Source organism: Salvelinus namaycush, chromosome 14 (genome assembly GCF_016432855.1).
Source record: "Salvelinus namaycush isolate Seneca chromosome 14, SaNama_1.0, whole genome shotgun sequence".
Taxonomy (NCBI): Eukaryota; Metazoa; Chordata; class Actinopteri; order Salmoniformes; family Salmonidae; genus Salvelinus; species Salvelinus namaycush.
In genome coordinates, this window is record NC_052320.1 from 38,616,009 (window position 1) to 38,688,097 (window position 72,089).

The window sequence follows — 72,089 nt, forward strand, 5'->3', positions numbered from 1 at the left end:
TTCTGTTGTGTAAAATGCAAATCAATCATTATGTGTTAGATATTGATTCAGCTTTGATACACTTTACTAAAGGAGCACCATTGTGAGAAGTGATGATCTTCTGTTTGTAATAATAATTATATGTGATGAGCCTGACTACACTGGCGGATTTACCATTAGGCACAAGACACAATTGCCTTAAATCATCAAGGGGCCTCATGAGCTGGGCATAAAAAAGACATTAAAATAAAACAAAATTAAAATAATGTCTGTGCATGAAGCCCCCTCATGCTCCGCTCGAGGCATAATAAATAAACAATAAAAACATCTCCATTAAAATCCATCTGTTTAATCCACTGCGTCCGCCGATATCGTCCTTTCGCATCTGCGGTGGAAGGTGGCCGAGCTACAATGGTGCTTGTCAGACCAGGAGACATTTCGAAAATCAGTCTTCTCTTGAAAACATCTGTAGCATCCAAATGGTTTGGGCTACACACTAATATACCTCTCTATGAAAATATGAGACTCTCCATTTTCCCTCACAAGTCCCAAATCATCTTGGCTCCTGGACCCTGTCAGCGTATTTCAAGGCTGTTTTGAGACAATGACTTATCAGTGACCAAATCCCTGCTCAGATAATCCCTACCATTGTATCGCTGAGTTGGCGTATTGCTGCTGCAAATGTACATGGCAGTCGTAATGTAAGTAACCTAATTTATGTCCCTCTAACTCCCCTGAAGGCCTCTGTCAACCCTACAGCTACTGTATGCAGTAAATCACGCGCCTATGAACCTGAGTTATATTGTTAGCACTGAGACAGTTTGGCTCAGTAGGATGTCCACTGTGTGCAGCTCACCCTGCACTATATGCTCAAACATAAATATCACTGTCATGTCTTGCTCTGATCAGCCTCCCAGTACAGCAATAAAAACAATCAAGAATCCCAGAAGAGTAAAAAGAAAAAAAGAAGCCCATTCTTGTGGGAAGGTGCTATAGACCACGAAGTGCTAACAATCAGTGTATGGATAATATGTGTGAATTCGGAATATGTGTGCATTCGGAAAGTATTCAGACCCCTTCACTTTTTCCACATTTTGTTACTTTACAGCCTTATTCTAAAATTGATTAAATCTTTTTTTCCCCCTCGTCAATCTACACACAATACCCGATAATGACAAAACAGATATACCTTATTTACATTGGTATTCACACCCTTTGCTATGAGACTTGAAATTGAGCTCAGGTGCCTCCTGTTGCCATTGATCATCCTTGAGATGCTTCTACAACTTGATTGGAGTCCACCTGTGGTAAATTCAATTAATTGGACACGATCCTACAGTTGACAGTGCATGTCAGAGCAAAAACCAAGCCATGAGGTCGAAGGAAAGCTCTGAGACAGGATTGTGTCGAGGCAAAAATGAAGGGTACCAAAACATTTCTGCAGCATTGAAGGTCCCCAAGAACACATTCTTAAATGGAAGAAGTTTAGAACCACGAACTCTTCCTAGAACTGGCCGCCCGGCCAAACGCGGGAGAAGGGCCTTGGTCAGGGAGTTCACCAAGAACCTGATGGTCACACCGTACACCTGGCAACCGTGTCAGTGTGCATGCGCCCGGCCCGCCACAGGAGTCGCTAGAGCACGATGGGACAAGGATATCCCTGCTGGCCAAACCCTCCCCTAACCCGGACGACGCTGGGCCAATTGTGCGCCAACCAATGGGTCTCCCGATCACGGCTGGCTGTGACAGAGCCTGGACGCGAACCAAGATCTCTAGTGGCAGAGCTAGCACTGCGATGCAGTGCCTTCGACCACTGCCCCACTCGGGAGGCCCCGATGGTCACTCTGACAGAGCTCCACAGTTCCTCTGTGGAGATGGAAGAACCTTCCAGAAGAACAATCATCTCTGCAGCACTCCACCAATCAGGCCTTTATGGTAGAGTGGCCAGACGGAAGCCAGATTCTCTGGTCTGATGAAAGGAAGATTGGACTCTTTGGCCTGAATGCCAAGCATCACGTCTGGAGGAAACCTGGCAGCATCCCTACGGTGAAGCATGGTGGTGGCAGCGTCATGCTGCGGGGATGTTTTCAGCAGCACGGACTGGGAGACTAATCAGGATTGAGGGAAAGATGAACAGAGCAAAGTACAGAGAGATCCTTGATGAAAACCTGCTCCAGAGCGCTCAGGACCTCAGACTGGGGTGAAGGTTCACCTTCCAACAGGACAAAGACCCTAAGCACACAGCCACGACAAACAGGAGTGGCTTCGGGACAAGTCTCTGAATGTCCTTGGGTGGCACAGCCAGAGCCCGGACTTGAACCCAATCTAACATCTCTGGAAAGACCTGAAAATAGCTGACCTAAATATTGACTAGCTGCCCACTCTAGAAAAAGCTTAAAGGTGTAACCAGTGCCTGCAACCTGGTTCAGGTTTTCAGTAAACAGTATAGAATGTTTCATCCAATTGTATTGATCACATCTTTACTAAGTTTGCATAAATCTACTCTAATGCGTATCCAAATCCATCTGATGTAGTGATCATAATATGCTAGCCATATCTAAGAAAACCAAAGTTCCAAAGTCTGGGCCTAATATAGAGTATAAGAGATCATACAATACGTTTTGTAGTGATTAGTATGATTACTGTCACGGCTGTTGAAGGAACTGGACCAAGGTGCAGCGTTGTGAGCGTACATACTTTTAATAGTAGATGTCGCCAACAAAACAATAAACAATACAAAAACAAACCGTGACACTTAAGGCTAAGTGCCATCAAACAAAGTTAACTTCCCACAAAACCTCTCGGGCTTCCTTGCCAGCCGTGTTCCCCCATAACGCTGCCGCTCCGCCTTAGCTGCCTCCAGTTCCTCCCTTGGACGGCGATACTCCCCAGCCTGCCTCCAGGGTCCCTTACCATCCAGGATATCTTCCCATGTCCAGGAGTTCTCTCTACCACGCTGCTTACTCCTTTAGTGGTGGGAAGTTCTGTCACGGCTGTTGAAGGAACTGGACCAAGGTGCAGCGTGGTGAGCGTACATACTTTTAATAGTAGATGTCGCCAACAAAACAATAAACAATACAAAAACAAACCGTGACGCTTAAGGCCAAGTGCCATCAAACAAAGTTAACTTCCCACAAAACCAGGTGGGAAAAAGGGCTACCTAAGTATGGTTCCCAATCAGAGACAACGATAGACAGCTGTCCCTGATTGAGAACCATACCCGGGCAAAACATAGAAAAAGAAAATCATAGAAAAACAAAACATAGAATGCCCACCCCAAATCACACCCTGACCAAACCAAAAAGAGACATAAAAAGGATCTCTAAGGTCAGGGCGTGACAATTACTAAGATGTAATTATTATTTGCTGGTATTTGGTGTGTAATGAGGAGCAACCAGACGCTGCACTTGACACATTTATGAAATGGCTTATTCCAGTTACTAATAAGCATGCACCCATTAAGAAAATGATGAGTGCAAAACTGTAAAATCCCTGTGGATTGATGAGGAATAGAAATTGTATGGTTGAGAGCAAGGAATGGCAAATAAGTCTGGCTGCACAGCCGAATGGCAAACCTACTGTAAATCGAGAAATCATGTGACTAAACTGAACAAAAAGAAGAAGAAACTGTACTATTAAACACATAAATTATATAAAGAATGATAGTAAAAAAACTTTAATGAAATGTTGTGCAAAATAGCAAAATAGGCTACATCATTAATTGAATCAATTGGCTCATTCATCACGAAAAACAGCTTCTATCTCAAGGCCATCAGACTGTTAAACAGCCACCACAAACAGTGAGTGGCTGCTGCCAACATACTGACTCATCTCTAGCCACTTTAATAATGAAAAATGGATGTAATAAATGTATCACCAGCCACTTTAAACAATGCCACTTTATATAATGTTTACATACCCTACATTACTCATCTCATATGTACATACTGTACTCTATACCATCTACTGCATCTTACCTATGCCGTTCGGCCATCGCTCATTCATATATTTTTATGTACATATTCTTATTTGTGTGTATAAGGTAGTTGTTGTGAAATTGTTAGGTTAGATTACTTGTTAGATATGACTGCATGGTCGGAACTAGAAGCACAAGCATTTCGCTACACTCACATTAACATCTGCTAACCATGTGTATGTGACAAATAACATTTTATTTGATTTATTGCTAACTACTTTAATGATTTTTTCATTGGCAATATTATCAAAATGAAGCATGACATGCCAACAACAAATTCTGAACCTACACAACCATGAATAACTGACCAAATTATGAAAGACAAGCATTGTAATTTTCAATTCCGTAAAGTGAGTGTGGAAGAGGTGAAACAATTACTGTTGTCTATCAACAATACAGCCTCATTATTGTTATTTTATTGTCTTAATTATTATTTCATTTTTTTACTTTAGTTTATTTAGTAAATATTTTCTGAACTCTTTTCTTAAAACTGCATTGTTGGTTAAGGGCTTGTAAAGTAAGCATTTCACGGTAAGGTCTCTTGTATTCGGCGCATGTGACAAATACAATTTCATTTGATTTGATTCCCAAGGGCAATTGTCTAGGCCCCATACTTTTTTCAATCTTTACGAATGACCTGCCACTGGCTCTGAGTAAAGCCTGTATGTCTATGTATACTGATGACTCAACACTACACGTCAGCTAACACAGCAAGTGAAATCACTGCAACACTTAACAAAGAGCTGTCAGTTTCAGAATGGGTGGCAAGAAATAAATGACTCCAAAATATTTCTAAAACAAATTGGGACAAGTTATTCACTAAACCATACACCTCAACTAAATCTTGTAATGAATAATGTGTAAATTGAGAAAGTTGACGAGGCTAAACTGCTTGGAGTAACCCTGGATTATAAACTTTCACGGTCAAAACATATTGATGCAACAGTAGCTAAGATGGGGAGAGGTCTGTCCATAATAAAGCGTAGAACTACCTCCTTAACAACTCTATCAACAAGTCAGGTACTTAAGGCCCCAGTTTTGTCGCACCTGGACTACTGTCCAGTCGTGTGGTCATGTGCCATAAAGAGGGACTTAGGAAAATTATAAGTGGCCGAGAAAAAGGTCAGCAAGACTGGCCCTTAAATGTTAATAATATGCATGTCAATCTCTCCTGGCTAGTAGAGGAGAGATTTACCACATCACTACTTGTGTTTGTGAGAAATATTGACATGTTGAATGCACAGAGCTGTCTGTTTAAACTATTAGCACACAGCTCAGACACCCATGCATACCCCACAAGATATGCCACCAGAGGTCTCTTCACAGTCCCCAAGTCCAGAACAGACTATGGGAGGCGCACAGTACTACATAGACCCGTGACTACATGGAACTCTATTCCACATTAAGTAACTCATGCAAGCAGTAGAATCAGATTTTTTTTTTTAAAGATAAAACACACCTTCTCGAACAGCAGGGAATGTGAGACACACACAGGCACAGACACATGCATATACACACACACACACACACACATCAAATCAAATGTATTTATAAAGCCCTTTTTACATTAGCAGAGGTCACAAAGTACTATACAGAAACCCAGCCTAAAACCCTGAACAGCAATATGCATGAAGATGTATAATGCAGATGTAGAAGCACAGTGGCTAGGAAAAACTCCCTAGAAAGGCAGGAACCTAGGAAGAAACTAGAGGTCGACCGATTAATCGGAATGGCCGATTAATTAGGGTCGATTTCAAGTTTTCATAACAATCGGAAATCGGTATTTTTGGACACCGATTTGGCCGATTTTTTAAATTGTATTTTTTATATATATTTTTTTACACCTTTATTTAACTACGCAAGTCAGTTAAGAACACATTCTTATTTTCAATGAAGGCCTAGGAACGTTCAGGGGCAGAATGACAGATTTTCAGCTTGGGGATTCGTTTTTGCAACCTTCCGGTTACTAGTCCAACACTCTAACCACCTGCCTTACATTGCACTCCACAAGGAGCCTGCGTGGCAGGCTGACTACCTGTTACGCGAGGGCAGCAAGAAGCCAAGGTAAGTTGCTAGCTAGCATTAAACTTATCTTATAAAAAACAATCAATTTTAACATAATCACTAGTTAACTACACATGGTTGATATTACTAGTTTATCTAGTGTGTCCTGCGTTGCATATAATCGATGCGGTGCCTGTTAATTTCTCATCGAATCACAGCCCACTTCGCCAAACGGGTGATGATTTAGCACTGTCGTTGCACCAAACCTAACCATAAACATCAATGCCTTTCTTTAAAATCAATACACAAGTATCTATTTTTAAACCTGCATATTTAGTTAATATTGCCTGCTAACATGAATTTCTTGTAATTAGGGAAATTGTGTCACTTCTCTTGCGTTCCGTGCAAGCAGTCAGGGTATATGCAGCAGTTTGGGCCGCCTGGCTCGTTGCGAACTGTGTGAAGTATATTTATTCCTAACAAAGACCGTAATTAATTTGCCAGAATTGTACATAATGATGACATAACATTGAAGGTTGTACAATGTAACAGCAATATTTAGACTTAGGGATGCCACCCATTAGATAAAATACGGAACGATGGGTAACGATGCTTCGAGGGTGGCTGTTGTCGATGTGGTCCTGGTTCGAGCCCAGGTAGGGGCGAGGAGAGGGACGGAAGCTATACTGTTACACTGGCAATACTAAAGTGCCTATAAGAACATCCAATAGTCAAAGGTATATGAAATACAAATGGTATAGAGAGAAATAGTCCTATAATTCCTATAATAACTACAACCTAAAACTTCTTACCTGGGAATATTGAAGACTCATGTTAAAAGGAACCACCAGCTTTCATATGTTCTCATGTTCTGAGTAAGGAACTTAAACGTTAGCTTTTTTACATGGCACATATTGCACTTTTACTTTCTTCTCCAACACTTTGTTTTTGCATTATTTAAACCAAATGTAACATGTTTCATTATTTATTTGAGGCTAAATTGATTTTATTGATGTTTCATATTAAGGTAAAAGAAAAGTGTTCTTCCAGTATTGCTGTAATTGTCATTACTACAAATACATTTTTTTTTTTTAAATTGGCCGAATAATCGGTATCGGCTTTTTTTGGTCCTCCAAATAATCGGTATCGGTATCGGCATTGAAAAATCATAATCGGTCGACCTCTAAAAGAAACCTAGAGAGGAACCAGGCTCTGAGGGGTGGCCACTCCTCTTCTGGCTGTGCCAGGTGGAGATTATAAGATTACATGGCCATTAAGGCCAGATTGTTCTTCAAGATGTTCAAACGTTCATAGATGACCTGCAGGGTCAAATAATAATCACAGTGATTGTAGAGGGTGCAACAGGTCAGTACCTCAGGAGTAAATGTCAGATGGCTTTTCACTTGATTCAGTGGTCAAGACAGCAGGTGCGGTAGAGAGAGAGAGAGAGGAAGGGAGAGAGAGTCGAAAACAGCAGGTCCGGGACAAGGTAGCACGTCCGGTGAACAGGTCAGGGTTCCATAGCCGCAAGCAGGGAGGGGAGGGGAGGGGAGGGGAGGGGAAGGAGAGAGAGAGAGAATTAAAGGGAGCATACTTACATTTACACAGGACACCAGATAAGACAGGAGAATTACACTAGACATAACAGACTGACCCTAGCTCCCCTGGCACATAGACTATTGCAGCATAGATACCGGAGGCTGAGACATAACATATGCACTATACACACGTGCACATGGATTTTGTGTTATACAATACATATGTGATAGTAGAGTAGTGGGCTAAGGGCATACACTTAATGTGTTGTGAAATGTATTGTAATGTTTATTTTTTTTTTTATATAACTACAGTACCTTCATTTTGCTAGTCCCCAGGAAGAGTAGCTGCTGACTTGGCATCAGCCAATGGGAATCCATAATAAATAGAAATACAAATAGGCTTACTAGTATCACAAGACTTGTCTGAAGGTAACCTGGTACCGGGATGGGGAAAAAACAATAGAAGTGAATAGGGCATTTCAACATAAAAGGTATATTCCAAGATATTTTATTTTTCTGAGCTCACTTATGTCGATCACATATCCCCATCATTTTCAAACGTTTCTATGGGCCCAGCCAAACAACTGTAGCGATGATTCGACTTCCACTTTACCTCCCTACTGCAGCGCACTGGTGGCAAACTTGGCAGAGTCCATTATTTGAGAGTCAATTTTTAAGAGTATAAAAGTCAAGTAAATAGGCAGGCTTTAAATGTAAGTGTATAAATGTAATTGTATATCTATTTCATTCAAGTTCGCTAACATTAGCTAGACTTACAAGTAGGCTAATGCGGTTGTGAAAATAACGTGAGTTGTGTTGTGTCAGAGTTAAGGGCAACTATAATGATAACTATAATGACAAACTATAGGCTACATCACGTCGTTGAGCATCCACACTAGAGGAAAGTTTATCGTTCTACAGTCCTACACCTGTCAATCAACTGATCAACGCGTCCCAGTGCATGCTGCCTAAGAACCAATTTATGCTTGATCTGAAATGTGGTCGGAGGCGCCATTTGGACGGTGTGATGCAATTGCGAAGCCTCCGGAGGCATGCTGAGCTCTGTACCGCAACACAGTGCGCCTCTCAATTTGTGCAACAATGTAGAGGGCTCAGTATAGCGCCGCATTGATATGATTGGTTGACTGTAGGTGAGTGCGGGAGGTCCTGTATAAACACAAACTTTGCTGTGTTTGTTGTTGCCTGTTTTGCTTGTTATTTTGGCATTAATACGTGTCACATATCAGTTTGCAAACAATGTAAATAAAGCCACAATCAAACATGGTCTCTTTTTTTCTGTCTTGAGTAAGGCAGCTCAAAAATGCAGGTGTTTCAGCCTAGCTCAGTGCTTTCTGTGTTGGTAGGGCAGCCAGCGGAGAATATAGAGTGTAGTAGGGTTTGGTAATGTTCTCTAGTTGCGCCGTGATTGGCTCAGTGTTCTGTCACTCATGGGGACACTATGTCAACTCAAAATCTACGGGAAGAGCTCGAAAATTCAAGCCCCTTGGGTGCTGCCATAGAATTACATTAGTAGTGCCCATCCAAGAAGGCTCAAGGCCATTGGCCACGGATAAAATAATGTCAAATCACGTTGTATCTACCGTAGCTTTGATTGGACTGATTGTGTCAACATCATACTTTCAAAATCTTAGCTAGCAAGCTAGCAGTCATCATCATGAATCATGTTGACAAACTACTGGCAAATCCTTTTCAATCCTTTTCCTATGAAGAGAAATTATCGATAAAACCTATTGGTGCTCATCGGCCATTGGACATAAACATTGGAAGTTGGAAATCCAAAATTCAACAATGAGTGGTTTGGAAATAGTCAGTGTCTCACTGCATGCGTTGCAAAGCAATCACTAGCCTGCTATTCTGTGGAGTGGGTGTGTGGTCCAAGTCTGGGTTTAAGGATCTCTTTTCCAAGTTTAAAAGGATAAATATTCAACACCATGGGCCAGAGGTTGAAAACATTGGGCTCGCTGTCAATCCAGCATGACTTCTGCCACGTTCAAAACAATTGGAAACTCGGAACTGGGAAATCTCAGACTTCAGTGAGTTAAAGACAACTGGGAACTCCAGCTCCGCCTGGGAAAATAAGTTTTGAACGGTCATTCAACTCGGAATTCTAAGTCGGGAACTCTGGCCTCTTTCTAGAGGTCCAACCTGAAGATCACTGACATCATGATTTGGCCTTGTTTTTTTCCAAGTTCCTAGTTGTCTTGAATGCAACATAAATCCAGAGAATGCCAGACTTTGATGACAAAATCTGCCCACAAGGACTGCTGCGCCACCTTCCTGTTCAAGTGAGCACAACAAGGTGAGTCCAAAAATGTCTTGTATGCTGCTGCATAAATGATGTAATATGCCCAGGAGATATGTATACTGTAGCTGAGAAAGTAATACGAAGTGTAAGTTGTGTAGTAAGCTGTTAGTAGCCCATGTGCCTCACCCTAATAATTTGGTCCCTTTCCCCCTCATAACTTAGCCTTCTGTTCTGATGTGTTGGTGCACATGTAGCATATAGCCTGTTTAAGAGAAATGTAATAATTGAATATTGTAAGGGTGTTCATTGTCTGCTTATATGCCACCTTTATTTATCCTACAGTTCTGACTAGGTGTACAGGGAGAATACTGTAAGAATGGCCCATGTTCTGAATTCTGCCACTGTACATTTCAAAAGTGCTGAACAAATAGTGATATTGACTATGTCCGTCCTAACTCGCTCATTAATGTCTTAATCGAAATGACGGATTGCCTTTTATCCACTCGTCGTCCCCTTATGTCATAGTTTGTACAGCTCAATTGACAGTAGAAACCACATTTGTTTAAGTAAGTCAGCCATATCAGCTATGTTTTTTTTAAAGACAGTAAATGAGGCTGAATGAACTGTTTCGCTGCCAGACAAGGCTCCACTGAAAGCCAGGTGTAGCAGTGGTAAGGATTCACAGCATGGTGCTGAAAAGAAAGCTCTACTGTTGGGACTAAATAACTGCATCTTATCTACTTGATTGAGCAACCATTTGGATCAGTTAGGCTATGGGTTTTTTTTCTTGGCAGTTTAGCCTACAAGGTCCAGGCACCTTAGTAGGTAAGTAATATGGTGTATTTTGTAATGATGTATCAGCTAATAGAAACATGCTAATCTTTTTCTAGTGGCACACATATGAAGGAGGACGTTGTATCCATATTTTCTGTGTCCGGCTTCCGTAAAGTAATAGTGTTCAAAATGAAGTGGACAGACACTTGAAAACAGTCTGGCTATTTATATATACAGTATATATATTTTTTTAATGTCTGTTTTTCCATGTATGAATTTGTTATTAAATGCATTTCTATGGTCTAATAGGAGTGAGGCTAACTTCAATGTTTCATCAAATAAAATTTGTATAAATGTTTTTGATAGCCTACTTACAGGGGTCCTAAAATTCTATATCAAATAGTCATGCCAAGGATAATTTAGCTATCTTGACCCTCCTGTTGTGTCCGTTTCATGTTAATTCATTCTGTGTTCCCGGTCCAAAATGACCACCCCATTATATCTGATTATAAATCCATAATAATACATATATTATCACCTAATGTTGTGTTAGATCTTTTCATCAACTTAAGTTCTTGTGAACATTACAAGTTTCGAACGTCTATTTGCTATTTATGGCCTGTAGGCCTCATTGACCTGAGCTCATACAACTCGTTTTTGAGTTTAAAAAAACATAATGTATGGATTATTTTGACAATAACAAATACTCAGATTAAATATGATTTATTACAGACGACTTTATGTCAAAGTTTAACAAGGACTCTCTCCTCACAAGTGTCATGATCAAAGATATGGCCAAGAGCCTCACATACAGTATATCGTTTGGTCATTGTGCTGCCACAGATTGAACTGTAAGCAAGGCCTCAAAAAAGCTTTATATACCAGAGCTGAGAAAAGTTCTATATATTATTGAAACAATGTTGCAATTGTTTGTGAGAATGCCAACAGGTGTGGTTCCCAAGGGGGAAAGATTCTATTGGGGAAAGGTTCCTGTGGGGGTTGCCATGGAAGCCAAGAAGGGGAGTGAGGTGTGTGTGTGTGTGTGTGTGTGTGTGTGTGTGTGTGTGTGTGTGTGTGTGTGTGTGTGTGTGTGTGTGCGTGCGTGCGTGCGTGCGTGCGTGCGTGCGCTCAAACACACACACATGTCTGGGAGAGGAAGTGTGTCCATCTGATGAATGGGCATGTGCCTGAACTCAATTTTATACACTTTTGTTTGTTTAGCTGCCCTGTGTGGACAAAGTCATGGAACCTTATGACAGTCCGATTAAATGAACTACATTTTTCAGAGAGAAAACTTGTAAATCGGTCCAATTCGACCAGAACACAGTAGGAGGGTTAAAACAATTCCATATATTAGCTTAATAGAAACCCAGCTCTGGCCCTTAGACTAAAGGCAGGCACGTGCACAGATTGGTCTCTACCTGTGCAGAGCACATGCCCCTTTGCCCTTCCAGTCTCCAAAGTTTCCCCAAAAATGTGCTTTTTGTCATTGAACCCACTGCCCACATGTTGTCATCAAGTTCGCCACCCGCACCCTGTCCGTTGTTTCTGCCATGTATTGAGCTCGCGCGAGCCTGGTTGCGCTTTTTACCCAGTGTGCTCTGTAGGGAGATTGCAGGCAATGCTTGAGAGATGCGCTCACCGGTCGAGTGTTTGTAGCAACATAATCACTCCCGACAGACACAAGCAAAAACGAATTATATAGATGTTGCGGCAGCCTAGCTACAACCAAACATTAGAGATTTGGCATGCTGTTGGTATGGGATGAAAACGAGACGATTTTTCCGGCTACTAAAGCCTACGCTCCCTGTCCATCTGGTCAGGGTAAACACATTGGTAACGTTATGTATTTATTGTCCATTTGTTTGTCAGAATGTGATTACATTTGGTTGATATTCTAACTTGGGCTGGCTATACCTTTAGAAAATCCCAAAGTATTAACTGGAATTAATCAACAAAATAGTGATGAAATAGACTGTGATTTCATTTTTAATTAGGCCTACAGTTGCATAGGGCTGCCTGATGCAAACATGCATAAAGCAAGCTCACCCCTGTGCGTTCTATTGCCTATCAGTTGTTGTTTCTGTTGTCCCCTGTTAGTCTAGTCTAAACATAATTCATATGAACAAGTACAAGGCTGCTGCATAGAAACGTGCTACGTGGCCTATTAGTGCGCATAGAAACGTGCTACGTGGCCTATTAGTGTGCATAGAAATAGGCTACGTGGCCTATTAGTGTGCATAGAAATAGGCTACGTGGCCTATTAGTGCGCATAGAAATAGGCTACGTGGCCTATTAGTGTGCATAGAAATAGGCTACGTGGCCTATTAGTGCGCATAGAAATAGGCTACGTGGCCTATTAGTGCGCATAGAAATAGGCTACGTGGCCTATTAGTGCGCATAGAAATAGGCTACGTGGCCTATTAGTGTGCATAGAAATAGGCTACGTGGCCTGCGCTCCAAGCTTTGGAGTCAGAACGTTGAATAAGATTAACATGACTGTTCCGTGTGTGCATGGTGTTTGACATTTTATTAATAATCATTAAAACAATTGTAACAATGGATGTGGAAATGGCATTTTACATTGTTGAACCAGTTTATTGGTTGTAATTGTCAATTGGGTAATGGTCCTGGGGGCCAAGTGCTTATTATGTAGGCCTACTTGTTTGAGCTCCTGTTAGACTGATTCGATTTGGTTTCTTAGATAGGACAGGTTAAGCCTGATACAGAGGCTATTTTTGGGGGGCAATTGCCCGTGTATATTTGGTCAATCTACGTGTATATTTTGTACGATATGGTGCTATAACCATTGGATCACCAAGACCTGTAAATAAATCGATACTCTGAGCACATCAACTTGCCTTGCCTTCTGCTGATTTCATACTCTTATGACTGCAAAAGTGTTGCGAATTAGTCCGAGCAAGGAGTAAAATCATTGACGTGTAATAATGTGATCGTGTTTGTTTAGGTGATTGACTGTAGTAATGAGAGAAACTTGACAGGTCTACTCAGTGTGCTTGGAGAGGAAACATTCAATGTGCCAGTGGAGTGGGCACACGAGACGTGGCTTCAGTTCATGCCAGGGGAGAGTTGGCAATGGTATTGGAATGAAGTGGTCATCACATCTTAATCAGGGAACAGCCGGGGACATAGCTGTACATACAAATAGCAGATAGATTCCATTACAGCAGGTGCCATCATAGGTTTAGGCAACAAGTTTCGCAATGAAGTTGAACTCCGACATCTTTGAATTCACGAAAACAGACTGCGCATCTTGCCGATTTAACGCTTCTAAGTAGCCCAAAAAAACATTCCTGAATAAAGCCCTGATCATCTACATACTTGACGATAACTGACAACTGCAAGTAAGCAAGCAGATAGGTCCCAGAGTGGTGGGGCAATTGCCCGGAAATTTTTCCTAATCTGGTAACCTAACCAGAAAAACTCGGGACCCTATGGGGTATGACAGTGATTGATCAGTTGTAAAAAGGTTTTATATGGGCTATGATGGGACCAGTTTATCTAATCAGTTCACATGGTTAAAAAAAAAAAAAAGTAAAAAAAAAACGTTTTGACAGGGATTTAGGATGAACGGAACTCCGACATAACCCGGGAAATATGAACAAAGGAAACTATACATTGATTTGAATAAACATGACTACAAATAAACATGTATATAAATGTATACATGTAGCAATAAACATTAAGGTAATGGAATGATGAAACGCTAGCAATTATTGTAGTAGTAGAAGGAATCTAGATTTACCACATATGCATTTAAACGTGTGAAAGCAACAGCAAATATTTCAACAAGAAAAAAAAAGCCCTCTCCACTGGCAAGAGTTTGGAGTGCAAGTGAACCATCTTCACCACACTAATATTTGATTTTAACAACAAATTCCAAATGCAAGCTTCATAAGTATATTATCAATATTAAGCAATTGTTATATATCAAAAGACCAGTAGACCTACGCTAATTGTTGCCCCAATGCCGGTGAACTTGCAAAGTAAACAGTTAATATTCTTAATCACATTTTTTTTTTTTGTGCTGCATATTTATTTAGTATGGCAATACTCTCTCCCTACAATTTGTCATTTGCGCTACACCCGAACCTATCTATAGGTTTACAGCAAATCAATAATCTGTTCGCTAACTCACCCGACCTGTGTTTATTGACAATTTGTTGGTCCAATCAGAGTGCCCGAGTGAGCGTTTCACTAGCCAATCTGGTTCAGTTTTTTTTTTGCAAGGGAGATGCTGCGGCTACTGTCTAGCTGCGTGTAGATTAATCCACGTTGACTGTGCTACAAAATGAGTGACAAATCATTACAAAACCTGGCCAGATAATTTCAAGTCATCAGTCTCAAGACAAAGTCGAGTCCCGAGTATTGAGGCTCCAAATTCAAGTCAAGTCTCAAGTTATTTTATTTTATATAAAGTCAGTCTCAAGTCATCGAATTTGTTACTCGAGTCAGACTCGAGTCCAAATTCTGTGAGTCGAGTCCACAACTCTGGCAGAAAAACATCAACTGTGTTAGCATACTCATACTATTTTTATTTTTTATTAACAAACAAATATTAACAAAAAAAAAGAGGAATAGTCACATGCAAACAAGCATACATACTATTTACATCGCCAGGAATCCCAAACAAACAAATCATATTTATAAATGAAACAACGAGTTTTAATTGCCTTTTTTGTTTTTCATTTTAGTTAAAGTAGTGCCATATTGTTTAAATTCATTTATAAAGTGAAAAAAGTTAGGTTTTGAATTCGACCATTTGCATTTGTGAATATGACATTTACCTAATATTATTAGCAGTTGAATCAAATATACTAAATCTTTATCAATGTCAGAATTTCTGAAATAAATCATTGCATCAAAACCATTCAATTGTACAACCTATCCTGTTTTCTTTGTAACAACGTTCTGTACGTCAATCCAAAGAATTCTACTATAAATACAGGTAAAAAACAAATGAAATATGGTCTCCTTCTCCATTCCACAGAAATCACAATTATCGTCAATATTCAGCTTAAATTTTTCCAAAACATGCAATTTCCAAATCCCAGAGTGAGGCCAATGATGAGAACAGGCCACCACCAAGGAGAAGACAAGGTGACCCTTCTCTCACAATTGAGGAGTGTCTGTTGAGCGGTTGGATCTGGGAAAATGTAATTTGCTTTGGGGATGCATTTATAGCAGGAGCGCAACTTTCACTGGGGATTTTTGCATTTTTGTCCTCCCCAGTTTTATCATACAAAAGCGGTGGGGTGTGCTTTAGGACCATGTGGATGCCTCCGAGTGGGTAGACTGTTTGGAGAGTTCAGCCAGCTGGATTTAGAACCTCGCAATATCACAGAGTGGGCTGGCAGGCTGTGTGAAGGCTAACATCTTTAGCAATCTACACACAATACCCCATAATGACAAAGCAAAAACCCGGTTCAGAATTTTTTGCTAATTTATACAGAAAAAACCTGGAAATATCACATTTACATAAGTATTCAGACCCTTTACTCAGTACTTTTATCACGACTCAGGATATGACCCAGATGCGGGCTCGGGGTCAGGGCAGGCAGAATGGTCAGAACAGGGGAAAAACTATAAAACAGAACTAGAGAAACAGGAAGGCGGGAGAGAAGACAAGACGAACTGGCAACAGACAAACAGAGAACATAGGTATAAATACACAGGGGATAATAGGAAGTTGGGTCACACCTGGAGAGGGATGGAGAGAAGCACAAAGAGGTGAAACAGATCAGGGTGTGACAGTACCCCCCCCCCCCCCCCCCCCTTCTTGAGACATCACCTGGCGTCCTACCTGGGCACATACCTGGAAACAGGAGACAAAGAACTGTGAGACATAGGTTTAATCCTAGACACATGAAAAGTGGGATGTATACGGAGGCTACGGGGCAACAGAAGACAAACACCAGAGGGGCTAAGGATTTTGGAGATGGGGAAAGGGCCAATAAAACGTGGGGACAGTTTGCGGGACTACCCGGAGGGGCAGATCCCGAGTAGACAGGATCTGCCCGAGACGATAACGGGGAGCCAGGGTCCGGTGGCGATCCACCTGTCGTCGATACCAGGAGGTGGTCTTGAGAAGAGCTGACCGGCGACAGCAGTGAACGAACATCTGGGCCAAGGGTATGCTGACCCCTTCCTCTTGAGCGGGGCTGATATCCCAGGGAGTCCTCAAAAGGCGAGAGACCAGTGGCTGAGCAAGGGAGGGTGTTGCAGGCGTACTCTAACCACACAAGCTGCTGGCTCCAGGTGGTAGGATGAGTGCAGCCGCGAGACAAGAGGTAGGGAGGATGGTCTCGGGGTCCGATGGTGCAGCAATGGGGCAATAGAGGCGTGACAGCGCATCCGGCTTCACAGTCTTGGACACTGGGCGGTACATTTAAATCAGGTGAATAGCAGGCTTGCCTGGAGTTGAGGCTTTTGGCGGTGTGGAGATATTCCAAGTTCTTGTGATCTGTCCATACTATGAATGGGTGTTCCGCCGCCTCTAACCAGTGCCTCGACTCCTTCAACGTCATCTTCACTGCCAGAAGTTTTTTTTGGTTACCCATGTCGTAATTCCTTTCTGCGGGGTTGAGATGATGGGAGAGGAAGGCGCAAGGATGCAGCTTTTGGTCTTGGGCAGAATGCTGAGACAGGACAGCCCCCACTCCGACGTCCGAGGCGTTGACCTACACCACGAACTGCCGGGATAGATCTGGATGGATTAGTATGGGAGTGGTAGTGAATTGGTTTTTGAGGTCCAAGAACGCCTGGTCTGCAGCTGGAGATCACGTAAACGGGACCTTGGGCGAGGTGAGTGCTGACAGGGGGGAAGTCCGGGTGCTGTAGCTCCGGATGAATCGGCGGTAGAAATTGGCAGAAGCGTAGCAGCTGCACTCTGAAGGTGGGTTGCGGCCAATCCACCACCGCTCTCACCTTTTCAGGAACCATCTGGATATTGCCTGCGGCTATGATGTACCCCAGCTGTTCTGGAGAACAGCTGGTTCTCCAGAAGACGCTGGAGGACTTGTCTGACATGGAGGACATGTTCTTGAGCCAAGTGGGAAAACACAAGGATGTCATCAAGGTAGACGAATACGAACCGGTTCAACATGTTCCGGAGAACATCGTTTACCAGGGCCTGGAACACAGCAGGTGCGTTGGTCAGTCTGAACGGCATCACCAGGTATTCTTATTGCCCGCTAGCCGCGTTAAAGGTCTTCCATTCATCCCCTTCCCGGATCCGTACCAGATGGTAGGCGTTCCAGAGGTTCAACTCGTAGAAGATGGTAGCCCCCTGGAGAGGCTCAAAAGACAAGGTGATGAGTGCAAGCGGGTAATGGTTTTTAACCGTGATGTCATTTAGGTAGTCGATACATAGACACGGGGTTTTGTCCTTCTTTTCCAAAAAGAAGAACCCTGCGGGGGAGGCAACGGATACCCCCTGCAGCCAGGGAGTCCTCAATATATGTCTCCATCAATACCTACCTGACAGGGAATAAAGCCGCCCGAGGCGGTGTAGTGCCCAAGAAAAGTTTGATGGCGCAGTCATAGGGCCAATGCGGAGGAAGCGCAGTGGCACGGGCATTCTGAAAACCTTGCTACTCCGCGGGAACAGCGGGTAGGTCCGGGGCTTTCCGGGGCTTTTCCCAAGCCCGCAGGAAGACGTCACGGGGCAGGCAGTGCCGACTTCAGCCAATGACCATGGCAAAATGGGCTCCAACCCAGGATAGAACTAGTAGCCCAGTCGATCAGGGGATTGTGCCTCTGGAGCCAGGAAAAGCCTAAAACCACGGGTGCTTGAGGGGATTCGATGAGCAGGAACTGCATAAACTCACTGTGATTACCCGACACTCTCCGGTTAATGGGACACGTGGTGTGGGTGACTCTGCCAATATAGCACCCTCCAACGCTCTGACATCCATGGGAATGGAGGGCGGTTGTGTGGGGATTCCCATCTCCGACACCAGGTTAGCGTCCATAAAGCTTTCGTCAGCCCAAGAGTCTATGAGCACCCGGAGAGATTTGGACCGGTCACCCCACAACAGGGTAGCATGGAGAGGGGTACGAGCAATGGAAGATGGGAAAAGTCTCCGTACGGCTCACCAGGGTACTTGTACTAGTACCTCCTTGATGAGCCTGGTTCTTTACTGGACAGGAAGATAAAACATTTCTCGTAGCTCCACAATACAGACAGCTCTGGGTGTTAAGTCTGCATAAGAGCTCAACAGGAGACAATCTAGCCCTGCCCAGTTGCATGCACTCCAGAGGAGATGACTCGACTGCCCTCGATGACCTCCGAGAGACTTCGGCCGATGTCGGATCCACTCGGAAATGTGGGCTTCGGGGTTTCCTGGGATTCCTCGGAGGCGTGGTGGAAATCAAGGATGAGCGTCGGAAAAGACTCCTTCTCCCTCTTATGTTTCCGTAGCTGCCCATCGATCCGGATGGTCAAGGCTATGAGGGAGTTGAGGTCCAGAGGCAGCTCCCGGGCTGCGAGCTCGTCTTTAAATCACCTCCGACAACCCGTGAAGTAACGCGTTGAACAGGGCTTCCGGGTTCTAGGCACTGTCAGCAGCCAATGTGCAAAAATCCACCGTGTAGTCTGCCACACTACGGGAATCCTGACGTAGTTGGAGCAGCTTACTTGCTGCCTTTCTCCCGGACAACGGAGAATCGAACACTTTCTGTACCTCCGCCACGAACTCCTCCAATCTAAGGCAAATGGTGGATTGTTGCTCCCACACCGCCATAGCCCATTCAAGAGCCCTCCCGGACATCAGCGTTATCACGTACGCTATCCTCGAGCGATCCGAGGAAAATTAAGAGGGCTGCAGCTCAAAGATGAGAAGAGAAGAGAAACGCCCGGCAGGATCCGGGATCTCCAGCGTAGCGCTCCGGAGGAGGTAAGCGGGGTTCTTGGGAAGCCGGGGTAGATTGGGGAGAAACACCGCTGGTAGCGGGGTAATTGGCACTCTGGGGGTTACTGTAGTGGCGGCCTGCCTCACAGACAATCCGCGGAATTGCTCCGGCAATGTGTTGAAGGCACGGTCCTGGCATTACACTAAGGTCTGGAATCCTTCCATAAGACCTTGAAGTAACTCCTTGTGTCTTCCAATGGTGGCTCCCGGGAGGAGACGGCGTTGCGGAGCTTGTCCGAGTCTGCTGGCTCAGTCATGGCCAGTTCGTGCTATTACGACTCAGGATATGACCCAGATGTAGACACGGGAGGCGGATAGTACAGTTCACAGATGATTTATTAGAAACACATTGCAGGCAAAGGGCAGGTCGAGGGCAGGAAGAGGTTCGTGATCAGGTCAGAGTCAGGCAGGTACAGGACGGCAGGCGGGCTCTGGGTCAGGGCAGGCAGAATGGTCAGAAACCGGGAAAAACTATAGAAGAGGACGAGAGAAACAGGAAGGTGGGAGAGAATGCTGGTGAGACCTGACAAGACAAGACAAACCTGCAACAGACAAACAGAGAACACACAGGGGATAACAGGAAGATGGGTGATCCCTGGAGGGGGTGGGGAAAAGCACAAAGACAGGTGAAACAGATCAGGGTGTGACAACTTTGTTGAAGCACCTTTGGCAGAGATTACAGCCTCTTCTTGGGTATGATGCTACAAGCTCGGTTCACCTGTATTTGGGGAGTGTCTCCCATTCTTCTCTGCTTCTCTCCTCTCAAGCTCTGTCAGGTTGGATGGGGAGTGTCGCTGCACAGCTATTTTCAGGTCTCTCCAGAGATGTTAGATCGGGTTCAAGTCCGGGCTCTGGCTGGGCCACTCAAGGACATTCAGAGACTTGTCCTGAAGCCACTCCTGTTTGTCGTGGCTGTGTGCTTAGGGTCGTTGTCCTGTTGGAAGGTGAACCTTCACCCCAGTCTGAGGTCCTGGGCGCTCTGAAGCAGGTTTTCATCAAGGATCTCCCTGTACTTTTCTCCATTCATCTTTCCCTCGATTCTGACTAGTCTCCCAGTCCATGCTGCTGAAAAACATCCCCACAGCATGATGCTGCCACCACCATGCTTCATCGTAGGGATGCTGCCAGGTTTCCTCCAGACGTGATGCTTGGCATTCAGGCCAAAGAGTTCAATCTTCATTTCATCAGACCAGAGAATCTTGTTTCTCATGGTCAAAGTGTCTTTTAGGTGCCTTTTGGCAAACTCCAAGTGGGCTGTCATGTGCCTTTTACTGAGGAGTGGCTTCCGTCTGGTTACTCTACCATAAAGTCCTGATTGGTGGAGTGCTGCAGACATGGACCAAGGCCCTTCTCCCATATCCACAGAGGGACTCTGGAGCTCTGTCATCGGTTTCTTGGTCACCTCCCTGACCAAGGCCCTTCTACCGCGATTGCTCAGTTTGGCCGGGCGGACACCTCTAGGAAGAGTCCTGGTGGTTACAAACTCGGGGACCTTCAATGCTACAGAAATATGAATGAATTAGTTACGCTAGCTAGTAGCTACCATAGCCAGGTCAGCCCTAGCCTTTTGCTTTGTCATTATGGGGTATTGTGTGTAGATTGATGAGGGGGAAAAAACAATTTAATAAATTCTAGAATAAGGCTGTATAATGTAACAAAATGTGGAAAAAGTCAAGGGGTCTGAATACTTTCCGAATGCACGGTATATAGCCTACTCTATTTCAATGAGACCACACATACTAGGCGCACTTGAACTCTCACGCCCAACTAGGAGAGGTAGGCTATTTCTGTGTGAATAATGTGGAAAAGACGTGATTTTAATACAGTGGGTAGGCTAACGCATACAAAGCAGAAAGAGGACTGTTTCCAAATAATCTGTGGGACAACAAAAATATTTTCATACCAAAGTCGTCTGACCGACTGCAGCATGAAAAATGCAGACCGCGCCGCAATGATCTCTGTTGGGACCCGCAGGTCCTGCAGGCATCCCGGGGGAATGTAACCCTCTAGTGCATAGTTAGTTCACAACACTGCTCATCATTTCTTAGCAGGATCAGATGGTGACAGGGGTCCCAGCAGGGTCAGACATCCAGGGAAGACCAGTCTACGGAGCTCAGGTGAATTTTGCAGTACATTAACAATATCAGTAAATTATATAATAATTATTATATTCCATCTTGGATTGATGGGTAGACCTACAGTAGCTTCAGGACAGCAGTTTAAGCTTAAAGCTACACTGTAAGACTTTTCTGTAATTTTTAACAGTAAAACACTGTAGAGTGCACAGTAAAATACCTTAAATGTGTTTTACAGTAATAATGCTGCAGATTGCACTGCATTATTGGTAAAATGCTGAAAAATACTGTTATTAACTGTAATTGTAAGCATCCTGTAAAAATGACTCTAACTTACTATATTTCTTTACAGTAGTACCCGAACACTGCTGTAGTTGGTGGCGCCAAACGTCTGTGGTGTGTGAGAAAGAGAGCTGTATCTCATAGTTGAAACCAAGACTGTTCTCAGGGCAGGTCTGTCGGTTTTGACCATCAGAAGTTGCTTTTCTTAGCAGGTTACAAGAATTGATGCAGCAGGTTAGGATAATTAGGTAAAGGTTAGGGAAAGCTAAAATTCGAACAATGTCCCCGACGCAACTCGAACCTATCTACAACCAGGCCTGCGCTGAGAACAGACTTGATTTCCACTAATGCTCCACGCCAAACGGTCTGTGAGGGAAGACTCATGAGAAAATAAGATTTCTGTTTTACTCGAGATATTTTATTTTGTATTTTCGTGGAAAAGTCGCCTAAATATTTTTGAGCAGCTGCTAGGTATGTACTAATTCCATATACTATATACTTCTATATACCTACTGCCGGTTTTCTTAACTAAGCTACTAACTATTGTTGGATTCGGGGTGAAAGTTTGAACATTGCTATACTAGAGACATTGTTATACTCCGAAGCATAGTATATAAAGGAGTGAAAGAGACTGGTTTTCACATCAGAAGTTAATAGTATCTGTAGGAGACAGATGGCTGTGGAATGTGTTAGGGGAGACGGGTGGAGATCTTTGGATTGGGCCTCAAGGGGGTTGAGGTCAGGTCAGTTTCCCTTAAGGGAGAAACGATGGTTTATTATCCTATCACCTGGTCTTCCTGTCGGACCATAAAAGATGTAAGGATTGGAGAGAAGGAGGAGTGTCTAAATTGGAGTATATATACTTGTGGTGGAAACATGTGATGTCTGAATCCAGCTGTCACGCCCTGACCATAGTTCTGCTTTGTATGTGTATATGTTTTGTTTGGTCAGGGTGTGATCTGAGTGGGCATTCTATGTTGTATGTCTAGTTTGTCTGTTTCTGTGTTTGGCCTGATATGGTTCTCAATCAGAGGCAGGTGTTAGTTGTTGTCTCTGATTGGGAACCATATTTAGGTAGGCTGTTTTGTCATTGTGGGTTGTGGGTGATTGTCTATGTGTAGTGTTTGTGTCAGCACGATTGTTCATTAGTTTCACGGTTGTCACTTTGTTGTTTTTGTAGTGTTCAGTTTTTCCATTAAAATGACGAACACTTACCACGCTGCGTATTGGTCCTCCGATCCTTCTCGCTTCTCCTCGTCAGATGAGGAGGACGAAGACAGCCGTGACACCAGCTCTATCGACCCTTTGGGAAAAATTAAACTTGGTTAAACTTTTCTAATCTCTGCGAGTTATTTACTTTGAAAATTTGAACCTAACACTAGCTAGCTAACGTTAGCTTGTTTGGATTGTGTTAGCTAACAGTATAGCCAAGTTGACATGTCGGTCTGTTGCGTTGATCTTTCTTGCTGGTAAAATAATCAGTGATATTGTAGCTATAGAGCAAATAATTTGAGTATTAACAACGTGCAGGAATCCATGTGTGTGTTTCTTTGGATAGGCTACTTAACCGGTGGGTGTATGACATGGGTGACGTGCTAATGCTATGGTATTAGTGGCAAAGTGGTCGTAGACTTCACCGGACAAAAATACAGTTTTTCTAGGGAGGGAGCGAGAGTTTAGCTATGTCGAATACACCTGTAGTTTGTCAGCAGGCATGGACTGACATTTTGCCTTGGGATGTATTCTTTTTGGGTGATTCTGTAGTTGGAATGAGATGATTGGAAGCTCTCAGATGAAAGGGGAATGGTGCTTGCTAACGTTAGCTATAGCTCAGAGATGGCGAACTCCATTGGACACCTTTCTCTAAATATCTCTGGTTAACGCTAGCTCTATTCAGTCTCGGGGTGTGTGTGATTTAGCAAAAGTCTGGTGGAATATTCCCCCTATGCTTTTGTTATCCTTATGCTTTTGTTACCCTTAGTCCATTACATTAATTAATTCAGCAACAACAGGCACAGACTGATGTTTTTCCCTGCAGGATATTAAAGTTATCTTTTATATTCGTTTTCTTCAGATTGTGTGGTTAGCTTGCTGCATTATTCACGGTGATGGTCGTGGCATTTTCCCGCGTGAGTTGAATTTTCCTCGTGCTTTTGCTAATCTTTCAGAAGTGATCCTTATCTAACAATTAATTAGGCAACGTTAAATGAATGATTTCTGAAACATCAGGCACAGACTGATATTTTATTTAGCCTTGTAGTCTGTAATAAATAAAAAAGATTGTGTGGTTGGCATGAGTTGCATGGTAACGTATAGCTTGATGGCTCTTTTGGTGTGTGCATGCAATTTGGTGGCTGGGGGTAGTGTCATTTTCATATTGCAGGCTGGCTGGTAGATGGAAGTAGCTTCATTGGGAATGTACAGGTGTAAATCTTGCAATTTCTGTTTCCTAAATATTAAAGCATTCATTACTCATGCAACAAACATAGAAATGTGGCGAACTATAGTTTTACTTGTGTGGTAAGAGTGCCCTTGCACCTAAGCATCACTACTTGTTACAATACCCCGACCTCATCCTGCAATTTGAGCGACTCATTTGTTTGTGGACACCGAGGTTTGAGAGCAACCACTCCTACTTCAAGGAGTGTTATTTTTTCAATGTCTCAACTGATTTAATATATTCTATGTTGGGTTGTGCAGGTTCCTGGTTTGAATAAACCCTGAAGGAACCAAATGCACAGCGAAAGCAGGAGTGAGCCGCAAGACCATATGTTACACGCTTTCTCGCAGACCTGAAGGAGTTTGAGTGAAAAAACTCCAACATGTAAGTACACACACACCCCTGATGAATACAAACTTTATTTGTCAGTTGTCATCTGCCTTTTTACCCAGCGAGTAATAGTAGTAGTGTTGATAGTAGTAGTGATAGCAATAGTAGTAGTATTGATAGTAGTAGTGATAGTAATAGCAATCTCTCCTAGTTGACGTATCAGAGCTAAGGAGGATCAGAGTTTCAAAGATTGGGGTGATAATCTGCATGCCACCGAGATTTATTCGAGACTTGTTTGCATCTCTCATTCTCTCAGAAATCCTGCCATGCGGGTTGGGTCAGCAAATTATCTGCTTGCGCCATCCCGGAGCCTGGGTTGGCTTGCGGTAGCGTGCTTCTAGCCCTGCTCGCTCCTCTCTATCCATCCTTCTCTCTCAGACCCTTTCTCTCTTGATCTCTCTCTCTGGTTTGTCTCTCAAAGACAGGCTGGCAACCAGTTCTTGTTGTAGTTTTTTGTAAAAATGTCTCCCTGTTCAACTGTTGTTTTCCTATTTTTCATTGATCTGTTTAGATGTACTTTTTTTCTTACATAATCCTGTATTTTCAAGAATGACCTATTCTGTTGTCTTGGTTTGTGTATGGTGAAGTACATTATTGGCCAGTATTTGTCAATGTTCTTATCACTGTATCTCTCTCTGTCTCTCTCCCTCTCTGTCTCTCTCTCTCCCTCCCTCTCTCTCTCTCTCTCTCTCTCTGTCTGTCTGTCTGTCTGTCTGTCTGTCTGTCTGTCTGTCTGTCTGTCTGTCTGTCTGTCTGTCTGTCTGTCTGTCTGTCTGTCTGTCTGTCTGTCTGTCTGTCTGTCTGTCTGTCTGTCTGTCTGTCTGTCTGTGTCTCTCTCTGTCTCTCTCTCTCTCTCTCTCTCTCTGTCTCTCTCTCTCTCTCTCTCTCTGTCTCTCAATTCAATTCAATTCAAGGGGCTTTATTGGCATGGGAAACATGTGTTAACATTGCCAAAGCAAGTGAGGTAGATAATATACAAAAGTGAAATAAACAATACAAATTAACAGTAAACATTACACATACAGAAGTTTCAAAACAATAAAGACATTACAAATGTCATATTATATGTGTTGTAACAATGTACAAATGGTTACTTCAACACAGTTGCATTTGGGATTTACCTGAAACGTGATAGTATGAACAGGCCATGACTGACCCAGCAGACTTGGACCAGCTCCGCAACGCCATCTCCTCCCAAGGAGCCATCATTAGTAGACACAAGGAGTTGCTTCGCGGTCTGATGGAAGGGTTCAAGGACGTGGCCGAACGTCACGACCTAGCGTTGGACGCATTGCGGGAGCAATTCCATGGGTTGCCTACCAAGCAGTCTACCACGATGGTAACCTCCCAGCCCCTCAGTAACCCGGCTGGTAGCAGCCCCGTCACCCCGGTTTCCCGGGAACCCCGCTTACCTCCCCCGGAGCGCTACGATGGAGATTCCAGAACGTGCCGGGCCTTTCTCTCCCAGTGCTCCCTCGTTTTCTAAATGCAGACTGCATTTGGGTCTTAACTGAAACGTGATATATAATGTATATGAGGTGTTTGCTTCCAAACCTTTCCCTTGGAAATAAAACAAATGTAAGGTGGGAACAGGGAAGGAAATTGTATTGGGAGAGAGTTGAGTTATTGACTAGACTGGTCAGGCGTGCAGGTGTCTCAGGCTGGCAGGTTGGTCTGGCTGAAATTTGATGTAGATGAAACCAAATTGGCACCCCTGATTTGTAGTATTAACCCTTTGATGGAGAATTTCTCATACCTAGAATGAAGGACTTATCAAACTCTTTCCATTTTGTCCCGTAGTAGCCCGTAGGCCCAGCTCCTTGTGGAGGACTCGAAGACCTTCACCCTCAAGTTTGAGTCGGACTTTGACTTTGATTCTGCAAATCCAATGTTCGACAAGGAAGTGCTGGAGAGGGAGATGTAGGACAAGTTGAACATCAAAGGTTAGTTGCATTATACTCACCACATATCCGTCGACAGGTGGGCTTTGTGCTGTAGTTGCAGGAACATGGCAATTCGACCATGACTGTGATCATTCATTAAGAACGATGATGATTTGGCCATCATTGATTGGTGAAATTATTGCAAAAAGGGGACTTTTCTATCTCTGACAGAAATGGTTCCTCTCATTTTTGTCTTTAGTATCATCTGCAAGCTTTTCAAAGCCATGGTTAGTCACTGTTTTCATCCATTCTAGCCTGTTCACCATCTCTAGAAGCCAATGATGAAGGAGAAACCAGGAGTAGACAGTAGTGAGAAGACGGTGGAGAATTCATTTGGGCCTAAGTGCTACTATGACAAGGCCAAACCCTCCTTTGATATCTCATCAGGCCATGAATCCAGGTGAATTTGTGTTTAATTCACGCTGGTTTACAATCATTTGTTTAAATGTGCTCTAAACGTCTGAATGTGCTCCGCCTATTATGCTGTCTGAGTCAATTTCATGACTGTCACATTTTTCAAAGATCTGACCACGTGCTTGTCTGATCACATTCTGTAACTCTCTAACCCAGACACACTATCTGGGCAGAGAGGAAGCTGAAGGTTCAGAACTTTGGGTTTCATGGCCGCCTCCTGATGGGCCGTGGCTGGAGAGGGCAGGGGTCAGCACAGCGCCGGCCCTCCCAGAGAGCCGGGAGTGGGAGGCTGTGAGGGTCAAGGGTCAGGTGAGTAAGGGTGTGTGCGTGTTTATTCAAAAGCGTGGGTATATATACAGTAACTTGTGATTGTGAGTCTAAAATCCAGGCGTTTCCTTTTACCCTGCAGGCCTCATTTGGATCTTGGGTTAACTTGTTATGTACACTACCTGTCAAGTTTTAGAACACCTACCAATTCAAGGGTTTTTCTTTATTTTACTATTTTCTACATTGAAAAAATAAAGGTGTTTGAGCCAATCAGTTGTGTTGTGACAAGGTAGGGGTGGTATACAGAATATAGCCCTATTTGGTAAAAGACCAAGTTCATATTATGGCAAGAACAGTTCAAATAAGCAAAGAGAAACGACAGTCCATCATTACTTTAAGACATGAAGAACTTTGAAAGCTTCTTCAAGTGCAGTCGCAAAAACCATCAAGCGCTATGATTAAACTGGCTCTCATGAGGACCGCCACAGGAATGGAAGACCCAGAGTTACCTCTGCTGCAGAGGATAAGTTCAGTAGAGTTACCAGCCTCAGAAATTGCAGCTGAAAATAAATGCTTCAGAGTTCAAGTAACAGACACATCTCAACATCAACTGTTCAGAGGAGACTGCATGAATAAGGCCAAGGTCGAATTGCTGCAAAGAAACCATTACTAAAGGACACCAATAATAAGAAGAGACCTGCTTGGGCCAAGAAACACAAGCAATGGACATTAGACCGGTGGAAATCTGTCCTTTGGTCTGGAGTCCAAAATTGAGATTTTTGGTTCCAAACGCTGTATTTTTGTGAGACGCGGTGTGGGTGAACGGATGATCTCCACATGTGTATTTCCCACCGTAAAGCATGAAGGAGGAGGTGCTATGGTGTGGGGGTGCTTTGCTGGTGACACCGTCTGTGATTTATTTAGAATTCAAGGAACACTTAACCAGCATGGCTACCACAGCATTCTGCAGCGATACGCCATCCCATCTGGTTTGCGCTTATTGGGACTATTGTTTGTTTTTCAACAGGACAATGACCAAACACACCTCCAGGCTGTGTAAGGACTATTTTACCAAGAAGAAGAGTGATGGAGTGCTGCATCAGATGACCTTGCCTCCACAATCCCCCTACCTCAACCAAATTGGGATGGTTTGGGATGAGTTGGGCCGCAGAGTGAAGGAAAAGCAGCCAACAAGTGCTCAGCATATGTGGGAACTCCTTCAAGACTGTTGGAAAAGCATTCCAGGTGAAGCTGGTTGAGAGAATGCCAAGAGTGGGTAAAGCTGTCATCAAGGCAAAGGGTTGCTATTTGAAGAATCTCAAATATAAAATACATTTTGATTTGTTTAACACTTTTTTGGGTTACTACAGCACATGATTCCATGTGTTATTTCATAGTTTGATGTCTTCACTATTATTCTACAATGTAGAAAATAGTAAAATAAAGAAAAATCCTTGAATGAGTAGGTGTTCTAAAACTTTTGACCGGTAGTGTATATATTATTTTTGTACTTAACCAAAATATTACATTTTGTATTCCATTATTGTTCTCGCCATCATGAGGTGTTTTGTAATGAAGAAACATTGAGAATTTATTTTCACTCTCAGGTGCCCCACAACTGAATAAGTATATGATAAGTGCTTTATATATATTTTTTGCCTGTGCTTTTCAACCTCTGCTGTATTCTGATAAATAGCGAGATGACATGCATACTTCCTAAACTATTCAAGGGATCAATCTGAAGATGAAACCGAGGGGAAAATACCTTCAGGTCATTTTTGTGTTCCAGGTAATGTAAATATGACTTATATGTATGACTTATAATTATATGACTTATAATTATAAATAACTTAATTACAGACCAAATGTCTGCCAGAACTAATGAATTTCCATGTATTGGTTGGTTTTCTATAATTTTGAGCACAAGTGATGTTACAAATCTAACAAAGATGGGAAATTGCTGATTCACTTGTTCTTGTCAATTGTCTCTATTCAATGACAGTAACTGAACGTTGTGGTTTTAAATACAGATATTTATTCGTTGCAAGAATAAGGTGAAGTCTTATGTTTTCATATGGTCGATTAGGGCATATGGTCGATTCTCCATCCATTTCATTGGGACTCCCAGGATGGGAGTAGGTTTGTTTTAGCCCAACACTAGTCTCGGCACCCAGAACAGTCTCTCCCAGCACTACCATAGCCTACCCGAGTCAGCCAAACCAGAGCCCGGGGATTAGTCAAAACAAGTGTGGTAGTACTGGGCCAGAACAAAAATATGCCCTCCTTAGGAGTCCCTCCAGCATTGGATAGAGAAACGATGAGATAATTCATGTAAACAATGAGATTCCAGATGCAATATTGAAGATGGAGGAAGGCATGTTTGGTCAATCACAAAGTGTTCATGTTTTCTTCTTTTGTTTCTCTGCGTCCTCTTTTTCCTTTTCAATCGCCGTGACGTATTCCTCGATTTCCTCTTGGACCAGAATCTATTTACAGTGGGAAAGAGGTCGTTAAGGGGAGCATTTTAAGTTGCCTCATTACACAGGTGAGATCCTCTGACGGATTTGCGCAGGTGTCACGATTTCAAACGGACCTTCATCGATTCGTCCCGCTTCATAATGGCCAACTCAATGTTCTTTCCCCCTGACTGGACAACCTGTGAACACATGGAGCAAACCTTGAGACAGGAATATCTGAGATTTCAATCCTTAATAGCAGGTTGCTCGTGCAATGTCGTTGCTGCCAATCAAAAGTTTGGATCTAGACTGGCATAAACCTCACCTCAAGTAGCGCTCTGACGGCCAGTTTAATGACGTCCGTATCGGACTCCATATGCTCCTCTTTATAGTTCTTCTCTAGAAACTCACGTACAGTTTTGGCAGATCTTCCAATGGCATTTGCCTATGTACACAACCACATCTAGGTTTTCACATTCTGCTCATATTTAATCGCATTGCAACTTGAGGTACATTGGGTAATTCATTGGGGGTGATGACAAACCTGTCAAAGCACCTTTAAATGATTCAGATGTATGGGTCAGAATTACACCCCTACCTTCCAGGCATGATATGTTCCTGAAGGGTCAGTTTGGTACAGATGGGGTGTTCCATCGAAGTCAAACCCCACAATGAGGGAGGAGATGCCAAAGGGCCTTCGCCCATTGCTTTGGGTGTAGCGCTGAAAGTGGGAATATGTAGAAATGATATATCTGCAGATGTGTATTGTACTGTAGTGTGTGTGTGTGCGTGTGTGGTACCTGTTTGATGCTGGAGATGAAGCGTGTGATGTACTCCACAGTCACAGGGTCTTCCACTGTTAGCCTGTGACTCTGACACTCCACCCGAGCCCTGTTAACAACAATCCTGGCATCTGCTGTCAACCCTGCAGGCCATGGGATAAGGAGATAAACTATGTTACACCAATTAAGCACCTCACTCAACAAGATGAACAAACAATCAAATTGCTCAATTTCAGCAGTAAAATTCAATGCATCATTCAAAGTAGGCCTACATGATCAAATATTGACGACATAAATTATACCATGCTAATTACATATTCGCAATCAACCACTTCACACCATCTGTGGCTTGGGTGTGCCTTATTGGTCCTATGTTGGTCGTCTTGCCTTATTGGTCATGTCCTACGGTAAGTTACCTGCAAAGGCCATGAAGACGTTGTCATCCAAGGCGCAAATTTTGCGCACTGTTCTGTCATCTTGGAGCTTGGCGACGGTTTTCTTCTCCACTCCTAGCACAACGACGTTTTTTCCTCGCACTCCAACCTGTAAATGAATTAGGCCCAAGTGATACAGTTGCGCCCGTTGTAGCACAATTCGGGTCTGCTTCTATTGATAGGCTACATTTTGCATCGGCACAGACCAATTGTTTTGACCTGACAGAAATGAGATAGGACTACTTACAGCGGTTGAACCTTTTTTGACCGCCTCCTGTGCGTATTCCACCTGGAATAAGTGGCCATCAGGTGAGAACACTGTGATTGCACGATCGTAGCTCATCTTCCAAGCACTTCACCTGTAAAGAAAAGCTGATTTCTGTGTCTCCTCGACTTGCCGACGCTCTTGAACAAAAGTGAAAGTAATCCGACTGAATGAAACAGCAAATTCAAGTTGAACACAGCGCCTCATCCGGAGTGTGCAACGGCCTTGATTTATTGCGGCCATCGTTGGTTTACGTTGGCGAGCGAGCGCATTGGATGTCGTGAATCGTGAACACCCCTACTACTGTGAGAAATTATACTGTAGCCTATAGCTGACTGCATGGGTTATACCAACACATTACTGAGTGATTCTCGAAAAAGACGATATTTTCATAGACATGATGGAATTCTGATCAACTCTCAATCTTAACAACAGAACCAAATGTAGAGTATCAATTTGCACCCAGGGGAATAGTGGTGTACTTAGAATGTATTTTCATTTCGGAGCAATCCAGGGGTTCACACACCCCTATTCTTTTCTGAACATGGAAAACCTAACTATGTTATACTGCACGCAAGATAATAGGCAAAATATTAGAATAAAAGGAGCGTTTCTTACTGTTTCCTTATATAACAATGTCGGTGGCATTTTCATCGGCGCGCCCAAGGAGCAAAGGGGAGGTGACACAACAAACGATACAAAAGGTAGGCTAACGCCATGTCTTTCTCTATTACGTCGTCTAACAGGAAATCTTTTATTCTGGTCGATTTGAGAGCGTGGATAGTCAGCCAGTGCCAACGGTGGGAAAGTAGTCAATACCAGCACATAACTGGTACAATAGAGCGAGCCAAACAAAGTGACGTGATCATAAGACGCTAATGAAAACAAATGGACATTCATCAAAGGCTACTTTTTATTTGCGTTGTTACTGTCGTGCTCTTCGCTGCACAGTGTGGCTTTTAATGGGAGCCGACATAACGGCTACAATGTTATGCGTTAGAACAACAACACATGTTGTCTAATTATAGACTATAGCATCCGAGACAAAACAAATCTAGTTTGTCCCGAGTCTGACTGAATTTTTGCTTATTCTGGTGCATGCACTTCATGGGATTTTTTGTTAACTGTTATTTTAGTGTGTTTTTTGTTGTTCTTTTTCTTTAAGCAACATTTTATCCTTTACAAAATACACTCCATATGAGAGGCTATTGTTACAAAAAATAGTTGATAGCCAGCCGTGCCAAAGATGTGAGAAGACTAGCGAGAATTCTTTAGACAGACAGTGGTAAGAGGCAGGTGCACTGGAATGAATGGATAGTCTGACAGTGGCAATGATGATGGAAGGTGTGGGCTTACGTGCAACATCATTGGACCTTTGTTTATCCTCGAAGGAACGGGGAAGACTCTTATTGGTGCTTGTCATATTGTTGAGGGTATATATATATATATATATACGGTTAGAGCTCCTTCTTTGGATCGTAGCCTATAGAGGACAGATTCCCCTTTCTTGTACACTCGCTTTTTGTCACTGATGTCAGAGTGTTGTGATTGGCTGAAAATAATGGTAGACTTTTGGAGTTGCAGGAAGACAAACCATGGCTCCGTCCGACTTAAACAGCCTCTTCTGCCCTAGGCTCTTTCTGGCAACGTTAAATATACTCCAAGAAAAACAGCTGACCCAGATAATTTTGTTCAGAGAGTAGGAGGAGGGGGGGGGGGGGGGGGGGGGTTACGTGAGCGCAAGTCTCGAGAATTCAGGACACTTTATTATAGTGTCATAACTCTGTTATAATAAGCTGCTCGCCTAACATGATTTTTTTTTAATCTCCCCAAGATGCTGGATGAAAATCACCATCTGATACAATGCATCATGGATTACCAGAGCAAAGGGAAAACAGCAGAATGCACACAGTAGGAGTCACACCTGTCCTCATAGTGTTGTCACAGATGCATGTTATGTAGGTTACTAGAGTAGATGTGTACTTGTATGAATATGTGTTTCTAAGCATGAAGATAGTATATCGCAGTTTAATGATGGTCCTCGTGTTGAAGACTCTTGTGATTAGTGATTAACCTGTCTTTCTGTGCTTTGACAGGTATCAGCAGATCCTTCACAGAAACCTAGTCTACCTGGCCACGATAGCGGATTCTAATCAGAACATGCAGTCACTGTTACCTGCAGTAAGTCTGTGTGGAGTTACGCAATACAATAGAGCCCCATGTTGGTCTTCTTCTCGCTCTCTCTCTCTCTCCCTCCCTTACCTGGCCTCAATAGCTGTTCTTTAACTGTAACACAGTTCCCAGAGCTGTAAATTCACATGTCTCTCCTCTCCTCCTGTTCTCTCAGCCTCCTACCCCTAACATGGGGAGTATAGGTGCTGGAGGAATGGGACAGAGCGGAGGCAGCGGGCCCCTACACTCCCAGAGTAACCTCAACGACACCATGACCCCTGGCCTGCCCCCTACCGCTATGATGCAGAGTCAGATGAGCAATGGTGAGACCTCTGTATCCACACACACACACACACACACACACACACACACACACACACACACACACACACACACACACACACACACACACACACACACACACACACACACACACTATCCACTGTGTGTGTGTACTATCTGAATGCTCGCCTCTCTGCCAAACTGACTGTCTGCTGCATGTATGTCGTCTGTCTACCTCTCCTATGGCAGCATATTTGATCTCGTCCTCTGCTCTGTCCAGACATCATTCTATGATCCTATGGGTGCATCTCCATATTTTAAAGTGGCTTCCTCTTCTGCACTAATCCCTGAATACAGGATACTGTAAGTGGATGCTAACTGGGCATTTCATTCCATCTGTCCAGTTCTCTCACATCACTGCACATTAAGTAATGGAGACGAGGAGAGGAAGCCACTTCTTCAGACTGTTTAGATGCACCTCTTTGTATCCATACAGGTCTTTGTCCTCTTGTCCATTTATCGCTCCACTAATTCTTCTCTCGTAGTCTCTCCGCATAATATACACGCCCTTGATGCAAAACGTCATTCTATGCCTACTGAGTCCTCCACAAGCCTCCTGTGGTGTAGCGATGAACTGGATGTGTTGCGTTGTCGTGGTGCCTGTGACCATGCTGGCACTGCGTGTGCCTGAGTGGCTGGCTGCTCTGACTGCTCTGTGTGTCGTTAGGCCCCAGCCACGCTCCCATGCAGCAGCAGGCGGGTCAGACACAGTCGGCTGGGACCTCGTCCACGTCCCTCAGCCTGCCAGCCAGCACCCACGGCTCAGCCTCCGGCTACAGCCACCCCGTGCCCCCCTCCTCCCAGGGCAGCATGGTCCAGGGCCTTGGCCCAGGCTACGGTTCTTCCTCTTCCTCTTCTACCTCCTCCCGCAGCAACCTCAACATGCAGTCTAACACAGGTGAGCCAGCCAGGTGTAGAGGAATCAGCGACAAGGGATCAGTGGCATAGGAATACATCATCAAAGCCAATGATATGAAATCGTTATTGGAAACACTATTCCTTTGGAAATACATAATTGCTAATTGCGCTATTCTATTTTGTTTTCTCCAGCGAGTCTTGTTGCTAAGTGCATTGGTAACGATTGTTGAGTCCACTCATTGCGTATTGTGATTGGCAGGAAGTGAGCAGGGAGGGTGAGAGGCCAGCCCCCACTAGAGTAAATGTCAGAGCTCTGGAAGGGAAAGGGGGATGATCAGGGAGGAAGGGAAGCAAAAGGGTTGAACATTAGAGGATAGAGCAGGGATTATCATCTTGATTCAGCCTCTGGCGATTTGTTTTCTTGAGCGGATGGTCGTGGGGCTGGAACATGACCGCGAGAAGCACAAACAGATATAATATTTGACCTAAACATAATAATATTAAACCTTGCTTACATTTGTATATGATCACGTGTCTCTATTATGAGTGGCAATACTTGGGAACAGATTTTCAAAATTAAAATCACCTGGAGCTGATTTCCTGGTGTTTTTACAGTATTTTTTTGTCCCAAAAAAAACAATAATAAAAAAACACAACGATATACTGGATACTGAACAAAAATATAAAAGTGTTGGTCCCATGTTTCATGAGCTGAAATACAATATCCCAAAAATGTTCCATACGCACAAAAAACTTGGTTCTCTCAATTTTTGTGCACAAATTTGTTTACATAGTCAGCATTTCTCCTTTGCCAGGTTAATCCATCAACCTGACAGGTATGGCATATCAAGAAGCTTATTAAACAGCATGATCATTACACAGGTGCACCTGGTTCTGGGGACAATAAAATGCCACTCTAAAATGTGCAGTATTGTCACACAACGCAATGCCACTGATGTGTGCAATTGGCATGCTGACTGCAGGAATATCCACCAGAGCTGTTGCATGAGAATTTTATGTTAATTTCTCTACCATAAGTCGCTTCCAATGTCGTTTTAAAGAATTTGGCAGTATGTCCAACCGACCTCACAACCGCAGAGCCACGCCAGCCCAGGACTTCCACATCCGGCTTCTTCACCTGCGGGATGGTCTGAGACGAGCCACCCGGACAGTTGATTAAACTGTGGGTTTGCACAACCGAATAATTTCTGCACAAAGTGTCAGAAACCGTCTCAGGGAAACGCTTTTCTGTGCTCGTCATCTGCACCAGGTTCTTGACCTGACTGCAGTTAGGCGTCGTAACCGACTTCAGTGGGCAAATGCTCACCTTCGATGGCCACTTGCACGCTGGAGAAGTGTGCTCTTCACGGATGAATTCCGGTTTCAACTGTGCTGGGCAGATGGCAGCGTGTATGGCGTTGGGTGGGCGAACAGATTGCCCCATAGTGGGGTTATGGTATGGGCAGGCATAAGCTACGGACAAAGAACACAATTGCATTTTATCGATGGCAATTTGAATGCACAGAGATACCGTGACGAGATCCTGGGGCACAATGTCGTGCCATTCATCTGCCGCCGTCACATGTTTCAGCATGATAATGCACTGCCCCATGTCGCAAGGATCTGTACACAATTCCTGGACGCTGAAAATGTCCCAGTTCTTCCATGGTCTGCGTACTCACCAGACATGTCACCCATTGAGCCTGTTTGGGATGCTCTGGATCGACGTGTACGACAGCGTGTTCCAGTTACCGCCAACATCCAGCAACTTCGCACAGCCATTAAAGAGGAGTGGGAAAATATTTCACAGGCCACAATCAACAGCCTGATCAACTCTATGCGAAGGAGATGTGTCACAGGCCACAATCAACAGCCTGATCAACTCTATGCGAAGGAGATGTGTCACAGGCCACAATCAACAGCCTGATCAACTCTATGCGAAGGAGATGTGTCGCCATCCATGAGGCAAATGGGGGTCACACCAGATACTGACTGGTTTCGTGATCCATGCCCCTACCTTTTTTTAAGGTATTCGTGACCTACAGATGCATATCTTTATTCCCAGTCATGAAATCCATAGATTAGGGCCATGTTAAATTATTTCAATTGACTTATCTTCTTATATGAACTGTAAATCTTTGAAATTGTTGCATTTATATTTTTGTTCAGTGTATAATTAAATTGTTTTGCTCAGAAAACTTGGGGGGCCAAAATCAGCCTGTGGGTCGCCAGTTTGCGAACCCTGTCTTAGAGTGATACAGTTAAAGTCGGAAGTTTACATACACCTTAGCCAAATACATTTAAACTCAGTTTTTCACAATTCCTGACATTTAATCCTCGTAAAAATTCCCTGTCTTAGGTCAGTTAGGATCACCACTTTATTTTAAGAATGTGAAATGTCAGAGTAATAGTAGAGAGAATGATTTATTTCAGCATTTATTTCTTTCATCACATTCCCAGTGGGTCAAAAGTTTACATACACTCAATTAATATTTGGTAGCATTGCCTTTAAATTGTTTAACTTGGGTCAAACGTTTCGGGTAGCCTTCCACAAGCTTCCCACAATAAGTTGGGTGAATTTTGGCCCATTCCTCCTGGCAGAGCTGGTGTAACTGAGTCAGGTTTGTAGGCCTCCTTGCTCGCACACGCTTTTTCGGTTCTGCCCACAAATGTTCTATAGGATTGAGGTCAGGGCTTTGTGATGGCCACTCCAATACCTTGACTTTGTTGTTCTTAAGCCATTTTGCCACAACTTTGGAAGTTTTCATGGGTCGTTGTCCATTTGGCAGACCTATTTGTGACCAAGCTTTAACTTCCTGACTGATGTCTTGAGATGTTGCTTCAATGTGCACCAGTCCCTCCTGCAGCAAAGCACCCCCACAACATGATGCTGCCACCCCCGTGCTTCACGGTTGGGATGGTGTTCTTCGGCTTGCAAGCCTCCCCCTTTTTCCTCCAAACATAACGATGGTCATTATGGCCAAACAGTTCTATTTTTGTTTCGTCAGACCATCGGACATTTCTCCCAAAAGTACGATCTTTGTCCCCATGTACAGTTGCAAACCGTAGTCTCTCTTTTTTATGGTGGTTTTGGAGCACTGGCTTCTTCCTTGCTGAGCGGCCTTCCAGGTTATGTTGATATAGGACTCGTTTTACTGTGGATATAGATACTTTTGTACCTGTTTCCTCCAGCATCTTCACAAGGTCCTTTGCTGTTGTTCTTGGATTGATTTGCACTTTTCACACCAAAGTACGTTCATCTCTAGGAGACGGAACGTGTCTCCTTCCTGAGAAGTATGACGGCTGCGTGGTCCCATGGTGTTTAAACTTGTGTACTATTGTTTGTACAGATGAACATGGTACCTTCAGGCGTTTGGAAATTGCTCCCAAGGATGAACCAGACTTGTGGAGGTCTACCATTTTTTTCTGAGGTCTTGGCTGATTTCTTTAGATTTTCCCATGATGTCAAGCAAAGAGGCACTGAGTTTGAAGGTAGGCCTTGAAATACATCCACAGGTACACCTCCAATTGACTCAAATGATGTCAATTAGCCTATCAGAAGCTATCAAAAGCCATGACATCATTTTCTGGAATTTTCCAAGCTGTTTTAAGGCACAGTCAACTTAGTGTGTGTAAACTTCTGACCAACTGGAATTGTGATACAGTGAATTAATCTGTCTGTAAACAATTGTTGGAAGAATTAAAATTGGGTGAATTTTGGCCAATTGTGTCATGCACAAAGAATTGTGTCATGCACAAAGTAGATGTCCTAACCAACTTGCCAAAACTATATTTTGTTAACAAGAAATTTGTGGAGTGGTTGAAAAACAAGTTTTAATGACTCTAACCTAAGTGTATGTAAACTTCCGACTTCAACTGTACATGTGTAGTCTGGAGGTTGGGATTGAGGGTGTACTGTAGTGTTCCCTGTATCAGTAGGGCCTAGAGAAGGAGGGATAGATAGGGAGGGAGGTCTGCTCTCCCAGGATTCTAGAAAATGAGGATTGTATTGATTTAGACAGGAGACAGGACATCGGTGGATGATTCACTGACCCAAGGAATGCCTGAAGGTATTCCACAGCTTTTCAACATCATTCTCAATAACCTCCTCTCTGCCCCCTCTGTTAGAAAACCTTCTCTAGTCTTTATACACTTGAACTTCACACTCCAAAACCTCTGAATGTCTGCATTGTCCTATATGAACGACAAGAAGAACCAAACACATTCAGTTCATCAGACTGGTAGGCAGCCCCATCCTCCCTCTGGAGTCTAGTATTTGCTAGTCTAGCCCCAGTCACCTCCCTGCTTCAGGCTCTCCTCTCTTCTCCTGACCTGTAACCCTGACATGCAGCCCTGCAGCCCACCCTCGTCTCCCTGGTTGTCCATGTGTATTTATCTCTGTTTTATGCACTGACCCCTCTATTGCTTCTTTTCCATTTCCTCCAGAGCATTTTAAAGCCTCTCTCTCTCCCAGATTCTTCAAGTATTTGAAACCCTCCCTTTCTGGCTACTCTCTGACTGTCATGAACCCTCCCTTTTTTCTTTTTTTCCTTTTTTTTCTTCTTATGATTCTGCCTGTTTCTGTTCTGGTTATATATGTTGTTGATGACAATGATGAAGATGTTGACATTGTCTGTGCGCGTTAATGTGTAAGATCTCTCCCCATAACGCCCCCCCCCCCCCCCAACCCCCTTTTTAGTCTCCATGATGCACCAGCAGTCGGCCACACCTCATTACCCGTCATCCCAGACTGGTGGCGGACAGCAGCAGTACCAGGGTCAGCAGGCTGCTATGGGCATGTTGGGGCAGAGCGGGCAAGGCAACAACATGATGAGCCAGAGGCCCATGGGGACCTACCGACCCACACAGCAAGGTAGGTGACTATGGCTTTCTGTCTTTCTCCAGGCTGCTGCGGTTTGGCCATGGGCTGCAGATGCACTGTGGTTTATATGTGGAGAAAATGGCTGTGTGGTTCAGGGTGGAGATGATTACGAGAGGAACTCCTGCAGATGTAGCCACAGCGGATGCAGACGACATGGACGTTGGCTGAAAGGTGGGGATGTTCATGGTTAGCAGGTGTTTAGGAGGTGGGAGCCTAAAAAACAGACTATGATATTTATGGTGGATATAATCTGTCACGGATGCGTATACGTTACCATGGTATCGCAGGTACGTAGCCTAGATGATCTCACTCATAGTAATGGCCTGCCTGTGACTTTAAGAGGCAGACTGAAGATTTATGGCTGTTGTAACTTGGAGTCCCAGTCTCTGTAAATCCCTTTACCCATGGTGTCAGCGTGAGCCTAAAACGAGTCCCTAAACGTCCCCTTGTGTTTGGTGTGGGACGTGGACTAGGCATGTACCTCACAGAGACTCGTCAGTAGCTCGTCTGTAGGATGTCTGAGAAAATGTCTCCAGGGAAACAGAGGCCACTTGCCCTGGGTTGTTTGCTGTGGCTTACCTTGGTCTTATCCCAGCTTGTCCAGGTACGATCACTAGATCTTGTCTACAAGGACTCTATTGTTCCAGTGTATAGTTCATCACTGACAAAGGATATTTGTCAATGGGGAATTGAATCGTTTTCTTTTGCCCTGAAAGGTTATTTGTTCACTAGCTGTTGACTGCTGTGATAATGGTCCTTTTTGCATTACGTTATTGGATCAATATTTTGTAGGATATTAATATTTTGCGAGACTGTGAGTTGCTGTCTTGCAGATACAGCGATATTTCTAGCAATACTTCTGGCAACGGAAATAATTATATTTGGTTTCTGATTCAGTCGTTTGTGAAGGAATGGCATCTGGAGTTTCTGCACACCACCACCACAGCGTCTCCCATATGATTGGCCCGTCTGGGATTTCTAAAACCACTCTTATTGGTCCTTTCAGAAAGTCATATTTCATTTCATTCTCATAGGATTCTATAATTTTTCAGATCATGGTTTGGATAGGGCTGAACATTCTGAAATGAAAATGGACGTCAAAATGATGCATTTTCTTCCCATGGCCAATTCACATTTCAGACAATGCCTCCGACACAATCATTTATTCAGTTTAAATCTACTAATAGGACCTCTTGAACTTGAGTCATTGAACTACAAAAAAGCTTCTCATTATGTAATTAGCACCCATAAGACACTACTTCTCTCACACACACACACACACACACACACACACACACACACACTCACACACACACACACACACACACACACACACACACACACACACACACACACACACACACCCCTCCAACTGCCAAAGCGCCCTGGTCCAACCCCCTTTAATCACCAACACAGAGGCCCATTGGTCCGACCAGCTGATTAACCAATCCTGGTGTCGCCTGTCTTGCAGGATCTGCACCGCAGTACATGGGACAAGACGATTTCTACGGAGAGCAGTACGGACACACTCAGAGCTCCAGCGAGCCCATAAACCAGCAGTATTACTCTGATGGTAATCATTTAGAGCCTTGACCCTCACACACACAACCCCTCCAACACATACACACACCTTTCAGACATCTCAATCACACACACGCATACATGCCATCCCGTCTCAGTGTCATCCCACTGCCCTGTCTTCAAGTTATACTGCAGCGCTGAACTCCATATTCCAATCCTCTGGCTTCTTGTCTTTCCTTTCCCTTCGTGTGGGAGTTCAATGGGAGTCTTTTGTACGGTGGATTTTTGTGGAAGGATTATGATTTTGATGGCAAAGTGCTGAGTTTGGTCTTAGAACTGTTTCCTCCCGGTGTGCCTCTGTCAATAGTGTTTCCCTCTGGTGTGCTGAAATTTTAGATTTCCCATTTTTGAAAATCGTTTAGGGCAAAGCTCCAACTGATTCTAGCGTGTTTTTGTGTGCTTTGTGTGTTTGAGTGTCCGAGGCACTGCAAATGTCTGTTTGTGCTCTCGTCAACTTATGGGTGCACACATATGTATGTAAGCTTTTTACAAACTGTGGAAGGACCAAGCTCTCTACTGTAAATGTGTGAGGAGCCACATAGTTTTTTGGTAGATTGGTTTTGGCATGTGCTCATTCCTGCCCCCTCCAGGTCATGGGGAGTACTCCTACCAACAGTCATCCTACGGTGAACAGGGCTATGAGAGGTCCTTTGATGAGTCCTCACAGCACTACTACGAAGGAGGTATGTTCCCAAAACACACAGACTCATGCCTAATAAGCATAAAGGTTGTGAACTTGTGATAGTATTGTAGCTGCTAGCTATGTGCCACTGTAGGCCCAAATCTCAGACACCCAGAACTACAGTAAAATATTGCGTAATTGTGTCAGATGCTCGATTACTATTAATGTTACATGCATCTGTCCACGAGAGATTACAGTATAAAGGTAAGTCTTGAAGTAGTTAAATTGCTGCTCCCGACCCCCAGGCAACTCCCAGTATAGTCAGCAGCAGGCCCAGTACCAGCAGGGGTCAGGCCAGCAGCAACCCTTCAGCCAACAACAGTACCCCTCACAGCAGGGCTACAGCGGACAGCCGCAGGGCTACGGTAAGGAACAGGCGCGCACACACACACACACACACACGCGCGCGCACACGCTTGCATGAACGCACAGACATACAGTGACAGACACATAGACATACACATGCCCATGTTTTGCTATGGACATATTGATGCTGCTGATAGTTGGGATTGTCGGGCTGGTTGGGAATTGAACATTCATATCAGGACATTTATTTTTTTAAAGATGACGATTGTTTCACCGTTACATCCGTCAGTGTGATTCAAGACTTGGTTGATTGACTGATTTGGTCTCCAGGTCCAGGTCAGGGTGCGCAGTCCCAGTACTCCCAGTACCAGCAGGGTCAGGGCCAGCAGTACAGCTCCTACCGCTCCTCTCAGGCTGCCTCTGGGGCACAGACACAGAGGCCCTACGCCTACGAACAGGTACAACTACAGCTACCCCCAACCCCACGTTTTGAGGAGGACTGTGCTGTCCAACAAAACATTGGGTAAATTGGGCAACTCACACCGCAAATTACCACAGTGGCGACGCCCATGGGTTGCTTTGAAGCATGAGAAAGTATTCATGAACAAAAGTATTCCCCATCTCATGCTGACCTGACATGACTAAAGATGTTTATTTTCTAACTCCCTCTCTTTTAGGGTCAATACGGAAACTACCAGCAATAAGGCACCACCTCCTGGGCAAACTGGTGGACAAGTTAGGCAAGGGAACAGTTCTGTGAATAACCCCCAACAGTCGTGTGTAAACCAGTCTCTGAGTAAATGAGTTAGATTTATCTCTGAATCTTTTTAGGTTGCTGAGACACGGATTAGCAGGCTAGACTAAGTCAGATTCATGTTCTGCTGGTTCACTATTTTCTGAGTACAGGTGAACTGGTTCAGGAGATCCTGCATGAAACACCTCTCATCTCTGCTTTCTCTTCTTTTCCTCACCCTCTAAGATGATTTGAATTATGGGGGTATCTGGTAACAAATCGGGGAACCCTCAATAGCATTATTATATTAACGTTGGCACCCTCTTAAGCGTTGAAAAGACTCATATGTTTAATTCAAACCTTGCCTTTAAATGTCTTTTTTTTTTTGGTCTCTGTCCTCGCTATCAACCTCTGTCTGGTTCTCTCACCCTACTTTTCTGTCTGTCTTTCACAGGGTGCACAATACAAGTGCTGTCCTCTGTCTAAGATTGTCATTTAAAATGTGCCCAGGTCACAAAAAGAATGTTTGGTCATACATTCAGCATCTTTTATTCAGTGTAAAGCTTAACTTGATTTAAGGTGAAAATGGGACTTGTCGGTAGTGTTCAAATACAACTTGTCAGGTTGTATTTGAAACTGTGAAGTTGTGTAGATCGGTGTGCGGTGTTACCGCCTGTTCAGTGTTACCACTCTGTCTGTGTATGAAGAGCAAATGTTTGAGTAAGGTTATAGGCACAATAGCTGGTGGATTGACAAGAGAGTGCAACTATCAACAACCATCATAATATTACAGGTAATATGTACAATTCATTTCCATGATCAATCCTTTTTTGTTAATTCTTTAATTTTGTCTGATTGCATATATATTTTTTAACTAAGCATTTTTTTTTATTAAGCAAAAGTATTTGTAGATTTTTATATGTTGGGACTTTTCCCATGCTATATTTACACTGAACAAAAATATAAACGCAACAATTTCAAAGATTTTCCTGAGTTACAGTTCATATAAGGAACAGTCAATTGAAATGAATTCATTAGGCCCTAATCTATGGATTTCACATTACTGGGAATACAGATATGATTCTGTTGGTCACAGATAACTTTGAAAAAAAGGGAGGGGCATGGATCAATTATGTTCATTGTTCGTAGCGTATGCCTGCCCATACCATAACCCCATCGCCACCATGGGGCACTCTGTTCACAATGCTGCCATCAGCAAACTGCTTGCCTACACGATGCCATCCACGCTGTCTGCCATCAGCCCTGTACAGTTGAAACCAGGATTCATCAATCAAGAGCACACTTCTCCAGCATGCCAGTGGCCATCAAAAGGTGAGCATTTGCCCACCGAAGTCGATTAAGACGCCGAAATGTAGTCAGATCAAGACCCTGGTGAGGACGATGAGTACGCAAATGAGCTTCCCTGAGACAGTTTCTGACAGTTTGTGCAGACATTCTTTGGTTGTGCAAACCCACAGTTTCATCAGCTGTCCAAGTTGTTGGTCTTGGACGATCCCGCAGGTGATGAAGCCGGATGTGGAGGACCTGGGCTGGCGTGGTTACACGTGATCTGCGGTTGAGAGGCTGGTTGGACTGCCAAATTCTCTAAAACAATGTTGGAGGCGGCTTATGGTAGAGAAATTAACTTTCAACTCTCTGCAAACAGCTCTGGTGGACATTCCTGTAGTCAGCATGCCAATTGCACGCTCTCTCAACTTGAGACATCTGTGGCATTGTGTTGTGTGACAACTGCACATTTTAGTGGCCTTTTATTGTCCCCACCACAAGGTGCACCTGTGTAATGATCTTGCTGTTTAATCAGCTTCTTAATATGCCACACCTGTCAGATGGATGGATTATCTTGGCAAATGAGAAATGCTCACTAACAGGGATGTAAACACGTGTGCACAAAATTTGAGCTTTTTGTGTGTATGGAACATTTCTTGGATCTTTTATTTCAGCTCATGAAACACGGGACCAACATTTTACATTGCGTTTACATTTTTGTTCGGTATATTTATTTATCAATGTACAATTTCTTTTTTCAGATGTTAAAATTGTTCTATGTCTCATTCTCTGTAATGCACTTTTACTTATCGTAGTTGTTTCTAAGAAATGATTTCCAAACAGCCAAAGTAAAGTAACACACAGGGAGAGGATTTTAGAATGTTTTTAGCAATCAGCACAACACTTTTTCAATACGTGCAATACAGTCAGTCACTGGAGCAGAGGATGAGATTATCAGTAGGCTTGATAATGGACTTTAAATGACTTGCTGTGTGTTACCACACACTATTGAGTCTATAGCCTATTAGGGTACAAAAATGAAAAGTCTTAGCCTTCTATCTAGTTGAGTACATAATCCAAAGTATTATTTTTTGCCAATTGTGTTTGGGGTTTGCTTCAACTGTCTTAACCCATATAGAGGGAAGTTTTGTAAAGTATTACATTCTAACCAATGTGATGTAGTCTTGGCCTATGCGTGTGAGTGCATATGGCATACATGTTCAATGTATGTTTACAGAAACAAAACAAGTTTGCCATTTGTCTTACTCAATTTACTTTATTCGAAGTGATCCTAGATCAAGTGTTGGTTGGTAAGTCCTTAGGAGTGTTATAGAAGACAAGTTTGTCCCACAAACACACTTGCCTTATAATTTCTATGACAGTGTACAATATGTAAAGATATGTTGTGGTTGTCTTTATTTACCTCAAACGATTTGATCATTTTAGGAAAATCATGGTTTGGTTTGTTGTATACGTATATCCCCTGTAATACTCCTAGTAATGTTAGACTGGAACTTTACTATAAAATGCTGAAAGGGGGACAGCACAACTCATTACACTTGTATGTTGCCAATAAAGTGGGATATCTGAGGTACCTGGCTGTCAAACAGCTCAATAACTGTATGTTAACTCAACTACAGTGACAATCATAGGCATCTTTAGACTGCATAATATATAATTGTATTAATTTCCTGTGAATTGGATATGTACTGTTTTGCTTATAATGCAATACATTGCGTGTGCGTGACAGAATAAAGGGTTTGTTTGTGCATAACCAAATATGAATGTTTAATTGATTGTTCATCTTCGTCTTTTGTTACTGTTTAATATGTAAAATAAATTTACTTTCACCTTGTTTTGTATCTGTCTTGTATGAAGCAAAGTTCCATTACACGACCCATGCTTTGACTTTATATGCTTTTTGAACCTCGGTAGCTACCGTAGCTAGCTCGCAGCTGAAGTGAAGTTGTTGTACCAAACAGTTAGCGTTGATATAAAAGCTTCACGTTTGTTTAGCGTTGTTAGATTGCGAGATTTTGTAAAATATCTAGAGATAGATGGACATTTTTTTTTGCCGATTTAATTAGTAGGCTTGTCGAAAGTGACTTGTCTAGCTAACGTTAGCTCATAGCCACAGTCTGCGAGCTACGTTAGCTAGCTAACTAACACATTATCCTGCTATAGTAACGTTACTTTTAGCTAGTTAACGAGGTCAGGGCGACACTTCTGGCTGTCTCCCTTTGACATGACATTCACTATTTTGCAATGGTAACTATATTGACAAAGGTTCAGAGCCGAAGATGGCTTGTCCAAGAGATAAGCCGAATATTTGCACACGTTTGCTTTAGTAACGAGGTGAAGGGCAGCTGGTTGACGGGGCTCAGAAGCCACTTGGCAGCACAGAGGAAAACAACTGGAATCAGGAATGTCACCATGTCCTGTGCACTTAGAGGAAATCCCCAAAAGAAAGAACTGTCAGGAAAAAAAAACCTGGTATGTTTTAATGTGATAAAGCTCGATTAGCTATCCCCTGTCCTCGGCTCACTAAGAAAAGTTGCACTGCACAACATGGTTGTTTACATTGCCAAGTAATGTGCTTTCGAAAGTATTCAGACCCTTTGACCACATTTTGTTACGTTATAGCCTTATTCTAAAATTGATTAAATAAAACATTTTCCTCAATCAATCTACTAACAATACCCCATAATGACAACAGTTTTTTTTTTTAAATTTTTGCGAATGTATTACAAATTTTAAAAAACATACCCTATTTACGTAAGTATTCAGACCCTTTGCTATGAGACTCGAAATTCAGCTCAGGTACATCCTGTTACCATTGAACAACCTTCAGATGTTTGTACAACTTGATTTGAGTCCAAATTCAATTGATTGGAAATGATTTGGAAAGTCACACACCTGTCTATATAATGTCCCACAGTTGACAGTGCATGTCAGAGCAAAAACCAAGCCATGAGGTACAAGTAATTGTCCTTAGAGCCCTGAGACAGGATTGTCTCGAGTCACAGATCTGGGGAAGGGTACCAAAACATTGCTGCAGCATTGAAGGTCCCCAAGAACACAGTGGCCTTCATCATTCCTAAATGGAAGAAGTTTGGAACCACTAAGACTTCCTAGAGCTAGCTGCCCGGCCAAACTGAGTAATTGGGGGAGAAGGGCCGAACACGATGGTCACTCTGACAGAGCTCCAGAGTTCTTCTGTGGAGATGGGAGAACCTTCCAGAAGAACAACCATGTTTGAAACACTCCATCAATCAGGCCTTTATGGTAGAGTGGCCAGACAGAAGCCACTCCTCAGTAAAAGGCACATGACAACCCACTTGGTGTTTGCCAAAAGGCACCTAAAAGACTCAGACCATGAGAAACACGATTCTCTTGTCTGATGAAACGAAGATTGAACTCTTTAGCCTGAATGCCAAGCTGGAGGGAACCTGGCACCATCACTATGGGGAAGCATGGTGGTGGCAGCATCATGCTGTGGGGATTTTTTTCAGCGCCAGGGACTGGGAGACTAGTCAGGATCGAGGGAAAGATGAATGGAGCAAAGTGCAGAGAGATCGTTGATGAAACCCTGCTCAAGTCCTCAGACTGGGGCGAAGGTTCACCTTCCAACAGGACAACGACCCTAAGCGCACACAGCCAAGACAACGCAGGAGTGGCTTCTGGAGTCTCTGAATGTCCTTGAGTGGCCCGGAGTGGCCCGATCGAACATCTCTGCAGATACCTGAAAATAGCTGTGCAGCGACACTCCACATCCAACCTGAAAGAGCTTGAGAGGATCTGCAGAAAAGAATAGGAGAAACTCCCCAAATACAGGTGTGCCAAGCTTGTAGCGTCATACCCAAGAAGACTCGAGGCTGTAATCGCTGGCAAAGGTGCTTCAATAAAGTACTGAGTAAAGGGTCTGAATACTTACAGTACCAGTCAAAAGTTTGGACACTTACTCATTCACAGGTTTTTATTTTTATTTTTTATTTTTACTATTGTCTACATTGTAGAATAATAGTGAAGACATCAAAACTATGAAATAACACATGGAATCATGTAGTAACCAAAAAAGTGTTAAACAAATCAAAATATATTTTAGATTCTTCAAAGTAGCCACCCTTTGTCTTGATGACAGCTTTGCACACTCTTGGCATTCTCTCATCCAGTTTCACCTGGAATGCTTTTCCAACAGTCTAGAAGGAGTTCCAACATATGCTGAGCACTTGTTGGCTGCTTTTCCTTCACTCTGAGGTCCAAATCATCCCAAACCATTTCAATTTGGTTGAGGTCAGGGGATTGTGGAGGCCAGGTAATCTGATGCAGCACTCCATCACTCTCTTTATTGGACAAATAGCCCTTACACAGCCTGGAGGTTGAAAAACAAATGATAGTCTCACTAAGTGCAAACCAGATGGGATGGCGTATCGCTGCAGAATGCTGTGATAACCATGCTGGTTAAGTGTGCCTTGAATTCTAAATAAATCACAGACGGTGTCACCAGCAAAACAAACAACACACCTCCTCCTCCATGCTTCATGGTGGGGACCGCACATGCGGAGATCATCCGTTCACCTACTCTGCGTCTTACAAAGACACGGCGGTTGGAACCAAAAATCTCTAAATTGGACTCCTCAGATCAAAGGACAGATTTCTACCGGTCTAATGTCCATTGCTCTGGTTTCTTGGCCCAAGCAAGTCTCTTCTTGTTATTGGTGCCCTTTAGTAGTGTTTTTTTTGCAGCAATTTGATCTTGAAAGCCTGATTTCATGCAGTCTCTTCTGAACAGTTGATGTTGTGATGTATCTGTTACTTGAACTCTATGAAGCATTTATTTGGGCTGCAATCAGAGGCTGGTAACTCTAATGAAATTATCCTCTGCAGCAGAGGTAACTTTGGGTCTTCCTTTCCTGTGGCGGTCCTCGTGAGAGCCAGTTTCTTCATAGCGCTGGATGGTTTTTGAGACTGCACTTGAAGGAACTTTGCACTTGACTGAGCTTCATGTAATGATGGACTCGTTTCTCTTTGATTATTTGAGTTGTTCTTGCCATAATATGGACTTGGTATTTTACCAAATAGGGCTATCTTCTGTATACCCCCTACCTTGTCACAACACAACTGATTGGCTCAAACGGAAATAGGAAATAAATTCCACAAATGAACTTTTAAGAAGGCACACCTGTTAATTGAAATACATTCCAGGTGAAGCTGGTTGAGAGAATGCCAAGAGTGTGCAAAGCTGTCATCAAGGCGGCTACTTTGAAGAATATTTTGATTTGTTTAACACTTTTTTGGTTACTACATGATTCCATATGTTTTATTTCATAGTTTTGATATCTTCACTTTTATTCTACAATGTAGAAAATTGTAAAACAAAACAAAAATGGAATGGGTAGATGTGTCCAAACTTTTGACTGAAATTAAGTTTGCTACAATTTCTAAAAACCTGTTTTTGCTTTATCGTTATGGGGTATTGTGTGTAGATTCATGAAGGGGGGGGAAACGATTTTATTAATTTTAGAATAAGGCTATAACGTAACAAAATGTGAAAAAAGTAATGCGGTCTGAATGCTTTCCGATTATACTATAGCTAGATAGGTTACAATGCCTATCCACTAGTTTTTCTGCACTTTGGAGAAATCTGGACAGGGCTTACTTGTTCCTTCATGCATTCAAATCAGTGTTCATTTTTGCATTAAAAAAAAAAGTGGTCTAGTCTTAATCATTTTGACTAAAATATCATTGTCTTAGTTGCATTTTTGTCATCTGAATAATGATTTGGTCGATTTAATGTCAGAATGAGAAACAGTGGGCCATTTTAGTCAACTAAATGCCCTTTCATTTTTAGTCACATCACATTTGTATTGCCTCATTAACCTATAGTAAACATAAATCACTGTCTTCCATGTGCACAAACATACATAGACTTGTCCTACCAACGTATTCTTCTGCGTAACATCCAATTCTCTTGCCAACAGCAGAAATATGACAAACATACACTACCGGTCAAAAGTTTTAGAACACCTACTCATTCAAGGGTTTTCCTTGATTTTTACTATTTTCCACATTGTAGAATAATAGTGAAGACATCAAAACTGTGAAATAATACATATGGAATCATGTAACCAAAAAAGTGTTAAACAAATCAAAATATATTTTATATTTGAGATTCTTCAAATAGCATCCCTTTGCCTTGATGACGGCTTTGCACACTCTTGGCAAGGGCCGTGATATGCTTTATGAATGTAAAATGCGGCTCACCAATGCGCGATGGAAAGAAAAAAAGTGAGTGCTGGTATTATGGATAATATCTTTTGAACGGTAATGCCTAGAATCAAGCCGTTTTCTCTGAGGAAAAGAGGGAGACTTGGCTGGTACGTTAATTACAGAACCTATCTATGACATGCAGTGGGAAAAGTGTGAGGGTTGAGTGAGACTACAAATTCAAAAACGTTTCTATACTCAAGGGAGAGAAAAACATAGCTAGACTGTTGTTTTACTATTAAACTTAATGCTGCTGCTATTGTTTTTAGTTTAGTTAAGCAGCTTGTGTTTCTTAACCAGGTAAAGGGTATCTAACTAGAAGGCTGGTGGTGACTGGTTAGTTATGTTGAATATGTGTATGATCGGAGGCGGAGCGGAGCTTATCAGCCTGTCTGCCCACCCACACTCATCGCTTGCTCCCCCGCAGCTCACAAGCTGATGTAGGCTAGGCTGTGTGTGGCGGGTCCTTCACACTGCTTAACAGAACTACGCTGTGCTTCTGTGCTGCCAATATTCATTGTGCTTATCACTCAAAGCTCTCAATCTCTCTAAAAACTCTTGTCCAGTCCATTTAGTAGTGAGATTTTAGTCACAGATCATTTCGTCTTGTCTCGTTTTAGTCAACTGAAATATATATGTTTCTGGGTCAATTTAGTCAGTTCTAGTCTCGTCAATTGCCACTGAAAAATAGGTGTGTGATTAATATTTGAGTCACTATTATTGTTGACGAAGTGAACACTGACTCAAATAAGGATAAGTAAATATTGATTAGACTATAAGATGTGACAATGATATTAGCTTAGTTAAGTTTTCAAGAGGGTGCAAGTGGGATATGATTTTAGAATGCAGGTAGATGTCTTTAAGCTCTCACTCTGTTTCGACTCGCCACTTTGTGGACCACCGCAATGAGAAGCTACTGGCTGGAGCAGGTGGGAAAGGGGCCTGCACCTTCCATAGTGAGCCCCGGAAAGAGTGGGGTGGACCGGACGGAGGGAACATCATCAAAAGTGGGTGAGAGACACGGTCACTCTCAACAGTGTTGCACTTTTCTCAAACCGACCTGGTTATACATTGTTTATAATCTGGTTAAAAAGTCTTGATCTTCTGAAAAGCTTTCGTTTACCTATTCAGATCAACGTTGTGATCATGCCGAAATCCACAATTGGCCTAAAATTTGAAACAATGATAGAATGAGGCTGAAGAACATTTTTAATTTGTAGGGATATTTTAACCCAGGACATTGGAGAAAGGTTTCGTATGCTTACATCAAGTCCTATTTCCGTCTATCTGCTATTTGCGCGACTCCAGTCGAACGACAGGTGAAATCCCTGGCGCAGTTCACCCTCGTTTACAAAGGAGGTGAGGGCCACTCAGGAGGCTGTAAGAACTGCTACGGACGCAACGCCAGCACAACCTACATCGCTGTGCGTTAGTACTCATGGCTACGGCCGGGGTGTTACTTTGAATTAGGGGCTTTTGTATGAACATTGATTTGAATTACTTTAATACCAAATACCGTAATGCTGACTGTATAATAAAGTGAAGGTCAAACTGAATGTTGTGTGTGGTGTTTTGGGACCATGCAGGTGCCAGTGGGCACGGTGGTGAAGGAGCAGGGCAGACCTCTATGGCAGACCTCTCCCAGCATTGCCAGGAGTATGTGGCTGTGTTTGGAGGGGCGGGGGGAAAGGGGAACCGCGCTTCCTGTCCAATGAGAACCGTGCCCCAATGATGGCCACCCCGGGAGAGAGAGGCCAGGAGAGTTGTCCTCCAGCTGGAGCTGCGTACCGTGGCCCATGCCGGACTGGTGAGACATGGGAGTGGGGCTCACTCTCCTCCGACTAGGTCTATGTTATGATAATGTGGGCTGGTTACAATAAAATTGTGGACGTATAATTGGGATGTTACTTGATACCACAAAAATGTATAACATTTTCTTAGATTTACATGTTAGTGTGTGTTTTTCCACTTCAGGTTGGGTTTCCCAATGCAGGGACGTCATCTCTGCTGTGGGCCATCTCCAATGCCAGGCCTGCTGTGGCTGCCTACCCCTTCACAACCCTCAACCCCACGTGGGCATTGTTAAGTACAGGGACCATGAGCAAGTGGCAGGTAATGGAGTTTGTCCTACTGTTGTATACTATGTTGGGCACAGAGGTTGATCATGCAGTTTACCATCCCTCCCTTTCCCCAATGTCTGGTGGCTGACATCCCTGGTGTCATCCATGGGGCCCATCTGAACCGAGGCCTGGGGATCTCCTTCCTGCGCCACGCTGAGTGCTGTCACTTCCTGCTTCCTGTCACTTCCTTGTCCTGGACCTGTCCTCCCCAGAACCCTGGACCCAGCTCCAGCACCTGCGTTTCGAGCTGGACCAGTACGAGCCGGACTCTCCCACTGGCCCTACGTTATCATGGCCAACAAAATGGACCTGCCTGGGGCTCGGGGGAAAATGGACGCCCTCAGGGGCCACATGGCCCAAAGGGTGATCCCTGTGTCAGCCCTCACAGGCCAGAACACAGATGAGCTGATAATTCACCTCAGGGAGCTGTATGATGTCTACCTGTAGACCCAGGGACAGGGCAGTGGGGAGGAAAAGCCCACCAGGTTGTAGGTCTGCCAGGGAAGAGGAGTGAAAGACGTCCATGCCTTTTCCTTTTCCTCACTGTTTAGCACCTACCAAATGTAGTTTGTTCATATTATAGGACTAAAGAAATATTTATATAACTGTGAAATATGGTATTTATTTATGATTTAATGTGTTTAATTTAACTTGATTCTGCATTGTTTTATTTACACAATGCACTATACTCATACTTATCACAACATTACAGGGGTCAGTGCTGATGTTATTGTGATGTCAAATTTACTTCAGGATTTTCCCTTATAATATCAACATCACACATTTAACCTTTAGGATGTCGAGAAACACACTCTAATAAAAAATGCAAGTACTGGTATGTGTTGGACAAGTCTTAAGTGGAATCTTTGGGACGTCTAACTCTGACGTGTCCCCGTTGAAGATTACATTTAAAACGGTTAAGGTAAGGGTAGGGTAAGGTCGTCCCAAGGATTCCACTTAGCATTTGCCGTTAGACACTTGGTCTCAGCTATCAACTTCTATTTTAACAACATTTTCAGAGCAGGAATATCAGGAATTCTCAGTGACACGTCTGTCACCCTCGCTAAAGGATTTTTCAATGTATTTTTTGGTAAAAAAAACAACAGTGTGTGTTTGGGCTGACTTTTGACCTCTGTGCCCGGGGTCACACCATGGGTCACACACAGTAGCGGATGTTTACTGTGTGCTGCTGCTGACTGGACTTCCAGAGGGCAGTGAGAGCGAGCAGGGTCAGGTCAGGCAGTTAGATGAGCAGTCAGGGCTGGCACACCATGGCTGCATTTCATTCCACAAAACGTTTTACTTCCCTCTGTCCTCGTTTACTCCCCTCTACCGATCGAATAGAACTGGGCAGACACTCCATCAAGCATGTTACGTTTCATATGGTATGTAGTAATTTGTGGATGTCCTTGACCCATTTCGTATTATATGTTACGAATTACAATTCATATTATATGTTACGAATTTGTAAAACGTACAATATGGTACAAATTGGCGAAAGGTATGGTATGTTAAGGGATCCTATGGAGGTGGCTAACGTCAGTGAAGCTATGATTAAGTTTCGGTGTTTTAAGGGTTAGGGGAAGTGTTAGCTAAAAGGGTTAGGGGAATGGTTAGCTAACATGCTAAGTAGTTGCAAAGTAGCTAAAAAGTAGTTAGTAGTTGAAAAGTTGCTAATTAGCTTAAATGCTAAAGTTGTCTGATGAGATTCCAACTCACAACCTTTGGGTTGCTAGACTTTTGTGTTATATGCCCGACTAACCACCCTACTTTAGTTCTTTTGCATTAAGTAACCATCTGTCTTATTAGGTTGTGGATGGAGTTGGGACCAGTTCGGGACAAAAACAAAACAACACTCAATCTAAACCAGAGTGGGTGTGCAAGCAGGTTAGCAGGTCAATTGAAGAAGTTTATTTCCCCCAGGTCTTTCTATGGGACCTTTCGCTTCGTTCTACTTCACAAAGAAACACTATCATCAGCCGACACTCAGCAGGAGTGCAGGAGTGTATGAATGCATTCAGAATGAAAATATTCTGAAAGTCAGTGTTTTTCCATTGCCAACCGTTTTCACTTGACGCAATGTAGGAATAACAGGCATGAGTATGATGCTATGTGCGAGGTGTAAACTTTGTTTGTGTATTCCAGGTGTTCTAGGGAGGATCCGTGACCACCCACAGAAAGGCTTCCAGTTGGAACAGGAGATCACACCCAGGACTCTCTCTGCCTACCAATGGCTCCTGCACGCTGGCTACATTCCCAAGTGAATCCACAACACACACGCCCGTGCATGAATGCCCGCACACACTTCCACGTACGCACACTTGTCCCTGCGTTTTGCTATGTTGATGCTGCTGATAAGTTGGGATGGTTGGGAATTGAACATTAAATCACAGTGAACTTATATTTTGAAAAGATGCTTGTTTCATTGAAACCGTGAATTGAGATGCATGAAAATATACTTAAAACTAAATGAATGTAAAACAGTTACCTTTATTTAGATACCAATAAACACATATAGAATATACATTCAAAGCCAACACCAATACACACAAAGAAATCAACCAGACTTCAGCGCAAAACTTTCAACCCAAGCTTTCACTGGTAATCCAAGCGCGCCCCCATGTATATAGATGGGGCTGTTGTGGAACAGGTTGAGGGCTTCAAGTTCCTCGGAGTCCACATCACTAAGGAACTATCATGGTCCACACACATTTGGCATGGCATAGGCCCTCAGATCCTCAAAAATGTCTACAGCTGCACCATTGAGAGCATGTTGACGGGGTGCATCACCGCTTGGTTTGGCTACTGTTTGGTATCCGGGCCACAAAGCGCTACAGAGGGTAGTGTGTACGGACCAGCACATCACTGGGGCCAAGCTCCCTGCCATCCAGGACCTCTATACCAGGCGGTGTCAGAGGAAGACCCTAAAAAATGTCAAAGACTCCAGCCACCCAAATCATACACTCTTCTCTCTGCTACTGCACGGCAAGCGGTACCGTTGCACCAAGTCTGGAACCAACAGGACTCTGAACAGCTTCTACCCCCAAGCTATAAGACTTCTAAATAGTTAGTTAAACAGTTAACCAATAGCTACCTGGTATATCTGCATTGATTCTTTTTGCACTAATCTCTTTTGACTCACCCCATACACTGCTGTTAGTTACTGTTTATTATCTATCCTGTTGCCTAGTCACTATATCCCTACCTGTATGTACATATCTACCTCAATTACTTCGTACCCCTGCACATTGACTCGGTACTGGTAACCCGTGTATATAGCCAAGCTTTAATTACTTGTGTATTTATTCCTTGTGTTTTTGTTTTTCATACTTTTTGTTCAATTTTTTGGGACTATTTATATATTGTTTCACTGCATTGTTGGGAAGGGCCCGCGAGTAAGCATTTCACTGTTAGTCTACACCTGTTGTTTACGAAGCGTGTGAAACATACGATTTGATTTGGGAACCATCACCATAACCGTCATAGAAAACACTATTAGACTATTCTGACTCAATGTATTTTCTGAAGACTAAAGAGGTAAGAGATGGTGTGGTATGTTCACTGTTAATTCACCTCTAAATTGCAGCCATCACATTCATAAAAGCACAGAGCAAGTCAATGCCATGCAAGTATTTTCCACTACATTTCTACTACTCTGTGTGTGTTCTCAGTGGTAGATTTCATTGTTCTCCTTTCAACACTGAGTTCCATCTTGGTCTTTGTGTTGGTTGATCACTGATCTTCATAGTCCTGTGTGCATTTGATGTTTTTTGTAAAAAAAAATGACACTGCTTGTTCTTATCCAGATTTTGCAAGAGCAAGTTTGCTGTTCTACCTCATTTGAAGAATGAGTGATCCAGTCCAGTTTATAATCCAGGAGTGCGGCCGGTGACCTAGCCTGTTATGCCAATGCTAACTAGCCAGTCCTGGCAGAGCCTTTTGCCCCAGAGGGTGAGGGCAAGATGGGCTTAGGATGCGCTGAGGTCTGGGGTGTTGCAGAAGGAGGCCAGGGTGTTGAACCTGGGGCCCAGGTAGAGGAGCGTGTCCTGGTCGAAGAGGGTCTCAGGGATGGAGATAGCATCCAGCTGGAGGTCTGTCTCTAGGTCCCCCTCTTCAGCGTAGGGGTGCGGGGCATAGTCCCCCAGCTCCTCTCCTTTAACTTGCAGGGTGTACATCCTCTGGAGAAGGTGGAGGGGTGGATGGAAGGAAGGAGGGCGAGATTGAAGTGAATGGAGGAGAGTTGTGGTCACAATAAGGTTAATCCACAATGAATAAAACAGTTCAACAATTCACAATTAGATTTTTTTTTTCATTGATTACAGCCATGACTGTTTGTGACTGTTGCACATTGTCACCTGATTCAGTAGGGTCATCAAGTTCCCGGATTTGTTGAGATAATTATCTTCTTCCCATGAGGAGTATCTTGTTCTTGTCTTCATTGATCTGCTCACCATTGACCCCTGAGTGATGAGAAACATAATATCACTACACAGAACACACACACACATACAACCAACACAATGCAACATTAGTAAAATGAAAGTCTCATAAAAAATTGAAATTTTGAAATACCTGTTCATAATAACCATTGGAGCGTAATTTTGTGGGCGCACTCTGAAACATGTTAAATGTTGCTGTAGTACAGTGTCACTGAGAATTTAATTGACAGGGCAAAAATGTATAACGGTAGTAGATTTATTTGATTGCTATAGCCTACCTTGCGCAGGGAGGTTCCTCGTTGAAACTGTCCCTCTTGTTGCTCTTGGTAGGAGGAATACTTGGAATAGCCTGAACGTACCGATGCTCGCATACTGGCTGACTTCTGTACAGCCTGGGAAAATATATAACATTTACTTGTCATGGTTAAACAGTTTTCCATTTGTCAAATATGCCCAGTATGAACCAAAAGAATAACGGTGATTGAATATTGCAGGTTTCCTAACCGACATCCTGTTGATTGGTTGAAAAGCAGCTTTTGTCTCCACCTGGCTGTCCACTTGGAGTATGGGAGCCGTAGGCACCTGGGATCAGAAACAGCACATCGTATGATGTAGAAAAGCCATTTCCAGAGATGAACATGTGATAGTAATGTTGTCTGTGGTTACCTTGCAATCAGTTCCTGGGATCTCAATGTTAGATTTGAGCAGATGTTCTCCAGAGATTTCATCTACAGGGATCAGCTTCAGATCTCTCTTACAGGTCATCAGGAGGGCCAACAGTACAACACCTAGGAGGGACACACACATTTTGATTAGATACAAATCTTCCTTCACACTAACCTGCGCTGTTCTAAACGTATTTAGTGGGAGCCAATTTGCCAAATAAACACTAGGCGGCGATGTAGGCCAGTTTGTCCATTCCACCAAACACAAGACTCAAAAGGCCAAATACCTAGTAGTAGCAACATGGCAGCGAGGACAACCCCTACAGCACTCTCTCCAATCTTGGTTCCAGTGACCCTGCGCATGCGGCAGCTGGCCACCCTGGAGCAGTCACACACGGTGACCGACAGGTTGTGGAGGGCACCCTGACCCTGCAGGTCAAACACCTTCAGCAGCAGGTCGTGGTGACCTGCGTACACGGTGTTCTCCTTCACCAGTTTCACTGTGTAGCCTGGAGGAATGTGTAGTGAGAAAGAGAGATAGCAATAGCATTAGTTTAGCTAGTTGAGGGCTGAATGAAGTATAGGCCTATAGTATGGAGAGACTTATGCCACATTCACATGCGAGTCGGAAATAGAAAACTCTGACATTTCTGACTTGCTAACTCGTTGTAGAAAGATGATTCCGAGTGTTCCACTTGGGAAGTATCAGAATCAACCAATAGGAAGCTCTATGCAAATAACTTACATTGATTTGAACTCTGAGGTTACGAGCATGTCGACGTGGCCTTAGGCCTTCTTGTGCAAACGCTACAGTTGAAGTCGGAAGTTTACACACACTAAGGTTGGAGTCATTAAAACTCGTTTTTTAACCACTCTACAAATTTCTTGTTAACAAACTATAGTTTTGGAAAGTTGTTTAGGACATCTACTTTATGCATGACACAAGTCATTTTTCCAACAATTGTTTACAGACAGATTATTTCACTTATAATTCACTGTATCACAATTCCAGTGGGTCAGAAGTTTACACACACTAAGTGGCCTGTGCCTTTAAACAGCTTGGAAAATTCCAGAAAATTATGTCATGACTTTAGAAGCTTCTGATAGGCTAAATGGAGGTGTACCTGTGGATGTATTTCAAGGCCTACCTTCAAAATCAGTGCCTCTTTGCTTGACATCATGGGAAAATCTAAAGAAATCAGCCAAGACCTCAGAAACAAATGGTAGACCTCCACAAGTCTGGTTCATCCTTGGGAGCAATTTCCAAACGCCTGAAGGTACCGCGTTCATTGGTAAAAACAATAGAACGCAAGTATAAACACCATGGGACCACGCAGCCGTCATACCCCTTGAAGGAGACACGTTCTGTCTCCTAGAGATGAACGTACTTTGGTGCGAAAAGTGCAAATCAATCCCAGAACAACAGCAAAGGACCTTGTGAAGATGCTGGAGGGAACAGGTACAAAAGTATTTATATCCGCAGTAAACCTAGTCCTATATCGACATAACCTGAAAGGCCGCTCAGCAAAGAAGAAACCAGTGCTCCAAAACCGCCATACAAAAGCCAGACTATGGTTTGCAACTGCACATGGGGACAAATATCGTACTTTTTGGAGAAATGCCGTCTGGGTTATGCTTGCAAGCCGAAGAACACCATCCCAACCGTGAAGCACGGGGGTGGCAGCATCATATTGTGAGGGTGCTTCGCTGCAGGAGGGACTGGTGTACTTCACAAAAGAGATGGCATCATGAGGGGGGGGAAATTATGTGGATCTATTGAAACAACATCTCAAGACGTTAAAGCTTGGTCGCAAATGGGTCTTCCAAATGGACAATGACCCCAAGCATACTTCCAAAGTTGTGACAAAATGGCTTAAAGATAACAAAGTCAAGGTATTGGAGTGGCCATCACAAAGCTCTGACCTCAATCCTATAGAAAATTTGTTGGCAGAACTGAAAAAGCGTGTGCGAGCAAACCTGACTCCGTTACACCAGCTCTGTCAGGAGGAATGGGCCAAAATTCACCCAACTTATTATGAGAAGCTTGTGGAAGGCTACCCAAAATGTTTGACCGAGTTAAACTATTTAAGGCAATGCTACCAAATACTAATTGAGTGTATGTAAACTTCTGACTCCCTGGGAATGTGATGAAATAAATAAAAGCTGAATAAATATCACTCTCTACTATTATTTTTACATTTCACATTCTTAAAACAAAGTGGTGATCCTAACTGACCTTAGACAGGGAATTTTTACTAGGATTAAATGTCAGGAATTGTGAACAACGGTTTAAATGTATTTGGCTAAGGTGTATGTAAACTTCCGACTTCAACTGTAGGTATGTAGAGAGTTCCATATGGGCTATATGGAATAACGTATTATGAATGAGAGGTCAGATAGAGTGTACGAGACATTTATTAGGAGGAAAACCTCACCGCTGTCGGGGTCAATCCTCCACTTGCCCTTGACATCGTCCCCTTGGAGTTGGAAGTAGAATGGTCCGCTGTAGGGTTCTCCATCCAGGTCGTAGGCTGTGATGTTGACCTCGCTGTGCTCATCTGAAAGACACATGTCCATGGTGGCCATCTCAAGCTCCGGAAGGTTGTCATTCTGGTCCTTTAGTTGGATGTTGAGCGTTCCAGTTCCGGTCATGGGAGGCTGGCCTGTCAATCAGAGAAACTCGCAACTGACACATGCTGGTGGTACTGTGGATGATAGTGTTATTTCACTGATTTTGGTATAATTTACTGTATTGGAATAGTACTTTTTATAGTTCTTACCATCATCAATAGCAAACACTGTCACTTGATAGACATTGTCCTTCACATAAGGTGACTCTCGGTCTAAGATCTTAGTTGTGGTTATTTTGCCAGTCATTGCGTCTACTGCCACACAGTCACAAGGGTCCTTTCCTTTCACGTACCTACAAGACATGGTTTGGGCATGTAAGATGTGATTTCGACTACAGGTCTAGCAAAAGGTTGGCTTGGTTGGCCTGATTGGCTTCAAGAGCGTGCATCCTCACAACATATGATCTAGGTATGAGACTTTTAGTAGAATTTTTATAAAAATCAAGAAGGATCTGTGGTTTGAGGTCAAATTAATTCGAGTGATAAACTGGTAATGAACTGTAAAAAGAATTGTCATGGAGAACTGGGCTAAATTCCCAGTCTAGCTTGATAAACAGTAGGAGGTGCTGCAGAACAGTACAGTAGGAGATAGAACAGAAGTCCCACTGAAGGGTGGGTTAAATGCATCCCCAGTCTTACTTGAAGGTGTTGGCATGGCTCCTGTCCAGATCGATGGCAGTGAACGTCTCCAGGTACCAGCCCTCCTCCACATTCTCCTCCACCGTCACGTTTTTGATGGCATAGGGGAAGATGGGCGGGTCGTTGACGTCCTCCACCGTGACCGTCACCTGGCGGGTGGGCAGCAGGGGCGGTTTGAGGCCGGTCAAAGATGCCCCACCTGTGGTGACCACATCCCACAGGTCTGTGGCAGGACGACCTTTGACCTTACAAGAGAAGTAGGGCGCTTCGTTCTCTACACTGACTGACAGGTTCCTCTGAGAGCCATCCTCGTAGTCCAGAGGCTACCAGGAGACAGAGGGAGAATGTGGGTTACGGAAGGATGATTTAGTGTTCAGTCAAACAAATGGATACACGGATATGATTATTGCAACCACATCTATGAGCACAGTTCATCAGATACTACTACAACTAATACTACAGGTCTGCTATTAGTTTGATTGCGACAACAACAACAGCAACAAAAATATGATTAATAGAACAACAGTAAAAATGTAAATTGCAGATAATCTGAAAGTCTCACATGACATACATGATCTTATTTAGGAGGCATTAACTTATTTGAAAGGTAACAGACCTTTTCAACAAACAAGACTCCTTCGTTGGTGTCTGGATCAGTGGTGATTCTGAAGTTCTGGTCCTTGTCTCCGTGGATAGTGTATTTGGCCTTCCAGGCTTCAGTACCTTTGGTATCTTGGTCTGAAACCTGGAGCCGAAGAATTGGCACATCACTGCTGTCTCTCTCCTTGATGCTTCCTGCACCCTGAAATAATATAATATCCCAGAAGGATGGAACATTATAAGAGGGATATAGTTGTGGTTCCGGAGATTCCTTAGTATATTTGAACAAATACCTCCACCACATCTTGTGATGAAGTGAAGAGGATAGAATTATTTTGCCCACCGTTTGCCCAGTGAAGACAGGCAAATGGTTGTTTCCGTCCTCTATATTGATGATGTTTGTACAGGTGCTGGAGAGCTGAACCACCTCTCCACGATCTTTAGCCTCCACCAGGATGGTGTATTTCTCTGATTTCTGAAGTGGATGATTGAAACAATCACACTATAGATGAAAGTTAACGAAATAAAAATTATAGACATAAATAGAGGCACCTCTTACCTCGTGCTCCAGACACCCTTTGAATTTGATGATTCCAGTCGAACCACTTTGCTCAAGGAAGAACTCCAGGTTGTCTGGGGGTGTAGGGGTGATGGAGACCATCTTTAGGTCAAATGTGCCGTTGTTTGTCCTGCGTTGATCTTTATCTGTTGCCACTACAGCTGTCACGAAATCTCCTGATATGAGAGGAAACAGAGAGTTATAGTTTCAGAGGCCCCAATTCAACCAATCATAGTTAAAGCACAACCACACCGCAGGTTCACTCAAAATGTTTACTCTGTGTGTTTCGCAGCCAAATCCGTCGTCAATGTCGGCAATTTGTGTCGATTTTAAAGTAACTGTCCGTTGAAAATATCACTTTTACAAGTGTATATGCTGTTAACTCATACCCAAATAGTGTTGTTGACTCAGCCGAAACTCATATGTGTGGCCAAATAATAAATTGGAGAAAGAAACACTTAAAAAAACATCTCAAAACAGACTGCTTCAAAAATGCTTGCTATTTCCTCATAGAGGTTGATGTCATCCTCCATATTTAATGACCAGCATACGCCCACACCATTCTGTTGTTGGGGTACGTCCACACCATTCCAACACAGAACAGTTGCTTTTTAACATACTTAAAAAATGAAAGCTATTTCCCTCATATTGTAAATCATTATAGTTCATATTTCAAAGAACACTGGAAACACTTCACAGTTACTTTAACAGTACATCGTAAACATTCTGAGTGAACACACACAAATGTGGTTTTCCTTTATCGGCAATAAATAAAATGAAGATGGCAAGAATAAAAGAAAAAAGAAAGAAAGAAAGAAAAGAAAGAAAGACACAAACAAATCAAATATTTTACCTTGTGAAGTAGACTCTTTCAGGTTGACGGTGTAAGTGTTCTTTTGGAAAACCGGTGGGTTGTCATTGATGTCTAGAATCTCCACCTCCACTCCCAGTCGGGTGTCCAATGCATTATTGGATGTATCTCTGGCCTCAAATGTCAGCTGTAGTCCCATGTGATAAGGAAGATGTGAATCAATCCACCAATCAACCAACCAACCAATCAATACATCCACCAATCAATACATCAAGCAAACTATCAAGCAATCAAGCAATACATTTAATAAAAACTAAACCAAACTAAAATAACACAACGCAATACCCATACAGAAAAAAATACATTTCAATATATTTCATGTCATGTAAAATGTATTTCCAATACATGTAGATACATTTGGGCCATAAGCAAAAAAGAAAATGCTCAACCAGAAGCGGCACTCCTAGTGGCCGGGGACTTTAATGCATTTCTACCAGCATGTCACATGTGCAACCAGAGGAAAACAAACTCTAGACCACCTTTACTCCACACACGGAGACGCATACAAAACTCTCCCTCACTCTCCATTTGGCAAATCTGACCATAATTCTATCCTCCTGATTCCTGCTTACAAGCAAAAAATAAAGCAGGAAGTACCAGTGACTCTCTCAATATAGAAGAGGTCAGATAACGCGGATGCTACGCTACAGGACTGTTTTGCTTTTCAGCACAAACTGGAATATGTTCTGGGATTCATCCAATGGCATTGAGGAGTATACCACCTCAGTCACCGGCTTCATCAATAAGTGCATTGACGACGTCATCCCCACAGTGACCGTACGTACATATCCCAACCAGAAGCCATGGATTACAGGCAAAATCCGCACGGAGCTAAAGGCTAGAGCTGCCGCTTTCAAGGAGCTGGACACTAATCCGGACGCTTATAAGAAATCCCGCTTTGCCCTCAGACGAACCATCAAACAGGCAAAGCATCAATACAGGACTAAGATTGAATCCTACTACATCGGCACTGACGCTCGTCTGAGGTGACATGGCTTGAAAACTATTACGGACTACAAAGGGAAACCCTGTCACAAGATGGCCAGTAACGCGAGCCTACTAGATGAGCTAAATGCCTTTGTTGCTCACTTTGAGGCAAGCAACACTGAAGCACGCATTAGAGCACCAGCTGTTCCAGACAACTGTGCGATCACGCTATCCGATGTGAGCAAGACCTTTAAACAGTTCAACATTCACAAATACGGATTTCCAGGACATGTACTCAAAGCATGCGTGACCAACTGGCAAGTGTCTTCACTGATATTTTTAACCTCTCCCTGACCAAGTCTGTAATACCTACATATTTCAAACAGACCACCATAGTCCCTGTGCCCAAGTTAGGGAAGATAACCTGCCTAAATGATTACCGCCCCATAGCACTCACGTCGGTAGCCATGAAGTGCTTTGAAAGGCTGGTCATGGCTCACATCAACACCATCATGCCGGAAACCCTAGACCCATTCCAATTCGCATACCGCCTCAACAGATCCACAGATGATGCAATCTCAATCACACTCCACAAATCCCATTTCCCTACCGGACATAAGGAACACCTATGTGAGAATGTTGTTCATTGACTACAGCTCAGCGTTCAACACCATAGTGCCCTCAACTTATCACTAAGCTAAGGACCCTGGAACTAAACACCTCCCTCTGCAACTGAATCCTGGACTTCCTGACAGGCCGTCCCCAGGTGGTAAGTATAGGCAACAACACATCTGCCACGCTGATCCTCAACACTGGGGCCCCTCAGGGGTGCGTGCTTAGTCCCCTCCTGTACTCCCTGTTCACCTACAACTGCATGGTCAAGCACGACTCCTACACCATCATTAACTTTGCTGACGACACAACAGTAGTAGGCCTTCACCAACAACGATGAGACAGCCTATAGGGAGGAGGTCAGAGACCTGGCAGTGTGGTGCCAGGACAACAACCTCTCCCTCAATGTGAGCAAGACAAAGGAGCTGATCATGGACTATAGGGAAAGGAGGGCTGAACAGGCCCCCATTAACATTGACGGGGCTGTAGTGGAGCGGGTCGAGAGTTTCAAGTTCCTTAGTGTCCACATCACCAACAAACTATCATGGCCCAAAGACAGTTGTGAAGAGGTAACGACAATACATTTTCCTCCTCAGGAGACTGAAAAGATTTGTCATGGGTCCCCAGGCTCTACAGAGGGTTGTGCGTACGGCCCAGTACACCCCTGGGGCCAAGCTTCCTGCCATTCAGGACCTATATACAAGGTGGTGTCAGAAGAAGGCCCAAAAAACATTATGTTATTTGTCACATAAACCTGTAAACAACAGGTTTATACTAACAGTGAAATGCTTACTTATGGGCCCTTGCCAACAATGCAGAGAGATATAACATTGAGAAATAATAGAAAAGTAAAACATGGAATAATAAATGTAATGATAAATACACAACGAGTAACGATAAGAGACATGATCCGAAAATGTGGTCGGAGGTTCCGTATGGAGGGTGTGACGCAATTAAGGAGCCTCCGGAGGCATGCATAGGCTAAGTTTAGCTGTGTACTGCATCACCGTGTAGCTCCCACTTTTTTTTTTACAATGTGGAAGTTTTGCACTAGTTTTGCATTGACATGATTGGTCGACGGTAGGTGGGGGCAGGAGGTCCTGTATAAACACAAACTCACTTCCTTGACAACATCTTTCACAACAACGCTGCGCCACTCCGTGAAGTGCAAGAAGTATGAATGCAGACGTCGAATTGGCCATGCATCACCTTTAACTTGGCTATATACACGGGGTACCAGTGCCGAGTCATTGTGCAGGGGTACGAGGTCATAATTAAACTAGATACAGTTGAAGTCGGGAAGTTTACATACACTTAGGTTGGAGTCATTAAAACTCGTTTTTCAACCACTCCACAAATTTCTTGTTAACAAACTACAGTTTTTTGCAAGTCGGTTAGGACTTCTACTTTGACACAAGTAATTTTTCCAACAATTGTTGACAGACAGATTATTTCACTTATAATTCACTGTATCGCAATTCCAGTGGGTCAGAAGTTTACATAAACTAAGTTGACTGTGCCTTTAAACAGCTTGAAAAATTCCAGAATATGATGTCATTGCTTTAGATGCTTCTGATAGGCTAATTGACATAATTTGAGTCAATTGGAGGTGTACCTGTGGACGTATTTCAAGGCCTACCTTCAAACTCAGTGCCTATTTGCTTGACATCATGGGAAAATCAAAAGAAATCAGCCAAGACCTCAGAAAAAAATGGTAGACTTCCACAAGTCTGGTTCATCCTTGGGAGCAATTTCCAAACGCCTGAAGGTACCATGTTCATCTATACAAACAATAGTACACAAGTATAAAACACCATGGGACCACGCAACCGTCATACCGCTCAGGAAGAAGACACGTTCTGTCTCCTAGAGATGAACGTACTTTGGTGCGAAAAGTGCAAATCAATCCCAGAACAACAGCAAAAAGACACCAATTTCTTTAAGAATTTATTTAAACAATTAAAGCAAATTTACCAACATTTCTGAAAATGGATATATAGTGTTTTGCAGTGGTGTAAAGTACTTAAGTAAAACTATTTTAAAGTACTACTTAAGTAGTTTTTGGGGGTATCTGTATCTTTACTATTTATATATTTTTTGTTTTACTTCACTACGTCCCTAAAGAAAATAACTACTCCATACATTTTCCCTGACACCCAAAAGTACATTTTGACAGGAAAATGGTCCCATTCACACACTTATCAAGAGAACATCCCTGGTCATCCCTACTTCGTCTGATCTGGCAGACTCATTAAACACAAATGCTTAGTTTGTAAATGTCTGAGTGTTGGAGTGTGCCCCTGGCTATCCGTAAATAAAAAAAATAAATAAAATTGTGCCGTCTGGTTTGCTTAATATAAGGAATTTGAAATGATTTATACTTTTACTTTTGACACTTAAGTACATTTTAGCAATTCCATTTACGTTTGATACTTAAGTATATTTAAAACCAAGTAGCATTTTACTGGGTGACTTTCACTTTCACTCGAGTCATTTTCTATTAAGGTATCTTTACTTTTACTCTCAACTTTTCAAGTGTCTCTCTTCAGTTGAATTAAGTAATGAGAGATTGGGCACTGTTTTTCTATATTTTTATTTACATTTTTATCGATTGAAATAAGAACTATACACCGTACAACATTCCACAATATGTCAATGTATAGGTCTAGGTCTTGTGTTTCAAATTAATATTGTGATACAGTGGATGGTTAGCGGTGTTACGGTGTGCTGTGTTCGTAACCAAGTGGAGAAAACCCACTTGAATGGCCCTCCAACTGGTATTTACTAGTTAAATCATCTATGAATCACCTTGTGATGGGGAATGGAAACTAGTTGTATACAACAGGGAGGGTCAATTGAAAGCAAAATTCACTTGTTAAAACATTTCTAGCCTGTCTATCTATGGGTTACAGGTTTGACGTGTTATGTTCGACCCGCTCAGTTTTTCACGACAAAGCAACAGAAAATGGCCAAACAGAGTAGAAACTGCTCACCTGCTTTTACACTATGGTGTGACTATTAGATGTTCAATGTTTCTTTTGAAAGAAATATTTAAAAACGAATAGTTTCACCATATTAAAATGAAAGAGGTTGACCTTAAAATGAAGGACAGATGTAAATTATTCACTAATCACATAAAATAATCTTCAGAAATAACTTTGTCAAAGCAATGAAATAACTAAGGCTTTCCAATAATGGTATTTTATATAATTGTATTTTGGGAGGTTAGTGGGTTAAATTCTTCCTAGGTGTCACAGAGGGTTGCAAATGTTGCAAATGAGAACTTGTTCTCAACTAGCCTACCTGGTTAAATAAAGGGGAAATAACAAAAAGAAAGGGTGTACAGAGGGATGTCAAAATGCAGAATTTGAAATACTTTAGCAGGTCTTTATTCACATTGAGAATCTGATTTATTTAATTCTCCATGTGGTCTATATTAAACGGCACTTCATGTAACATAACAGGCCTTTAAAATGCAACATTGTTGCAGTATTTCTATTTAACACATTAAAGGGACTCATTTCGTGGAAAGACCCAGTGCAAGTTAAGTTCTGCCAGTTGGACGTTGGTTGCAATGCTCTCGTCAAGTTTTTTGTTTAGTTGTCATGTGCACATGAAAGACATGGTGTCACTACATGACCTAATGTTTGTAATCATTTCGTAGTCATTTTGACCAAATATTTTGTAGTGGCGGTAGCCTATTAAAATACTTGGAGGTGTGGCTGGTTGGGGGCGTGGCTGGCTGGGGTCGTAGCTTTGGCCCCATGCTTTTTGGCCTCCCATGAGACCTGATTCTCATGCCTGTTAATGTGTTATGTGTTCTGCAATTAAAATGGCCTACTAAAGTTGAATTGTAAAGACAGTCACCATATTGTTACAATAAGATTCGGCAAATGTTTTGTATTTGCCATGCATTTGAATAATAACTACATTTAAATGCATGTTGGAATATATGTAAAATATATTGCTAAGAATGTATTTTGAAATATATGAAATACATTTTCCAATGTATTTAAAATATATTGTGATATACATTTTACATACATTTATATATTCATTTGAAATACATTCCGTAATATACATTGGAATGTACACTGAACACAAATATAAACACAACATGTCACAATTTCAAAGATTTTTTTGAATTACAGTTCATATAAGGAAATCAGTCAATTGAAACAAATTCATTAATCTTTGACTGGGGATACAGTCATCTGTTGGTCATGAAAACTGTACCTTAAAAAAAAGTTGTGCTGTGGATCAGAAAACCAGTCAGCATCTGGTGTAACCACCATTGCCTCATCTAGCGTGAGTTGATCAGGCTGTTGATTGTGGCCTTTGGAATGTTGTCCCACTCCTCTTCAATGGCTGTGCAAAGTTGCTGGATATTGACGGGAACTGGAACATGCTGTCATACAAGTCGATCCAGAGCATCCCAAAAATGCTCAATGGGTAACACGTCTGGTGAGTATGCAGGCCATGAAAGAACTGGGACATTTTCAGCTTCCAGGAATTGTGTACAGACGTGGGGACGTGCAATATCATGCTGAAACATGAGGTGATGGTGGCAGATGAACGGCACGACAATGGGCCTCAGGATCTCATCACGGTATCTCTGTGCATTCAAATTGCCATTGGTAAAATGCAATTGTGTTTGTTGCCCGTAGCTTATGCCTGCCCATACCATAACCCCACCACCACCACCATGGGGAACTATGTTCCCAATGCTGTCTAACATCTGCCCAGTACAGGTGAAACCGGGATTCATCCGTGAAGAGCACACTTCTCCAGCGTGCCAGTGGCCATCGAAGGTCAGCCTTTGCCCACTGAAGTTGGCTATGACGCCGAACTGCAGTCAGGTCAAGACCCTGGTGAGGACGACGAGTACTCAGATGAGCTTCCCTGAGATGGTTTCTGACAGTTTGTGCGGAAGTTCTTCGGTAGTGCAAACCCACAGTTTCATCAGCTGTCCAGGTTGCTGGTCTCAGACCATCCCGCAGGTGAATTAGCCGGATGTAGGTCCTGGGTTGACTTGGTTACACGTGGTCTGCAGTTGTGAGGCTGGTTGGACGTACTGCCATTTTCTCTAAAATGACGTTGGCCTACTGTGACGTATTGAAATTAACTTTCAATTTTCTGGCAACAGCTCTGGTGAACATTCCTGCAGTCAGCATGCCAATTGCACACTCCCTCAAACTTTGAGACATCAAATAAAATCAAATGTTATTGGTCACATACACATATTTAGCAGATGTTATTGCCGGTATAGCGAAATGCTTGTGTTATAGCTCCAACAGTGCAGTAGTATCTGACAAGTCACAACAATACACACAACTCTAGAAGTAAAAGAATGGAATTAAGAAATATATAAATATTAGGAGGAGCAATGCCGAAGTGGCATTGACTAAAATACAGTAGAATACAATATATACATATTAAATTAGTAAAGTCGTATGTAAACATTATGAAAGTGACTAGTGTTCCATTATTAAAGTGAACAGTGATTCCATGTCTATGTACATAGTGCAGCAGCCTCTAAGGTGCAGGGTTGAGTAACCGGGTGGTAGCCAGCTAGTGATGGCTATTTAACAGTCTGATGGCCTTGAGAGAGAAGTTGTTTTTCAGTCTCTCGGTCCCAGCTTTGATGCATCTGTACTGACCTCGCCTTCTGGATGATAGTGTGGTGAACAGGCCGTGGCTTGGGTGGTTGATGTCCTTCCTGTGACTTCGGGTGCTGTAGGTGTCCTGGAGGGCAGGTGTTGTGCCCTCGGTGATGCGTTGGGCACCACCCTCTGGAGAGCCCTGCGGTTGCAGGTGGTGCAGTTGCCGTACCAGGTGATGATACAGCCCGACAGGATGCCTCTCAATTGTGCATCTGTAAAAGTTTGTGAGGGTCTTAGGGCCCAAGCCAAATTTCTTCAGCCTCCTGAGGTTGAAGAGGCTCTGTTGTGCCTTCTTCACCACACTGCTTCTGTGTGTGGACAATTTGAGATTGTCAGTGATGTGTACGCAGAGAAGCTTGAAGCTTTTCACCTTCTCCACTGCCGTCCCGTCGATGTCGATAGGGGCATGTTACCTCTGCTGTTTCCTGAAGTCCACGATCAGCTCCTTCTTTTTGTTGACGTTGAGGAAGAGGTTATTTTCCTGACACCACTCCACCAGGGCCCTCACCTCCTCCCTGTAGGCTGTCTCGTCATTGTTGGTAATCAGGCCTACTGCTGTTGTGTCGTCTTCAAACTTGATGATTGTGTTGGAGGCTTGCGTGTCCACGCATTCATGGTTGAACAGGGAGTACAGGAGGGGACTGAGCACACACCCTTGTGGGGCCCCCGTGTTGAGGATCAGTGTAGTGGAGGTGTTGTATCCTACCTTCAACTCCTGTGGGCGGCCCGTCAGGCAGTCCAGGACCCAGTTGCACAGGGAGGGATTCAGACCTAGGGCCCCGAGCTTAATGATGAGCTTGGAGGGTATTATGGTGTTGAAGGCTGAGCTATATTCAATTAACAGCATTCTTACATAGGTATTTCTCTTGTACAGATGGTATAGGGCAGTGTGCAGTGCGATAGGGATTGCATTGTCTGTGGATCTATTGGGGCCTTATGCAAATCAAAGGTTTGTCAGGGAAGGTAGGTTGTCAGGGAAGGTAGAGGTGATATGATCCTTAACTAGCCTCTCAAAGCACTTCGTAATGACAGAAGTGAGTGCTGTGGGGCATAGTCATTTAGTTCAGTGACCTTTGCTTTCTTGGGTACAGGAACAATGGTGGTCATCTTGAAGCAAGTGGGGACAGCAGAGTGGGATAGGGAGAGATTGAATATGTCCGTAAACACTCCAGCCAGCTGGTCTGCACATGCTCTGAGGACGCGGCTAGTGATGCTGTCTGGGCTGGCAGCCTTGCGAGGGTTAAAACACCACGAGTAGTTAATCATTAAACATACACAACTGCCTTTTTTCTTCCAGGACAGTTCTTTATTCCTGTCTGCGTGATGTACTGAGAACCTAGCTGGCTGTATGGACGGGGACAGTATATCCGGAGAGAGCCATGATTCTGTGAAACAGAGTATGTTACAGTCCCTGATGTCTCTTTGGAAGGAGATCCTCGCCCTGAACTCATCTACTTTATTGTCCAGAGACTGAGCAGTAGCGAGTAATATACTCGGAAGTGGTGGATGGTGTGCAGGCCTCCTGAGTCGTACTAGATGTCCACTCCAAATACCTCTTCCCCGCCGGGGGCGTCTTGGAGCAGCTTCTGGGATAAGTTCAATTGCCCTGGGGGGTACGAACAAAGTTGTATTCCTGGTTATTGTGTTGTGTGACAAAACTTCACATTTTAGAGTGGCCTTTTCGGAGGATCTCCTTCCAGAGTGACATCAGGGACTGTAACATACTCTGTTTCACGGAATCATGGCTCTCTCTGGATATACTGTCCCCGTCCATACAGCCAGCTGGGTTCTCAGTACATCGCGCAGACAGGAAGAAAGAACTGTCCTGGAAGAACAAAGGCAGTTGTGTATGTTTCATGATTAACTACTCGTGGTGTGATTGTGACACCATACAGAAACTCAAGTCCTTTTGTTCACAATCAAGTCCTTTTGTGAATACCTCACAATCAAATGCCGACCGTATAACCTCCCAAGAGAATTCTCTTCAGTTATAGTCACAGCCATGTATATTCCCCCTCAAGCCGATACCACGATGG

General features: G+C 43.2%; 3 protein-coding genes and 1 pseudogene across 4 annotated transcripts; 2 read left to right on the forward strand and 2 right to left on the reverse strand.

Annotated features, from left to right (window-relative positions):
- Positions 1-29,292: 29,292 nt before the first annotated feature.
- LOC120059493 (proteasome subunit alpha type-7-like) lies at positions 29,293-31,505 on the reverse strand. The gene is made up of 7 exons (XM_039008598.1): positions 31,201-31,505; positions 30,936-31,062; positions 30,538-30,662; positions 30,336-30,458; positions 30,063-30,182; positions 29,875-29,937; positions 29,293-29,767 (listed from the first exon to the last, which is right to left on the reverse strand). Exons 1-7 carry the CDS (start codon positions 31,294-31,296, stop codon positions 29,681-29,683), a joined length of 741 nt encoding a protein of 246 aa, XP_038864526.1. The 5' UTR covers positions 31,297-31,505; the 3' UTR covers positions 29,293-29,680.
- A 49-nt stretch (positions 31,506-31,554) lies between these two features.
- LOC120059492 (calcium-responsive transactivator-like) lies at positions 31,555-44,245 on the forward strand. 2 transcript variants are annotated; one of them, XM_039008595.1, is made up of 11 exons: positions 31,555-31,922; positions 33,053-33,129; positions 33,315-33,399; positions 33,566-33,713; positions 34,400-34,630; positions 39,290-39,463; positions 40,944-41,045; positions 41,644-41,736; positions 41,981-42,100; positions 42,372-42,499; positions 42,719-44,245. In XM_039008595.1, the coding sequence occupies exons 1-11, from the start codon at positions 31,854-31,856 to the stop codon at positions 42,743-42,745; spliced, it is 1,254 nt and encodes a 417-aa protein (XP_038864523.1). In that variant the 5' UTR covers positions 31,555-31,853; the 3' UTR covers positions 42,746-44,245. The 2 variants fall into 2 exon arrangements, with proteins under 2 accessions (XP_038864523.1, XP_038864524.1); XM_039008596.1 differs by lacking the exon at positions 34,400-34,630 and having other exon boundaries at positions 31,558-31,922.
- Positions 44,246-51,181: 6,936 nt separating this feature from the next.
- Positions 51,182-55,323, forward strand: LOC120058745 (annotated as a pseudogene).
- Positions 55,324-56,416: 1,093 nt separating this feature from the next.
- Positions 56,417-62,990, reverse strand: LOC120058746 (cadherin-2). The gene is made up of 11 exons (XM_039007487.1): positions 62,834-62,990; positions 61,981-62,156; positions 61,765-61,896; positions 61,438-61,623; positions 60,822-61,144; positions 60,333-60,475; positions 59,988-60,215; positions 57,840-58,061; positions 57,554-57,675; positions 57,166-57,279; positions 56,417-56,626 (listed from the first exon to the last, which is right to left on the reverse strand). Exons 1-11 carry the CDS (start codon positions 62,988-62,990, stop codon positions 56,417-56,419), a joined length of 2,013 nt encoding a protein of 670 aa, XP_038863415.1.
- Positions 62,991-72,089: the final 9,099 nt, after the last annotated feature.

Bases quoted from the DNA above. Each gene is read 5' to 3' on its own strand.
- LOC120059493 (XM_039008598.1), bottom strand. From the start codon at position 31,296: ATGAGCTACGATCGTGCAATCACAGTGTTCTCACCTGATGGCCACTTA. The intron at 30,663-30,935 runs GTAACTTACCGT...CATGGCCTGCAG, and splicing joins CGTCTTCATGGCCTTTGCAG to GGTTGACAGCAGATGCCAGG. The intron at 29,938-30,062 runs GTGAGGTTTATG...ATGTGTTCACAG, and splicing joins CCGTCAGAGCGCTACTTGAG to GTTGTCCAGTCAGGGGGAAA.
- LOC120059492 (XM_039008595.1), top strand. From the start codon at position 31,854: ATGTCGGTGGCATTTTCATCGGCGCGCCCAAGGAGCAAAGGGGAGGTG. The intron at 31,923-33,052 runs GTAGGCTAACGC...AATCTCCCCAAG, and splicing joins CACAACAAACGATACAAAAG to ATGCTGGATGAAAATCACCA. The intron at 33,400-33,565 runs GTAAGTCTGTGT...CTGTTCTCTCAG, and splicing joins TGCAGTCACTGTTACCTGCA to CCTCCTACCCCTAACATGGG.
- LOC120058746 (XM_039007487.1), bottom strand. From the start codon at position 62,990: ATGGGACTACAGCTGACATTTGAGGCCAGAGATACATCCAATAATGCA. The intron at 57,676-57,839 runs GTATTTGGCCTT...TGTCCCTCCTAG, and splicing joins TGCCATGTTGCTACTACTAG to GTGTTGTACTGTTGGCCCTC. The intron at 57,280-57,553 runs GTAACCACAGAC...ATATTTTCCCAG, and splicing joins TCCCAGGAACTGATTGCAAG to GCTGTACAGAAGTCAGCCAG.